At 37.6% G+C, this 65,132-nt stretch overlaps 1 protein-coding gene across 3 annotated transcripts; it reads left to right on the top strand.

Annotated features, from left to right (window-relative positions):
- Window positions 1-15,917: 15,917 nt before the first annotated feature.
- Window positions 15,918-56,223, top strand: uckl1b (uridine-cytidine kinase 1-like 1b). Of its 3 annotated transcripts, none has more exons than XM_063014898.1 (15): window positions 15,918-16,069; window positions 31,520-31,713; window positions 31,879-31,985; window positions 33,374-33,544; window positions 33,646-33,717; window positions 36,108-36,297; window positions 37,229-37,290; window positions 44,144-44,163; window positions 48,702-48,800; window positions 49,689-49,782; window positions 50,249-50,311; window positions 50,431-50,553; window positions 53,362-53,469; window positions 55,346-55,502; window positions 56,014-56,223. In XM_063014898.1, the coding sequence occupies exons 1-15, from the start codon at window positions 16,032-16,034 to the stop codon at window positions 56,091-56,093; spliced, it is 1,578 nt and encodes a 525-aa protein (XP_062870968.1). In that variant the 5' UTR covers window positions 15,918-16,031; the 3' UTR covers window positions 56,094-56,223. The 3 variants fall into 3 exon arrangements, with proteins under 3 accessions (XP_062870968.1, XP_062870966.1, XP_062870967.1); XM_063014896.1 differs by lacking the exon at window positions 15,918-16,069 and adding an exon at window positions 27,230-27,297; XM_063014897.1 differs by lacking the exons at window positions 15,918-16,069; window positions 44,144-44,163 and adding exons at window positions 27,230-27,297; window positions 42,553-42,569.
- Window positions 56,224-65,132: the final 8,909 nt, after the last annotated feature.

Here is a 65,132-nt window from a genome sequence, read left to right as displayed (position 1 = left end):
TTGCAGGTTTGAAAAAAATCTTAGTTTGAACAGAGGTTGTCAATGTTAATCAGTCATATCAGCAGGACATGTTGATAGTAATCAGGTTTTTTATGTTTTATTTGTTTAATTACACAGAGTCTATGGTCCGTCGTTGCATATGTGTTTCTACATTTGGCCTCAAGCTAGAAAAGTTTAGGCACCCCTGGCTTAATGGTTTCTGATAGGCTAATTGACATCATTTGATCTATCTGGAGATGAACGTGTTACATTTTTGTAAGACTTCAATGCCTACTTGCCTATTTGCTTGACATTATGGGATAATTAAAGGCAATCAAACAAGACATCAGAAAAAGAATTGTGGACCTCCACAAGTCTTTGGGAGCAATTTTCAAATGTCTAAAGGTACCACATTCATCTATTCCAACAATGATATTCAAGTTATTAAAACACCATGAAACCATATAGCCATCATACCACTCATACAGCAGGAAACGCAATCTTTCTCCTAGAGCTGAACATACTTTGGTAAATACTAATCATTTCTAGAACATCAGCCAACAACCTTGTGAAGATGCTGGAGGTACAAAAGTTTCTACAGTGGGGAAAATAAGTATTTGATCCCCTGCTGATTTTGTAAGTTTACCCCCTTACAAAGACTTGAACAGTCTATAATTTTTATGGAAGGTTTATTTTAACAGAGAGAGACAGAATATCAACAAAAAATCAAATAATTAAATAAAGGTTATAAATTAATTTGTATTTAATTAAGGGAAATAAGTATTTGATCCCCTACCAACCAGCAAGAATTCTGACCCCCACAGACCGGTTATGTGCCCATGAGGCACACAAATTAGTCCTGTCCCTGTATAAAAGACACCTGTCACAGAATCAGTTTCTTCCATTCAAATCACTCGACCACCATGGGCAAGACCAAAGAGCTATCAAAGGACGTCAGGGACAAGATTGTAGACCTGCACAAGGCTTGAATGGGCTACAAGACCATCAGCAAGAAGCTTGGTGAGAAAGAGACCACTGTTGGTGCGATAATTCGAAAATGGAAGAAATACAAGACCACAGTCAATCGCCCTCGCTCTGGAGCTCCATGCAAGATCTCACCTCGTGGGGTAAGAATGATTCTGAGAAAGGTGAGGTCAGTCCAGAATTACACGGGAGGAGCTTGTCAATGATCTCAAGGGAGCTGGGAGCACAGTCACCAAGAAAACCATTAGTAACACACTTCGCTGTAATGGATTGAGATCCTGCAGTGCCCGCAAAGTCCCTTTGCTCAAGAAGGCTCATGTACAGGCCCGTCTGAAGTTTGCCAATGAACACCTGAATGATTCAGAGAAAGCTTGGGAGAATGTGATATGGTCAGATGAGACAAAATTGAGCTCTTTGGCATCAACTCCACTCGCTGTGTTTGGAGGCAGAGAAATGCCCAGTGGGGATGGTTTTCTTGGGGTCATATCCAGCATTTCTCTGCTCCCAACTCCCTTGAGATCATTGAGAAGCTCCTCCCGTGTAATTCTGGACTGACCTCACCTTTCTCAGAATCATTCTTACCCCACGAGGTGAGATCTTGCATGGAGCTCCAGAGCGAGGGTGATTGACTGTGATCTTGTATTTCTTCCATTTTCGAATGATCGCGCCAACAGTGGTCTCTTTCTCACCAAGCTTCTTGCTGATGGTCTTGTAGCCCATTCAAGCCTTGTGCAGGTCTACAATCTTGTCCCTGACGTCCTTTGATAGCTCTTTGGTCTTGCCCATGGTGGTCGAGAGATTTGAATGGAAGAAACTGATTCTGTGACAGGTGTCTTTTATACAGGGACAGGACTAATTTGTGTGCCTCATGGGCACATAACCGGTCTGTGGGGGTCAGAATTCTTGCTGGTTGGTAGGGGATCAAATACTTATTTCCCTTAATTAAATACAAATTAATTTATAACCTTTATTTAATGTTTTTTTTCTGGATTTTTTGTTGATATTCTGTCTCTCTCTGTTAAAATAAACCTTCCATAAAAATTATAGACTGTTCAAGTCTTTGTAAGGGGGTAAACTTACAAAATCAGCAGGGGATCAAATACTTATTTTCCCCACTGTATATAAACAGTGACACTTGTCCTATATTGACATTACCTGAAACACCACTTAGCAGAGAAGAAGAAGTCACTGCTGGAAATCAGCCATAAAAAAACCAGGTTACACTTTGCAAGTGCAAATGGAGACAGAAATCTTACTAAATGTCCTCTGGTCTGATGAAAAGAAATGGAACTATTTGACCATAATAATCATCACTATGTAATAAGGAAAAAGGGGAAGGCTTGCAAGCCAAAGAAAACCATCCCAACCTTGAAGCACAGGGGTGGCAGCATAATGTTGTGGTGGTGCTTTGCATCAAGAGGGAATGGTGCAAAATCTGAAAACATCAGCCAGGAAGCTAAAGCTTGGGTGCAAATGGGTCTTTTAAATGGACAAGGGCCCCTAGCATACTTTCAAAGTTGTGGCAAAATGGCTTAGGGACAACAAAGTGAATGTAATGGGAGGCCATCACAAAGTCCTGACCTCAATCCTATAAAAAAAATATGGGCAGAACTGAAAAAGCATGCATGAACAATGGACGGAAGGATGGAAGATTTGTCTGAGAAACTTCTCATCAGATTTAGAATTTCTTTGGCATTTCAGACACAGAGGTGTTTTCGTGTGTGTGTGTGTGTGTGTGTGTGTGTGTGTGTGTGAGTATAAAATTTTACATTTATTTTATTTTATTTGAAGCAAGAAACCCTTTCTTAAAGCCATCTATAGACTGTTTTGCAATCTTTGGATATCTGTGAACTATCCTGCACATGGCTGTTTTTAGTGTTCTAAATAAGGCCTATTTAAGGAAAGTTACACTTGTCATGCACTTTAACTCTTCTTCCATCATTATCAACTTTGCAGGCACTCATAGTATTTTACCCCATTCACAAAAGTGACCAGGGTTCAGTAGTGTTTTGATGCCCATTAGTGTACCTTAATTATTAGAAGAGCAACAGAAAAGCTAAACCTGCACAAACAGGCTTTTTCAATCAACAAGGTGGTAAGGTGGACACACTGACTTCATATTCCCACATGAAAAAAAATAAATAAATATTAAGCAGTAACTTTTTTGGTTTGTTCAGTGTTAAGTTAAAAGGATTTTTCATATTGATAATAATTCCCAAATTATTATGCTGCTTAAAGCATAAATACTTGTAAAATATAGTTCTATGTATTTGTATATACAGTATACTTACTAATACAATGCATTGTCTTTTATATATAAACAGCAGGAGTGTACTATTTTGGTTAGAGGATAAAAAACAACTTTGGTAAAAGGAAGCTGTTCTACCTTCAGGACTGTTACTCCATTTTATTTTACAATTTCACACACATTGTTTTGTAATTACCCTAGCTGGTTCCTCATTGCACTTATGAACAAGATGATTATCCTTTTATTTGTTTAGTCTAAGCTAATGGACAAACCAATAAATGTCTACCCAGGCAATGCTGCCTGCTTTTTATAAGAATACTTCATGCATAGTTTGTTCAGAGTTTGCAGCCAATAGATGCCAATAGTGTTCTTATTAGAACGTTTATGTAAGTACTTTTTTGAAATACAAAATAATATAATTGCTACTTTGTGTATTTTTATAGGGGGTGTTATGTCTTTACTTTAACTACAGTCTTCCAAGTTTATATGGTGTACACATATTTATTTGGATAAACTGTAAAGTAGTGCATTACATTTCTGTTGAATTGACAGCAATACAACATGTATCAGTGTGCAGTTAAAGGTGATATTTAATTTTTTTAAAGTTTAGTGTAAATTGTATTTTATTTTTGTTTGTTTTTTTTGCTTGTTAATTTACTTTCATTTACTTTATATTTTACCTGTGTACATTTTCTGTATTCAGTGCACTTAGTATTCAATGAAAGGCTTGAATCTAAAGTGATTGATGATTTAGATTTAATTATGTTGGCTTTGCAGTGTGGCTCTTGTACTTAACAGGCTCTACAAAGACATGCCTGTTCCCGTTGTTTTGAATTTTTTTGTAATAATGTAAAACAAAAGATAAGAAAACTATTGTAAGTCATTTTTAAAAGTTAGTTTTAATAAAATTGCTAAACTGTATGTATTAACTGATAATGTAGTGATTAGAGTAAAACTCTAAACACAATGTATTTTCTTCTAGAACAATTTTTTAAATCTAAATTATTAACATTTGTGACTGTTCATTCCCACCCCTAGATGTGTAATAAAATGTTATTGACTAATGGCTGCATATTTATATTGGAAATATTTTGTATATTTTTTTCTATTCAGTTATTTTTATTTTTGTGTATAGTTTTGTCGGTTTTTTAAAGTAAAACTTAAAAGTAGAAACCCTTTCTCCATAGAAGTTGGACATTTTGGAAAATACATTAAAAACAAAAAAGTATGATTTGTTCATTGCTTTGAACCTTGATTTAACTGAGTATAACAGCTTTGCGTTGCGCTTGGTGATGTAAGGCTTGGATGCAGCTGCTTGGCCATGGAAACCCATTCCATGAAGCTCTCTACGCACTGTTCTTAAACTAATCTGAAGGCCACATGAAGTTTGGAGGTCTGTAGTGATTGACTCTGCAGAAAGTTGGCGATCTCTGCGCACTATGTGCCTCAGCATCCGCTGACCCCACTCTGTCGTTTTACATGGCCTACCACTTCGTGGCTGAGTTGCTGTTGTTCCCAATCGCATCCACTTTGTTATAATACCACTGACAACTGACTGTGGAATATTTAGTAGTGAGGAAATTTCATGACTAGACTTGTTGCACAGGTGGCATCCTATCACGGTACCATGCTGGAATGCTGGAATTGACTGAGCTCCTCCATTCTGGAAGCATTCTGGAAGCAGTCTGCATGCCTAGGTGCTTGGTTTATACACCTGTGGCCATGGAAGTGATTGGAACACCTGAATTCAATGATTTGGATGGGTGAGTGAATACTTTTGGCAATTCTGTATATACATTTATCAGCCATAACATTAAAACCACCTCCTTATTTCTACACTCACTGTCCATTTTATCAGCTCCACTTACCATATAGAAGCACTTTGTAGTTCTACAATTACTGACTGTAGTCCATCTATTTCTCTACATACCTTTTTAGCCTGCTTCCACCCTGTTCTTCAATGGTCAGGACCACCACAGAGCAGATATTATTTAGGTGGTGGATCATTCTCAGCACTGCAGTGACACTGACATGGTGGTGGTGTGTTAGTGTGTGTTGTGCTGGTATGAGGGGATCAGACACAGCAGCACTGCTGGAGTTTTTAAATACCATGTCCACTTACTGCCCACTTTATTAGACACTCCTACCTAGTGGACACCTTGTACATGTAAAGTCAGAGACGATCGCTCGATCGCTCATCTATTGCTGCTGCTTGAGTTGGTCATCTTCTAGACCTTCATCAGTGGTCACAGGATGCTGCCCACAGGCGCTGTTGGCTGGATATTTTTACTTTGGTTGGTGGACTATTCTCAGTCCAGCAGTGACAGCGAGGTGTTTAAAAACTCCATCGGCATTGCTGTGTCTTAGGCTGTATCTAGGACTTTTTTTCTTTTTCTTTTAATTGAGGTTACATTTGCACATTTGCAGTGACCTTAATTATTGTAAAATGGAATAAGCTTGACAACATTGAACCTTCCAATTTTGGTGTCTGGACAAATTAAACCCCAAATCAGAAAAAATTGGGACATCATGGAAAATGCAAATAATAAAAAAAACTGAGTTTCTTACATTTACTTTGACATGTATTTAATTGCAGACAGGATGAACCTGAGATATTTCATATTTTGTCTGGTCAATTTCATTTCATTTATTAATAAACATCCATTCCTGCATTTCAGGCCTGAAACACTTTCCAAATAAAGTTGGGACAGTAAAGCATTTACCACTTTGTAATGTTGCCATTCCTTTTCACCACACTTAAAAGACGTTTTCTGCAGTCATTGCCTTTGTAATGTGTGCAGCATGTGGTTTTGCATTGTTTTGTTGAAAAATGCATGGACGTCCCTGGAAAAGATGACGTCTTGAAGGCAGCATATATTGCTCTAAGATCTCAATGTACTTTTCTGCATTAATGCTCCCATCACAGAAGTGTAAATTACATTTGCCAAGGGTACTGACACAGCCCATACCATGACAGACCCTGGCTTTTGGGCTTGCTGCTGATAACAGTCTGGATGGTCCTTTTCGTCTTTGGTCCGGCGCACAAGGCGTCCATTCTTTCCAAAAAAAGACCTGGAATGCTGATTCATCTGACCACAATACACGTTTCCCCTGTGTGATGGTCCATCCTAGATGCCTCTAAGCCCAGAGAAGTTGATGCCACTTCTGGACATGGTTAACATAAGGCTTTTTTTTGCACAGTAAAGTTTTAAGTGGCATTTGTGCATGTAACTCTGTATTGTAGTGCTTAACAAAGGTTTGCCAAAGTAATCCCTTGCTCATGTGGTTATATCAGCTATTGTTGAGTGGCGGTTCTTGATGCAGTGCCGTCTGAGGAATCGAAGATCACGGGCGTTCAACTTAAGCTTGCGCTCTTGGCCTTTACGCACTGAAATTCCGCCAAATTCCTTGAATTGTTTAATGCTATTATGCACTGTAGAGGGAGAAATATGCAAATCCCTTCCAATTTTTCTTTGAGGTAGATTGTTTTTAAACATTTCAATAATTTTCTCAAGCATTTGTTGACAAACTGGAGATCCTCTGGCCATCTTGGCTCATCAAAGACTCAGCCTTTCCTGGATGCTGCTTTTGTACCAAATCATGATTACAATCATCTATTGACATCACCTGTTTGGAATCACATCATTATTTAGTTTTTTTTTTTTACTTCATGTAAGGAACACTGTAGTTTTGTTTGATTTGCATTTTCCATACTGCCCCAACTACTGTCTGATTTGGGGTTGTAAATATGCATGCAAGAAGAGCCTTGGTTAGGAAGGTACAAGAAAAAGTCCTGTGCAGTGATAAAAAAATCTATTGAAGGGACAACCATCTATGCAGCATTTCATAAATCCGACTGATTGGAGTTTGCTAAACTACATGTTAAGGAAAAAGTTTTTTTTAGTTAGATAAAAATGTAACTAATTTGGCACAACAGCAGGCACCTGGTTTACTCTGGCTTAATCTGGGATTGCACTTTTTAATTGAATGGCTTTATTTTTGTTTTATTAAAGAGCTTTCACACAAACTGTCTGGACACTAGATAAGTCACTCTAAAACCCCCTTAGCAAAGTACATAGTACAAGACAGTATTTTGTGTTAACCATTAAGACTTTCACATTTCTTTTGACTTTTAATTTCTTCTTACTTTTAATTTACTTTTACTGAAAACGTTGGGACTGCAAATAAAAAAAACACAGTGTTTCTTACATTTACTTTAATGTTTGTTTAATTTTAGACAGTGTGAACCCAAGATATTTCATGTTTTGTTCGGTCAACTTAATTTCATTTGTTAGTGTGCATCCATTACCATGTGTCAGGCCTGCAACATATTCCAAAAAAGTTGGGATGGAGGCAATTTAGAGCTAGTAAAAAGATTTTTAAAAAAAATTAAATAAGCCTAACACATATGATCTCTAATAAGATGGTTCTGCATCAAGGATCGTATTCATCAAGCTGATATAACCATATGTTCAAGGGATTACTTTGGCAATTTGAATGCAAATGTGAATGCAGAAAAGTACACTGAGATTTTGGAGCAATATATGATGCTTTTGTATGTCCATGCATTTTTAACAAGACAATGTAAAACCACATGCTGCACACATTCCAGTGGCATGACTGCCGAAGAAGAGAGTACAGGTACTGGACTGGCCTGCCTGCAGTCCTGACCTGTCCCCAATAGAAAATGCGTGAAGAGTTTTGAAACAAAAACATTGACAACAACCCATATTGTTGCACACCCAAAGACATGTTTGCAAGAACAGTGAGACAAAATAACACCTGAAACACCATTGCTTGGTATAAAAACGTCTTTTAAGTGTTGTGAGAAGGAATGGCAAAATTACAAAAATAAATGCTTTTCATATTCTGTATGTATGGAAAGGGGTGGGAATACTTTTCCTCAGATATGTGATTGTGTCTATGCAAACATGTAATTGATAGAGGTGAAATACACTGCCTGGCCAAAAAAAGGTCACACACTCTAATATTTCGTTGGACCCCCTTTAGCTTTGATTACGGCATGCATTCGCTGTGGCATCGTTTCCACAAGCTTCTGCAATGTCACAACATTTATTTCTGTCCAGAGTTGCATAAATTTTTCCCCAAGATCTTGTACTGATGATGGGAGATTTGGACCACTGCGCAAAGTCTTCTCCAGCACATCCCAAAGATTCTCAATGGGGTTCAGGTCTGGACTCTGTGGTGGCCAATCCATGTGTGAAAACGATGTCTCATGCTCCCTGAACCACTCTTTCACAATTTGAGCCCCATTAATCCTGGCATTGTCATCTTTGAATATGCCCGTGCCATCAGGGAAGAAAAAATCCATTGATGGAATAACCTGGTCATTCAGTATATTCAGGTAGTCAGCTGACCTCATTCTTTGGGCGCATAACGTTGCTGAACCTAGACCTGACCAACTGCAGAAACCCCAGATCATAGCACTGCCCCCACAGGCTTGTACGGTAGGCACTAGGCATGATGGGTGCATCACTTCAGCCGCTTCTCTTCTTACCCTGATGCGCCCATCACTCTGGAACAGGGTAAATCTGGACTCATCAGACCACATGACCACCTTCCATTGCTCCAGAATCCAATCTTTATGCTCCCTAGCAAATTGAAGCCGTTTTTGCCGGTTAGCCTCACTGACAAGTGGTTTTCTTAAGGCTACACAGCTGTTTAGTCCCAATCCCTTGAGTTCCCTTCACATTGTGCATGTGGAAATGCTCTTACTTTCACTATTAAACATATCCCTGAGTTCTACTGTAGTTTTCCTACAATTTGATTTCACCAAAAGTTTAAGTGATCGCCGATCACGATCATTCAAGATTTTTTTCCGACCACATTCCTTTCTCGAAGATGATGTTTCCCCACTGTCCTTCCACATAATGCGTTGGACAGTTCTTAACCTGATTTTAGTAGTTTCAGCAATCTCCTTAGATGTTTTCTCTGCTGATGCATGCCAATAATTTGACCTTTTTGAAACAGATTAACATCTTTTCCACGACCACAGGATGTGTCTTTCGACATGGTTGTTTAACAAATGAGAAGCTACTCACTGCATCAGTTAGGGTTAAATAACTTGTTACCAGCTGAAACATAATCACCCATGCAGTAATTATCCAATGGGAGGCTCTAACCTATTTGCTTAGTTAAATCCAGGTGGTGACCTTTTTTTTTGGCCAGGCAGTGTAAGTCAAGTCAAGTCAAGTCAACTTTATTTATATAGCGCTTTTTACAATATACATTGTCTCAAAGCAACTTTACAAAATCCAGGACCAACAGATACAAAAACCCCTGTTGAGCAAGCCGAGGGCGACTGTGGCAAGGAAAAACTCCCTGAAAATTACAGGAAGAAACCTTGAGAGGAACCAGACTCAACAGGGCCCATCCTTCTTGGGTGGTCTGGAGGATACTTTAAATAAATACACGATTTACACAAATCATACAAACACAGAATTGAATGATCTAAAAGTCATACAGTGGTAATAAATAGATAAATAAACAATTAAATAATAATAGAGTTGTTATCCGCTCTAGTCTTCAATAAAGTCTGTAGTGATTTCTTGCCGTTGCAATTACTCCAGACCCGTCACATCTGACAGGAGCAGCATCGTTGTCCCGGCAGTCTCGACTTTAATCCTTAACCTCGGCGGGTAAACAGGTTTCCATCAGAATGCCCTCGGGGTAAAACAACAGAGAATGTAGTTAATAATGTACAATGCTAGTTGACAAACAGTTTTACAGAGAGTTTTAGACTCCGGCAGCCCTAATTATTACAGCATAACTAAAAGGGAGAGCGAGCAGGTAACAAGGTCATGAAGGCTTTCACAGGACATCAGCGCCCACCTCTCCTACCCAAACCAGAGTGATTGGACAAGAGAGGCAGAACGACAGCGACCCAACATCCCTGATCACCACAAGTTTCTATGACCAAGAACCCCCAAGCTCTGCGCCTTTGTCTATATTAATCAAAAGCCTGAGAAAATAAATATGTTTTCAGTTTAGACTTAAACATTGAGACTGTGTCCGAATACCGAACAGAGGCAGGAAGATTATTCCAAAGTTGTGGAGCTTTGTAAGAAAATGCTCTTCCACCAGCTTTGGTCTTTTTAATTTTAGGAACTATAAGTAACCCTGCATCTTGTGAACGAAGTGGACGTGCTGGGCTGTAGTGATTAATAAGCTCACTCAGATACTGTGGAGCCAGACCATGTAGCGCTTTATAGGTTAGTAAAAGTATTTTGTAATCAATGCGAAATTTAACTGGCAGCCAGTGTAGAGATGATAGAACAGGAGTGATATGATCAAATTTTTTAGTTCTAGTTAGCACTCGAGCTGCTGCATTTTGAACTAACTGGAGTTTGTTTAAGGATCTACCAGAGCATCCAGTTAGAAGAGCATTACAATAATCTAACCGAGAAGTTATAAACGCATGGATCAGTTTTTCGGCGTCATTAACAGATAGTATATTTCTTATTTTAGAGATATTACGCAAATGATAGAAAGCAACTCTAGTAATATTATTAATGTGTGTATCAAAGGAGAGATCTGAATCTATTGTGACACCTAAGTTTTTTACATCTGGGCTGGGAGTAACAGAGAACGTGTTTAAGTTTAGCACCAGGTTAGACAACTTGTCTCTTGCAGCTTTAGAGCCAACAAGTAAAACCTCAGTTTTATCTGAATTAAGTAAAAGAAAATTACACGACATCCAGTTTTTTATGTCGTTTACACAATCTTCTATCTTACTGATTGTGTCAGTATCATTTGGTTTGGCTGATATATACAGCTGTGTGTCATCTGCATAGCAGTGAAAGTTTATGCCATGTTTATGAATAATTTCACCTAGTGGAAGCATATAGAGTGTAAATAATAGCGGTCCAAGTACCGACCCCTGTGGAACACCACACTTTACTTTTGTAGTTTCTGAGCATTTATTATTTACATAAACGAATTGAGAGCGGTCAGTCAAATATGATTGAAACCAAGAGAGTGCGAGTCCTTTAACACCTACTGTATTTTCTAGCCTCTCCAGTAAAATGTTATGATCGACCGTATCAAACGCTGCACTAAGATCTAATAGAACAAGAAAAGAGACACATCCATTATCAGAAGACATTAACAACTCGTTAACTACTCTAATTAATGCGGTTTCGGTACTATGGTTGGGTCTAAATCCTGATTGAAATTTTTCATGAATACAATTTTCATTCAAATAAGAACATAGCTGTTTGGAAACGACTTTTTCTAATATCTTTGAGACAAAAGGAAGGTTTGAAATTGGCCTATAATTAGATAAAACATGTGGATCAAGATTAGGTTTTTTAATCAGGGGTTTAATAACAGCACTTTTAAACAATTTAGGTACATACCCAAGGCTAAGGGATGCATTGATTAATGTAAGCAGGGGCTCTACAATAGCTGGGAGTAAATCTTTAAGTAAATGAGTTGGAACAGGATCGAGTATACACGATGATGACTTCGATGATTTAATCAACACAGTTAGTTCATTTTGGGAGATTGGATTAAAGGAATTTAGTTGGATTAACTCGTTACTATTATCACCAATGCTGCTCGGAGTGAGTCCATACTTAACATTGGCAAGTGACACACTCTGACTCTGAAGTCGTATTTTTTCTATCTTGTCATTAAAGAATTTTAAAAAATCATCACTGGTACAGTCAGGTGGTATATTAGATTCAGTTTCATTGACGTTTTTAGTTAATTTGGACACTGTCTCAAAAAGGAATCTAGGATTGTTTTTATTTTTCTCTATTAGGGATGAATAATATACAGATTTAGCTTTTATAAGTGCATGTTTATACTCAGTTAGAGCATCTTTCCAAGCAATCTTATACACCTCCAGTGTAGTGTGACGCCACTTACGTTCTAATTTCCGTGCTGCTTGTTTAAGTGCGCATGTGTGGTCATTGTACCATGGAGCAAGTTTTTTCTCCCTAATCAGTTTAGTTTTGAGTGGGGCTACGTTATCTAAGGTTGTGCGCAGTACGGTCTCTAGGTTTTGAGTTGCCTGATCTAGTTCTTTAGGTTCTGATGCTGATATATTTGGTAATTCTGGTAGGCAGTTTATGAACGCTGCTGCAGTTGCAGATGTAATAGTGCGCTTACATTTAAAACGATTTGGTTGCTGTATATTATTGGACAGGGACACTTCATATATTAGTAGGGAGTGATCAGAGATTAAGTCATTCTGTGGTATAATTTCCAGGTTGTCTATGTTTATACCATAAGTAAGTATTAAATCTAAGGTATGTTTACAGCGGTGAGTGGGTCCTGTTACATTTTGGGTGATGCCTAAGGATTCTAAAATAGAATCAAACGCAATTTTGAGTGGATTACACTTATCCTCATAATGAATATTAAAGTCACCAACAATTAGAGCTTTCTTAGTTGATAAGACTAATTTAGAAAGAAAATCGGCAAATTCGTTAAGAAATTCTGAGTAAGGACCAGGGGGTCGATAAACAGTAACCAGTTTAAACATACTATTTTTATCAGATGAACATTTATTGGTTATGTCAGAGATAAGAACTTCAAACGAGTTTGTTATGGGAGTTGATTTTACAGTAAGACCTATGTCTTTATCATAAATTGCGGCTATTCCTCCACCACGACCGCTAAGACGTGGCTTATGTTCATAACTGTAACCCGGAGGAGATGCTTCATTTAAACCTAGATACTCATCAGGTCTAGCCCAGGTCTCGGTTAAACACAGGGCACTAAGACAATTATCTGTAATTATTTCATTTACAATTACTGTTTTGCATGCAAGTGACCTGATGTTTAGAAGTCCTAACTTTAGTTTAACTTTACTAGGGTTTTCATGATGCTCATTTAGATTAATTTTAATTAAGTTATTATGACATACTTTTTGATTTTGTTTTGGCTTACACCTGCCACGGTAAACAGACACAGTCTCAATGGTTTGTGACCTAAGGATTCCGGGTGACGTCCGATGGCGACTCGCAGACAGTCGGTTAGGCCTGTTAGTCTGCTGCCTGGTCTTGGCTCTGGATAGTCATTTAACACTATCTGCCGCTACACTAACGCGGTGGTAAAGCCTGTCACCTATGCTGCAAGAAATGCGAGCAGCACCCTCCCACGTGGGGTGGACACCATCCCGCTTCAAAAGACCAGGCCTTCCCTCAAAGGTGGACCAGTTATCTACAAAATCGATGCAGTTTTCTGAGCACCATTTAGACATCCAGCGGTTCAGCGACAACAACCTGCTGTAGGTTTCGCCACTGGGTCGAATCGGTAAGGGGCCAGAGCACACTACTGCCTCAGACATCGACCTAGCTAACTCACACACCTCTTTAACATTACTCTTAGTAACCTCAGACTGCCGTAAACGAACATCATTAGTGCCGACGTGGATAACAATCTTCGAAAATCTACGATTAGCATTAGCCAGCACTTTCAGGTTTGCTCTGATGTCAGGCGCCCTGGCCCCCGGAATACAAGTGACTATGGTTGCTGGTGTCTCTATGGGGGTACAAAAGTGTACATTTGCTTAGACAGGTTTTTGTGTGTGAGTGTAGGCATGCAGTTGGTGGGGGGGTGGAATTATTTTTGCTCAGGGAGGTGATTGTGTGTGTAAGCATGTAGTTGGTGTTGGGGCGTAAATACTTTTGTTCAGGCAGGTGACTATGTGTGTGTTCAACATGCATGTAGGAAGTTGAATACTTTTGGGAAGATATGTAATATTGATTGTGCAAGCATGTACTTGGTGGGGGTGCAAGTGTACTGCTAATGTACAGCTGGATGGTTGATATGGTTACAGGTTGTAACCAAATGGTTGCTAAGATGTTGCTAGGTAGTAGTTTAATTGCTAACATGCTGAGTGGTTGCTAAGGGTTTGGTACACAGTTGCCATGGTGTACTGAGGTTGCTAAGCTGTTGCTAGGCGGGTGTCAACATGTATCAGGGTTTTTGCTAAGATGTTGCTAAGTGGTTTCTAAGCTGTTGCTAGGTGGCTAGTAAGATCTAGTGGATGATTGCTAATGTATTCTGAGGAGGTTGCTATGGTAAGAAGTTGATCACTAAGGTGTGGTTATGAGGTTGCTAAGGTGTAGCTACTTGATTGTCAAGGTGTAATGGGATTACTATGTAGTTGCTAGGTGGTTGCTAAGGTGTTTCAGGTGGTCCCTGGGGCTCTGGTGGGTGGTTGCTTTGGTGTCTTGTTTGGTTACTAGGGTGTATGCAAGCATTTGTGGGGGGAGGAGTGTGAAGACTTGTGGTCAGATATGTAATTGTCTGTGTGCAGTTGGTGTATAAGTATATAGTTGGTGGCAGTGCAAAACGTTTTCTCAGACGTGACTGTGTGAATACGCAGGTGACCAAAGTTGGTTATTGTGTGTTTGCCAGCATGTAGTTGGTGGGGTAGTTGGTGTGGATACTTTTGCTCAGCTAAGCAACTGTGTGTATGCAACCCATAGGTCAAGCAGAGGTACAGTACCAACAGATCAACCTACCTTTTAAAGAATGAATGAAATTTTTTTTTTTTTAAAGAGCGGGAAAATGGGTGTGGTGGGTGAACGTGTGCGTGTATTCAAAAGCTGTATACAATATACAGCTGTAAGCTGTATACTGCAATCACACTACTACTAATAATAATAATAATACGTGGTGGATTTCCCAAAGAAAATGTTAGTGTGATTGCAGCTCAGTTTGTATGCACAAGCATGCAGTTGGTGGGGGTGTGAATACTTTTGCTCAGACAGGTGACTGTGTTTGTGCAAACATGCAGTTGGTAGAGTGTGCAAATACTTTTGCTCAAGCTGGTGTCTTTGTGTGTGCAAGCCTGCACTTGGTGGGGGTCTAAATAAGTTTGCTCAGACAGGTGTCTATGTGTGTGTGTGTGTGTGTGTGCAAGGATGCAGTTGATTGGGGTCCAAATACTTTTGCTTAGAGAGGTGTCTGTGTGTGTGTGCAGGCATGCAGTTGGTGGGGGTCCAAATACTTTTGGTCTTGCAGTTGGTGATGTCTGAATATTTTTAACTGCTGGGGTGTGCAAGCATGTAGTTGGTGGGAATATGAATACTTTCACTTAAGAAGGTAAGTGTGTGTGTGTGTGTGTGTCTGTGTCTGTTTAAGCATGCAGTTGATGGGGTCCAAAAACTTTTGGTCAAGAAGTTGGTGGTGTCCAAATACTTTTGGTCATGCAGGTTACTGTGAATGTATGTATAAGCATGGAGTTGATGGGGGTGTAAATATTTTTGCTCAGGTGACTGTGTGTGTCCAAGCTATTGGTTGAGCAGAAGTACAGTAGATCAACCCGTCTTTCAAAAAATGAATGGGGCAAAAAGGGGGAGGATGTGTGGGTGAGCGCATGAATATCTCGAAAACTGCGGACAAAGAAAGTCAGACAAAAAACGAGTGAAATAATAATAATGTGATGATAATAATAATACACACGAATAATAATAACTGATCATAATAATACACACTGATAATAATAATAAGACTAACGGATAACAAGTTGTCTACATGGCATAATAGCTTAATTGTGCTGTACATGCGTTGACTGCCACTGGCCTGATGGGTTCGCCATTATTTTTAAGAGGAAAGTGTCAGCGCATGCGCTGAATGTCACTGGCCTGAAACTGCTGGCCTGAAACTGTACTGGCGTAAAAACGCTGCTCTGCAGACCGATATACATGTCGCAGGCATGTAAAGTATAAAACTACATTTACCAGCAAGCACCAAAGTAGGCCGACGTTAGACAGCTGTTAGACTGTCAAATAAAAAGTCAACATTGTCTGAAGGGTGAGTAGAAAGAAGGTTTTCAGCAATGGAGTGCCGGGAGGAAATATCAATGGGGTGTTCAAGGTACATTTTACTTACTCAAGTCTTTTTAATTGTATGTGATTTGTCCGTTTAACATAATCAGTTAGTAGCGTTTGGTGTGTTGTAATGGACTTTTACACGTTTGTTTTAGCATTACTAAAATAGCTATGGTTTAATCAGTTTCGGTATATACACGGAACATTTTCCACCTCGCGTTTTTAACTGTCACGCATCTCACGTCAACCACGATGCCTCTTTCTGTAAGAGCATTAGAAATATTTGCTGAATCAAATATAAAACAGCTCTAAGCAACTGACAGACACACAAACAAAAAAACTATAATAATTTAAGATAATATATATTATACTAATATTATTAGTAGTAAATTATATATACACGAATATACAGTATTTACTAATTAAAATTAATATTCAATGTATGTGTGTACAAAATGTGTCGTGCTTCTACCACAAGAGGGTGGGATAAGCTTATTTACAGATTGGTAATTTTTTTTTAATCATTTTGATTTGATTCAGTAGTTCGGTGTGTTTTCTGCCGTGTCCGCATGGGTTTCATTCCAATACTCCGGTTTCCTACCACCTGTCAAGATTTAGAATCCACTTACAAATACAAATCCACATGTTCTTGCAATGTTTTAATGCTTTTTTAAAGTGCATTGACACATATCAGATAACTGCAAGAAATCAGATTTTATTCACAGACTTTATTCAGATCATTAAACTACTTTTAAAAGGCAAAAATAACCCAAGTAAACACAAAAGGCTTTTTTAAAAATTAAATTGAATATTTTATTCATTGAAGAAAAAATACTGTTCAGCCTGACTACCCCATGTAAAAAAAGTAATTGCCTTTTTAATTCAATTGACAACAGGGTTCAGTTTTACTAGCCACAGGCGTGATTACCGTCAGATCTGTTAATTCTAAACATCACTGTACTAGAACCTGTCTGGCGATGTAGAGCTGACTCTGGGACTCCGACATCCAGGAGGTCACAGAAGAACCCAGATGAACATCTAAAGAAATGCAGGCCTATTTACCTCAGTTAAGGCCAATGTACATGTCTCCATAACAAGAAAGACACCAGGCAAACATGTTATCCATGGCGGAGTTGCAAGGTGCAAACCACTGCTTACCAAACAGAACACAAAGGCTCATCTCACATGTGCTTTAAAGTCTAGATGACCCTCGAGACTTTTGGCATAAATGTGGACTGATGAGTCAAGGCTGGAGCTTTTTTGGAAGCTTTTTGGATGGGTCCCATTACATTTTGCATAAATCTAACATTGCATTCCACCATAGGAACATCATACAACAGTCAAACATTAATAGAATACAATACAATCTTTAAATTGAAATTGTGCATGGCATCCTTCCAATAGAAGTAGTAATAAAATAGTGGCAGTACTCACAAAAATATTTATTATTTATAAAAAATAATATTTTTATTTGAAAAATAAAAATGTACACCCTGCTTTAGTAAATATGGTGATAAGTGTGATGGTATTAAAGCTGCTTTGCTTCTGCAGGATCTAGACTAGCCATAATTGATGGAATCATGAATTCCGCTCTCTATAACAAAATCCTGAAGGAGAATCTCCACCCATCAGTTTGTGATTTAAAGCTCAAGCAATGTTGGGTTATGCAGCAGGACAATGATCTCTGAAGCACACAAGCAAGTCCACTTCTGAATGTCTTAAAAGAAACAACATTAAGGTTTTGGAGTGGCTGACTTGAATTCCATTAAGATTCTGTAGCAAAAACTTAAACGGGCACTTCATGCTCATAAACCATCCAGTGTAGCTGTATTAAAACAATTTAGCAAAGAAGACTTGGCCAGAATTCCTCCACAGCAATGTAAAAAAAACTCATCACAAGTTATTGCACATGTTTAATTGCAGTTCTTATTGCCAAGGATGGCAAAATCAGTTACTGGGTTTATGGGGGTTATTATCTCTTGATGTGTGATTTAAGTTTTGAATAAATCTGGTGAGTGACAAATACTTTTACTTCCCAGTCCTCTAGTAATCCATACACTGTTAGCTCTCATTGTAAGTGATCTTTAATCTTTTTCTAGGCTTTTATCGGTGGACACAGGCCCTCTATGACCACAGTTTTGTGGTCGTAGTTAGGGATGCACCGATCCAACTTTTTCAGTTCCGATACCAATCCGATACATATACTTTGCATATCGGCCGATACCCGATACCGATCCGATACCATTGTTGAATTAATAAACCGTATACTTTATTATGTGGGAAAGACTTAAGGCATCAGGATTGACTTAAACATTACTAAGTTTGCAAAACAAAATATAATTAACACAGATATAAATGTACTGAACTGCTATTTATTTGTCAATAAAATAATAAACAGGCATCTTAATATTTCAGTGTTATTTTCACTCAACGAGTAAGCATCCGACGCTGCCTTGGTGACCAAAGCAATCCCAGCATTCATTGCGGGTCAGGTGCGCTTTTCTTACAGAAAAATAAACATGGCTGACGGGGCGGATAAACGAATGGAGTTATTATCAAACGTAAATAAAATATTACTGATTTTTAACTTGTATAAACTTGTACCGAGTGTTTTTATTTGCAAGTTCGAGCTTGTCAGGAAATGTAACCGTTATCGGTACATGAAGGGAAATGTTATATTGACGTTAGCGTTAGCGCTGTGCTACCTCAGTTCATTGTTTTATTGGCAAGATGCTAAATGCTAAACCCGATGGAATCGCTGTGTAAGTAGCGCGTTTGAATAACCTGACTTATAAGTTGATGACTTTTTAGAATCCTCTCTACTGAGGCAGCCGCTTATGTAGACAGTAAGACAGCAAGACAGCTCCTTAGGTTTTCGAACACACCCAAAATGTGGCTGCTGACAATGAGAAAAACAGTAGTAGCTTAAATAACTTTTTCAAATAAACTTATACGTAAATATTTAGTGCAAACAGTAATTCGTGTGAAATACCTCCATGCAGCTGACTCTTTGGCTCGCTCCATGTTGCTCTTTTTGTTTGTGTTATACGCCATACGTCAGCAGCGCGTCCTGTATGGGCTTACTTTTGGTCTTACTTATGGTCTACTTAAGCCATATGAATACCATATGTCATGTAACTCCCTATACCTCTTGCCAGTGTTTTCAGGGCTATATCAAAGATTAGAGGAGACAGGGGCTCTCCTTGATGTACCACCATGTGAAGCTTAAGGGTACATGACCAATTACTGTTAGTATGGAGGAAGTGTGACATGAACAGACTAATTTGACACGCGAGATATAGAATTCTCCAAACTCGAATCTTACCAGAACATTAAACATGTGAGGCCACTTTTTGGGCATAAAATAGCTGTTGCTGTATCTTTCCTATAGTCCGCATATGGTACTGGGAAAAAGCCAAATGTTGCATAATGAAAATTTGACAGGAATGAATTCAGTTTAGTTAGGATGGATGATATCTGGAATATATTTAGACAACCTAATAGCCAGTACTTTGGAAAATAGCTTTTCATCAAACAAGGTCTGTGTCATCCCTCCCTTTTTCAGAAGTAGACTGTAAGGAAAAAAGAAAGGAAGGACGTCTCTCCAAACTTGATGAAAATAGTGAATCTTTATTACAAGCAGTAGCAAGATACACAAGTGTAACTTGGGATCAGCAAAGCTTGACTGAACAATTCATGGTTGAAACACACAGCATATATACATTTGAAAATACCATATAAGGGCTTCCTGTGTTACCATTTCAGGAAGAGACACCCTGGTTTAGATTTTAATTATGACAATAATGCCATTGAGTGCAGTTAGGTAAAACTAGTCATCATTGGGTCCATGCTGTAATTCTTACAAGACACATGTCCATTGTTGATAATTAAATCATGTAACTTAAGATAATGGACACCAGTTTCGACAAGAAAGCTTTTACAAAAAAGCTTTTACAAAAAAAGGTTTTACGAAGCTTTCCCGGCCTGCTGCCTTGTCTGAAGGAAAACTTTAAATAGCCTCAAGTATTTTAGACTCGGAAATTGGAGAGTCATGCTCACCTTTAGGTGCCTCAGAGACATTTAGGAGTGCCAAGTTGTTAAAAAAACGTTCTCAGTCGTACTCAGAATCTACATGTTTGTCTACTGCTTTTCAGATTTCAAGTTTCAGATTTCATTTTATGAATTAGCTATTTTACCATTTAGTTGCTTTGCCAAGAGCCATTCCAGTCTGTCTCCAAGCTTGAAATGCTTAAGCTTAAATAATAAGTATTCTTTATAGGTTAGTAAAATATGCAGAATTTATTTGGCTCAGTGCTGATGATAGAAGATGATAGAATTCTAGTTCAAGTTAGCACGTAAGCGGCTGCATTTTAAACTAGAGCTTGTTTATGGCTCTGCAATAATCTAGGCACCGCAATAGGGCATTGCAATAATCTAACCTTAAATTCAGTTTTTCAAATATATTTCATATTATATATAATATTTCATATTATATATTTCTTTTTTGCCAATTTGTAGATGAAAGAAAGCAATTCTATGTATATTACCACTAGTGATATTACTGAGTGCATCAAAAGAGAGATCTGATTAAATAGTAATGCCCAAGTTTTTTTAATTAAGCTGGAAAGAAAGATCAAGGTTTGGCACCAGATTAGACAACTTGTCCCTTAAATCCAACAAGTAATAATTTAGTTTTAGTTTTTTGCTTACAGAATTCTAGATTTTACTGGTTGTCTGATATATACAGGTCCTTCTCAAAAAATTAGCATATTGTGATAAAGTTCATTATTTTCCATAATGTAATGATAAAAATTAAACTTTCATATATTTTAGATTCATTGCACACCAACTGAAATATTTCAGGTCTTTTATTGTTTTAATACTGATGATTTTGGCATACAGCTCATGAAAACCCAAAATTCCTATCTCAAAAAATTAGCATATCATGAAAAGGTTCTCTAAACGAGCTATTAACCTAATCATCTGAATCAACGAATTAACTCTAAACACCTGCAAAAGATTCCTGAGGCTTTTAAAAACTCCCAGCCTGGTTCATTACTCAAAACTGCAATCATGGGTAAGACTGCCGACCTGACTGCTGTCCAGAAGGCCATCATTGACACCCTCAAGCAAGAGGGTAAGACACAGAAATAAATTTCTGAACGAATAGGCTGTTCCCAGAGTGCTGTATCAAGGCACCTCAGTGGGAAGTCTGTGGGAAGGAAAAAGTGTGGCAGAAAACGCTGCACAACGAGAAGAGGTGACCGGACCCTGAGGAAGATTGTGGAGAAGGGCCGATTCCAGACCTTGGGGGACCTGCGGAAGCAGTGGACTGAGTCTGGAGTAGAAACATCCAGAGCCACCGTGCACAGGCGTGTGCAGGAAATGGGCTACAGGTGCCGCATTCCCCAGGTCAAGCCACTTTTGAACCAGAAACAGCGGCAGAAGCGCCTGACCTGGGCTACAGAGAAGCAGCACTGGACTGTTGCTCAGTGGTCCAAAGTACTGTTTTCGGATGAAAGCAAATTTTGCATGTCATTCGGAAATCAAGGTGCCAGAGTCTGGAGGAAGACTAAGTACCCACAGTCAGTGATGGTCTGGGGTGCCATGTCAGCTGCTGGTGTTGGTCCACTGTGTTTTATCAAGGGCAGGGTCAATGCAGCTAGCTATCAGGAGATTTTGGAGCACTTCATGCTTCCATCTGCTGAAAAGCTTTATGGAGATGAAGATTTCATTTTTCAGCACGACCTGGCACCTGCTCACAGTGCCAAAACCACTGGTGAATGGTTTACTGACCATGGTATTACTGTGCTCAATTGGCCTGCCAACTCTCCTGACCTGAACCCCATAGAGAATCTGTGGGATATTGTGAAGAGAAAGTTGAGAGACACAAGACCCAACACTCTGGATGAGCTTAAGGCCGCTATCGAAGCATCCTGGGCCTCCATAACACCTCAGCAGTGCCACAGGCTGATTGCCTCCATGCCACGCCGCATTGAAGCAGTCATTTCTGCAAAAGGATTCCCGACCAAGTATTGAGTGCATAACTGAACATAATTATTTGAAGGTTGACTTTTTTTGTATTAAAAACACTTTTCTTTTATTGGTCGGATGAAATATGCTAATTTTTTGAGATAGGAATTTTGGGTTTTCATGAGCTGTATGCCAAAATCATCAGTATTAAAACAATAAAAGACCTGAAATATTTCAGTTGGTGTGCAATGAATCTAAAATATATGAAAGTAAAATTTTTATCATTACATTATGGAAAATAATGAACTTTATCACAATATGCTAATTTTTTTAGAAGGACCTGTACATTTTAAAGGTTTGACTGATATATACAATCTGTTGTCTGCATAATAGTGGGAATTGGTGCTATTTATAATAAACATTTTACTAATGGTAGTACGTAACGTAAATAATAGCATTTCCAACACTGACCCCTGTGAAACAACATATTTATTATTTACATGAACAAATTGGTAGCGGTTGGTCAAGTAGAATTTAAACCAAGAGAGTGCCAGCAGTTATTTGACACCTACTTGTTTTTCTAGCCTATCCAATAAAATGTTATGAAATTGAGATGCCTAAATTATAAGCTATATACACCGACGAGGCATAACAATATGACCACTGACAGGTGAAGTGAATAACACTGATTATCTCTTCATCACAGCACCTGTTAGTGGGTGGGATATATTAGGCAGCAAGTAAACATTTTATCCTCAAAGTTGACGTGTTAGAAGCAGGAAAATGGGCAAGCGTAAGGTCTTGAGCGTGTTTGACAAGGGCCAAATTGTGATGACTAGACGACTGGGTCAGAGCATCTCCAAAACTGCAGCTCTTGTGGGGTGTTCCCAGTCTGCAGTGGTCAATATCTATCAAAAGTGGTCCAAGAAAGGAACAGTGGTAAACCGGCGACAGGGTCATGGGCGGCCAAGGCTCACTGATGCACTTTGGGAGGGAAGGCTGGCCCGTGTGGTCTGATCCAACAGTCGAGCTACTGTAGCTCAAATTGCTGAAGAAGTTAATGTTGGTTCTGATAGAAAGGTGTCAGATTTCACAGTGCATTGCAGTTTGTTGCATATGGGGCTGCATAGCCGCAGACCAGTCAGGGTGCCCATACTGACCCCTGTCCACCGCCGAAAGCGCTAACAATGGGCACGTGAGCATCGAAACTGGACCACGGAGCAATGGAAGAAGGTGGCCTCATCTGATGAATCATGTTTTCTTTTACATCATGTGGATTTCATCATCCTTTTTTGTGCAAAAAATGAGTTATAAATAATTTTGATGTTGGAAGAACTATGAAGATTATTAGCATCTATTTTAATTGGGTTTCTTTAGGGTTGCATTGTCCTCTGGATAAAACCCTAACCAACACAAACACTGCAAAGATAGAGACAAAAAAAAAAAAACTGGTTTGCCTTTCAAAACCTTTGCCAAAAAATATGCATTCAACCCATACAAAAACTGACTTACCCAAATAGTTCACTACTACACTAAGAGGAATAGCTGAGAAAGCTGTAAGGAAAGTAACCAAAATCACTGGTGTAATGATTAATGCAGACGTGCAATCACATTACACAAACCTGCTAATCAACATCATACAATAGAAAATTACACAATACACAAAAACCAGAGCCAAAGCTCAAAAGACTAAACTCAGTTTAAAGGCAGAGCTGGTGATCATTTATGAACATTAAAACAGCAGACACACCAGGCACCAAAGTTTGAAAACTTAAATGAAAATGTAAAATGAAAAACAAAGAAGTACAACCATGAATCTAACACCTCAAAAAACATCAACGAGCAAAGAAAAAATAGGAAAACAAATGGCTAAAGCCATTGAAAAAGCCTTAGCAAACAACAATCATATTTTCAAACCGCCTGAGCACAAAGAGGAAGAAACAAAGCAGACTACATCAGATAACAACAAATCACAAAACCAAGCCATCACACTGGAAAAAGCAGGGACTATGTCCAAAAAGCTCACAATATAACAGCGGGCTCAGATAACGTTCAGTACCACATGCTAAAACATCTACACTTAGAATCAGTCACTGCTCCTATAAATCTTTAACAAGATATGGGACAAAATTCCAATTGCATTAAAAGGTGCAACATCTATACCTATTGCAAAACATACTATAAAAACCCTAAAATCTATAGACCAATCGCCCTGACAAGTTGCATTTGTATAGTAATAAAGTAATAATACTTTGTTACAGTACTTAAGTTTCTGTACTTTAGTTGTTTTTATTTTTTCCAGCACAGAGGATTACTGGCAAACTCACATTACAACTTAAAAGCTGATAAAATGGAATAACCAAATACAAAATACTTATTGTATTTAGCTTCCCTTCAAAAAATGATCCAACTTTTCATGGATGGTATTTTAGCTGCTAGCTTTAAGTTGACATTTAAGTTAGGAAGTTTTTTTTTTTTTTGTCATCCAATATTTTTGAGTTTAACATTTGTCAACCAAGAAGTAGATATGGCCAAAACAAGATTATTTAAATACAGCTAATTTTTACCAAAGTATTTCGACTCAAACTTAACTCAACCAAATTGTTGAGCAGACCATTAAAGGGCTAAAAGTTTTGTTAACGTTTTGTTGCCTACATTTTGTTAACTTGATTTCAATTGTTAATATACATATACATGCATTTCAGGCCTACAACACATTTCAAAAAAGTTGCGATGGGGCAACTTAGGGCAAGTAATGAGGTAAAAAATCGAAATGATGTGATTTCAAACAGGTGATGTCAACAGGTGATTGTAATCATCATTTGGCACACATCATGTTCAGAGGGAAGGAAGAAAATGTTTTTTTTTTCCTATAAATTCTTATTTTCTGAAGACCTCATTTTTCTGTAGGTGTGAGGTAGGCTCCATTGTTAAGGTGGATAACAGGCTTAAAAGAACAATCTGCATGTTTTTTTTTATTCTGACCACTTGCATTTTATTAACAGCATTTACTTGTACTTCTACTTTCAATACTTAATTATATTTAATATCAGATACTTGTTAGTATCAGAGACTTTTACTCAAGTAATATTCTAAGAGGTAACCTAAAGTAAAGTACATTTCTGGTATGATACTTTTACTCAAGTATGGCTTTTAGGTACTTTATCCACCATTGCTTGTTTGATATAAAGAAATAAAAGCGTTCACATCAGATGTATTCTTCTTCTTTGACATTGAAAAAGCCCATGATGCCATCTGTATGTATGGCATAATCCAATACCTTTACTAAACTGAACTTTGTTGCCTTCCAACCTTCATAACCAACTTTCTTATCAACAGACATTTCAAGGTGTGAACCAATAACACTATCAGCAGTCCACATCCAGGAAACAGGGATCCCACAAGGATGCATTCTTTCAGTCACCCTAAAGTAAATAGTGTATCTAAGAAAATACCACCCAACATCTTTTGCAGTTTACATGTTGACAAATTATGTATATTATACAAAGGCAAATACATGAGCACAATAGAACTAAAATTCCAATCATACATGAATAAAATTCGTAGATGGACAGTTTTCAATGGTTTTAAAATGTTCAAAAAGCAAAACATGTCAGTTTCTGCCAGGGCAGAACACTACAACCCAACCCAAATGGTGTGTGGAACTCCTCCCACTAATCCTTAATCTACACGACACTGATTAGAACAAAACTAGACTATGGATCAGCCTGGAAATCTTACCTAAACAGCTTAAACACAGTTCATCACCAAGGCATCAGATTAGCACTGGGGGTGTTTTATACCGCTACACTGAAGCTCTTAAACACAGATGTTGAAATTGGCATTACAATGCTCAACCAAAATCAAAAGCAATCCATGAAACTCAGCCCACAAATTAATCTACTTACTACTTTACTCAGCCTTTTACAATAACAAACCAAACTTAGTAGAACCTTTTGGAATTTAACACCTAAAGGCCCTAAAACTGAACCTAAACGCAAGAGCTCGAATGCCTCCCGACACCACGCCATCCTGGGAACTTAGAAGACCCAGTATCATTTTTGACATTGCCTATAACAAAAATTTTTCTCAAATTCAGAGAAAAATACCTCTCCCACCTACCCATATATGGGTCTAAAACAGCAATAATACTATCTGCAGCAATAACAGACCAGCAACATGGACCAACCCACACAAAACACTAATATGCACAGATTCAGTCCTGTCTTCAACCCCCATGGTAATGTGTAGTAGTTGTTGTTCTTTAACCAAGACACTTAATTCACATAGGTAAACTAACCCCTTAAACCGAACATTTATTTAAATATCTTGTTTTTTTTTTATTTGTGTGGTTCAAAGCATGTGGTCCAAAGGTGCATTAGATGTTTTATTATAGTAGTTTTAAAGAGCGTCAAAATCTGAATGTTTAGCTACAATGATTATGGTATGTGTGTTAACTGAGTGGGTGGGTAAAAGGATATGTAGGAAGGATTGATAAAGGTACACTCTCCACATACTTTTTTTCTTCCTTTTTGACTCTTACTTTTCTTGTTTCTCTTCATTCTCTCTCAGTGTGGCATAAAAGAGACACTTGATATGTTTATGCCCTAGCTAACTTCAAAGTGAAAATACTTGGAAAAACACTTCTTATGGTCTCCTGTCCTCCCTCTCTTCCTCTTTCTCTGGTGGTTGTATGAGGGGTGTAACAGGAGCCTGTTCTTCGTTGCACTATTGAGTGCCACCAGCAGATGCATGGGTGTGTGTGTTGGGGGCGGTTAGGGGTTTCTGCATCTGACAGGAGAAGAACTTCAACCTGGAGCTATTAATACCACTTAGTTAACAGAATTTGCTGGCGGAGCTTATCCTCTTATGCTTGTTGGCAGTATAGAACAGGAGAAAGGAAAAGAGGGGGAGAGACAAAGTGAATGTTCCAGCACAGTTCCTGAAGATTTTTACAGTTTAAAAAGGAGAAAAAATGAATATAATAGTTTTGTTTTTCATCCCCTTGTCCTGGTACTTACTCACTCACTCACACACACACTCACTCACATATTTACTCTTAGTTTCTGTTTTCTCAGTTCACCAATTAGCAGTACACACCATCTTGCCAGAGGTCGTGAGTGTTAGTGTTGCACCCATGTGTTTGTGTGACAGTACTGGCCATAGAGCAGCAAGCCTGATATATAAGTACAGTCCCCAGTGAGGTTGTTTTTATTTTTCTTGTGTGTACACCATGAACACATTACCAGGCCTTTCTGGGGCCAGGATCTCGGGCTGCTGGGCTTTAGGGGCAGGCAGTAGGTAAGTCTGAGCTACTTTAAAGTCTGTTTATTTCTCTTATTAGTCACCATCAGGTAAAGCTTTTACTTAGCCATTCTTGAAGATTTTGTCATTGTTTAAAGGCTGTAAGGTCTTGTTTTTCTACCTGTTGTGTGACTAAATGCTTTCTGTCTTAAATATGATTGCATTAAATGTAGGACAGTAGACTTATATTTTATATTGCAGTACACACACCATACATTTTATCACAGTACAAGCTTTTATAGTATTTTACAATAACAAATAGGTCCTATGTTAAAAAGTACTATGTACCATTAAAAGGCATTGTAGTAGCTAAGTGATGTATTTTAAAAGCATGTCATCATGTATATAGATGTGGAAGTGGTGGCATTTTAACTTGTCCACAAAAACAATCATACACAATATAAATATTTTATTTATGTATTACATTAAATATTTGTAGTATATTGCATATCTGACTATCTGCATATACATATGGAGTTGTTTATGTGGAGGCTTAATTGTTCCATCCTTAACAGACGTATTTATTGTTTTTATGAGGCCATATAGACCACTTTGACAAGTTGTTGGTTCTTGCTAAATTACGTTTTAATGTTTTTTAATAGTTGGTGTGTCTTAGGACACCGTGTTCCAAAATTGTTGTTAGGAAAGCTAGAGTTGTTTTATGTTTGATTATTTCACATATTACTATTATTTCGTAGTTACGGTACATGTTTTGACTAATACTAATGCCTAGTACAGTGAGATTCATACACACAGCCCTGAGCTCCTGTTAGGGTTTAAATACTGGTAAGATAAGGTTCTGTAGGACATGTTACAAGCCCTTGTTTGATTTAGGAAAATCTAAAATGCCAGTACAGTCACCTTAGATTTGTCCATTGTTACCTAAAATTTATAGAAAAGTTCTTATTTAGATTAGAAATGTATGGTTGAGTGTGGTCACAATTATTGCATTACTACTATATGTTTATGCTTACATTATGATTAACAGTGTTCTGGACAATTGTAATTATATTATCATGCCTGACCTATATTATAAAATGTCACTGTACAAAAATAAAATATTACAAAAATGTTTTTGTGTGCCAACCTAACATTAAACAGCGACACCTGTAAAAAAGCTTGTCACAAACAAATAAATTTTTTTCCTTATTTCAGAAGATTTAGTTTTGAATGTACAGTCAAGCTGGAAAGTCTGCACACCCCTTTCACTCTCTCCATGTTTTATTACATTACAGACTCTTCTATAATAGATTGAGTTCTTTTTTTTGCCTCAAACGTCTACACACAATCACCAATAATTACGAAGTGAAAACAGGGTTTAGAAAATATGCAATTTTATTTTACTGACAAAAATCTTTTATTTATTGGTTGTATATCTGTACACACCCTTAGCCTAATACTTGGTTGATGCACCTTTTGCAGCAATTACAGCTTCAAGGCGTCTTGGGAAAGAAGCTACTAGCTTGGCACACTTGTTTATGGACATTTTTGTCCGTTCCTCTTGGCGTATCCTTGCAAGCTCCTTCAGGTTGGATGCGTTGGTACACAGCCATTTTCAGCACCTTCCACAGATGTTCGATTGGATTCAGGTCTAGGCTCTGGCTGGGCCACTCAAGGACATTCACAGACTTTCTGGGCACTCACCGTAAATGTGTGGTTTGTGGAGTGCTGCCTGGATGGTTGATCTTCTGATTCTCCCATCTCCACATGGATACACTGGAGCTCTGTCAGAGTGACCCTCGGGTTCCTGCTCACCTCCCTGGCCAAGGCCCCTTCTTTCCCAATTGCTCGGTTTGGCCGGGCGGCCAGGTCTAGGAAGATTTTTGGTGGTTCCAAACTTCTTACATTTACGAATGATGGTGGCCACTGTGCTCTTCGGGACTTGTAAAGCTGCAGCAATTTTTCTGTACCCTTCTCCAGATCTATGCCTTGACCCAATCCTGTTTCTGAGGTCTGCAGATAATTCCTTTGACCCCATGGCTTGGAGTTTGCTCTTATATGCACTGTGAACATCTCAAGCAGTATCAGTGAAAACAAAATGCACCTTAGTTCACTTTTGGGTGTCATATCAAAGGGTGTGCACAGTTGTGTACATATGATATTTTAAATTATGATTTTTAATAAATTAGCACAAATGTTTAAAAACCTGCTTTCACTTTGGCATTGTGGGCTATTTTGTGTAGAATTTGGTGACGAAAAATGAACTCAATCTATTATAGAATGAGTCTGTAATGTAATAAAATGTGGAGAAGGTAAAAGGGGTGTGCAGACTTTCCGGGTTGACTGTATCTAACACTTTATATTTGACTGTGAAATACCTCTTAGATTTTAATAAACATAAATAGCAAGTTTCTTTCTCTCCAGATATGAAAGCAGTGTCCATTTCTTATAACAATTTTGTCCGTTACATGAGTCAGACAAATCATGGCACATTAGAACATGCTTTACAGTATATAAAGGTTAGAGTGTGTTTCACATTTTATTGTTTACAAGTGTCCAAAATGTTTAATTATCGATGCAGTTGTGAAAGGGAGCAGCAGTTACACTCAACAGTGAGCCCCTTTTCTATTGCATGGTACAATTTGGTAAGAATCCAAATCCAGTACTATGTGCTTTTGTCAGTTTTCAGTTGCAACAAGGGTGCTCATGAAAGTAGGAGCAGTTGGCTGTAGGTAAGGCTGTGATGTAGTGATGGGTCGGTCGTGAACGATCCGGCTCTAAGATTGGGAGCCGATTCGTTTTTTTCCGGGGTTTTTTCTGTCAAAGCCGCACGTGATTGGTCAAGGTACGTGGTGGCGTTTGAGTGTTTACACTGAGCAGGAGGGGAGGGGTTACACACACACACACAGAGACAGTGTGCACACGAACAGGAGGGAGGGAGAGAGAACTCAGCGCTTTACACAGCCAGACATTACACGCTGGAAAGGTGAGGAAAATGAGTGAGAGGAGACATAGTAAAGTTTGGACACGAGGAGCCCTTTTACAGAGAAGTTCAGACCCACTGAGCTGGTGGGAGACCAAGTGTTCAGTCTACCCACATCTTATACATGTGATGGCACATAGACTGTGTATCTGTCCCCTCAGAGATAATCTTTTTTAACAGAGCAGATCATAACAGAATGCTGATTTTTCTTTTATTTGCACATTTTCATTAATATTTTCTTGAGTGATGCTTCGTTGATGTTGTGTTGTTTCACTCTAGATGCTTGTTTATTTTGTTTTGTTTATTAGGATTTTAACGTCATGTTTTACACTTTGGTTAAATTCATGACAGGAACGGTAGTTACTCATTACACAAGATTCATTAATTCACAAGGTTATATTGAACACAGTCTTGGACAATTTAGTGTCTCCAATTCACCTCACTTGCATGTCTTTGGACTGTGGGAGGAAACCGGAGCTCCCGGAGAAAACCCACACGGACACGGAAAGAACATGCAAACTCCACACAGAAAGGACCCGGACCACTTCACCTGGGGATCAAACCCAGGACCTTCTTGCTGTGAGGTGACAGTGCTACCCACTTAGCCACCGTGCCGCCCCACTCTAGATGCAAATTTACAAATAATATACACAATCAGACCTTTTTGTCTAATTGAGATGGGTATTTGTTTTTGTATTTTTTATTTTATTGTTGTAGCACTCTGTTCCATGTTGAGTATATAAATAAAGCCATTTAAATAATAAACATTTGATACAATGTTCTTTTACATTAGTAATTCATTTTACATGTAATTTGGTAATAAATTAATTTAAGTAACAAAAAAATCTAAGGAGCCACTTGGGAGCCGAAAGAGCCGGCTCTTTTTAGTGAGCCGAGCCAAAAGTACCGGCTCTCTAAAAAGAGCCGAAATTCCCATCACTACTGTGATGGCATTCTTTACCAGATGCTAAGAGCAAATACTCCACGGTAACTAACTATAGCAGTAGCAGCAATAGGATGATTTTTGGTTTGTCTAGCTGTGGTGTTTAATGTTCTGTTGCCCTGTTTAAGTTTTTGAATGTTCTTTATGACCACATTAAAACATTGTTTGGAGTTGGGTTTAAATTCATTTTGATCAATCAATAGTCTGCACTTACTGACACAGCCTGCTTCAACACACTTAGTCCGTAATGGTAGCTGAATTTAGCACTGGTACTTAGGTACATTAAGGATCAACTGGTTGTAAAGGCATAGCAACAAAAATGATTGATTGATTGTTTTTTCTTTGCTTTCCAGTGGAGGAGGTGAAGGCCCTTTGGACAGGCTACTCCCATCTGTTAACACAGGTGTTTCACCACGCAAACGAACCACCAGCCAATGCAAATCGGAACCACCGCTGCTGCGCACAAGCAAGAGAACGATCTACACAGCAGGCCGTCCACCGTGGTACAATGAACATGGCACACAATCCAAAGAAGCCTTTGTCATTGGTAAGTATTTCAGTATTTTACTTGGAGGGACTTATTAAATTCATATTAAATAAGAAAATTTCTCCAAAAGGTTGGTTGTGAAAAGGACAAAAATTAACAGTGCAAAATTTGCTTGTTAAATCTTATAAGGTATTTCCTGTAATTTCACATGGATCTTACTTTCAGGACTCTGCGGAGGGAGTGCTTCTGGAAAAACTACAGTGGCCCGCAAGATAATTGAAGCTTTAGATGTTCCTTGGGTTGTGCTCTTGTCAATGGACTCCTTTTATAAAGTAAGATACCATGCTCTCTTATAGCTCCTTTAACTATATGAGGATAGAATTCTTCTGGTTTTTTAAAATATTTTGCAATAGGGTGCATTTTGTAGCAGCATGCATTAAATTGCACAATGCATTAGCATTTTTTTTTCCTGGACAGTCCTGAAAAGCAGTTGCTTGTTTCAATTGCTTTTACACAATATATTTGTACATCAATGACAAAGTTTAACCTAGTTTGCATATAGGAGAGGTAGTGTAAGGCTATATGGGTAAAAACGTCTCTATAGCGGTTTATGTTTGCGACCCAACAAAACAGCGGGAATCTTGTACTAGCATTTTGGCTAGTAGATGTGTTTTTATCTTAACTTTACTAATAAGGCATGCGTACCTTAGCATACGGATAGCTGATATTTCTATACCAACAATGGCTGCATGGCAGAGCTGGGATTCGAACTCTCAACCTTTCAGTTGATAGCTCAAAGCCCTACCCTAATTCTGCGGAAACGGAATGAAAATTCCTTAATAAAAGTGAGTGGTTGCTGTTGATGCAGCTACAGGTAGAATAGGTAGTTATTAAGTTTACCCTGATCAATGCATTTTTTCCCCGCCTCTGTGCAGGCACCATCAATCAGCCAGCAGAGGTCATAGTTGCATTAGTCACGAGGAGTCCCTATCCGGCTTAATACCCCACCCCTATAAAACCAACAGGCCAATTGTTGTTCATGTGGCTGCTTATCCCAGCCGGACGGCAGAGCAGAGATTCGATACGATGTATTCGAGATCCCAGCTTTGGTGTGTTAGTGTGTGTTTTTACCACTGCGCCACCTGAGCGGCCAGCAATAGTATTTTTGATTGGTTTAATTTTGGCCTAGTCCTCTTGGCATATTACCTTTTATTTCCCAGGTGTTCACAATTGTGATGGTTCAGGGATATCAATCTGTCCAGTTAGGAAACATAAGCGATTGTGAATCAAGTTCATCTGCTTTATATGAACAACAGTACTGGGACACCCCTTCTTATTGTTTCTGTTTTTTGTCCAAGCTTTTTTGAAACTGGGTTTGTGACATGATAAACCTCATGAAATTGATCTTAATTCTTTAAAAACAATGTACAGTCACACAGGTATAGCTTGCAAGACCAGTATATTTATTTCTCTAACTTTAAACTTTGAAGTTTTCTTACTAGCCCTAAAGTACTCTTCTAAAACAATATTGTTACGTAGCTAGCCTAATTAGAACATAAAACAGATCACCATTAAATCCATGGCTAGTTTTAGTCAGTAATTCAGTTAGTGATTTCTAATAGATAATAACTAATAATCAACTACAAGGCAATTATGCCAATTAAGCCTAAGCTTTTGTTATTGTATTGTTTATTTAATAATATAGTTTGAATCTGTTTAGGTTCTTTCAGAGGAAGAGCAGTTGTTAGCTGCATACAATGACTATAATTTTGACCACCCTGCTGCATTCGACTTTGACTTGCTAGTCCACACACTCTGGAAGCTCAAACAGGGCAAGAGTGTAAAGATACCAGTGTATGACTTCACTATCCATGGCCGTCAAAAAGACTGGGTAATTATGAATACATTTCAAGAGTCTAGCACTCTACAGCATTGTAACTTATGTTACCCTCTTTTAGACCAAAGTTTGAATTTCTGATTTTTTTTTAAAAGAAAACTGTATATGGAGCCAGTGTTATTATATTCGAAGGAATCTTGTCGTTTGCTGATAAGGAATTGTTAAAGGTAAGATTCAATACATTGTTTCATAATAATGTTTGTTGACTAATGATTAAACAGTTACAAAAAAGCTGTATTATATACACGGTGTCTGTCCACAGTTACATAAAATGTTTATATTTGTCTGAATTTAAAGTTTGGGAAGTTAAGGGTTTTATTAATTTTATTTACAATAAACAAACTAATTACATTACATTTGTTCTACATTTGATTATATTCTGTCTGATTTAAATTTATGAGTTTCAATAAAAAAAATTTATATCATATTAATTTTTTAGTAATACAGATAAAGCTCATGAAAGATGGGACATGCATTAAACAATGACATTTTTAAAATTCTAAAGAAAAATGCTTTAAATCCTAATAACTTTTATTTTTGTACTTTGCTGGTGTGTTACAGGCATGTTTGAGGGCAGAGTAGCAGAACAGAATTGATTTTATTTTAAATATATTAAGCATGTCTTCTGCTTAGTAAAATATGTTCATAATGAACTGGCATGTGTTTTTCTTTTATATTTTATGTGCATTACATACTGAATTGTTTTAGCTTTTAAAAATAAATGTAATTAAAGACAAACGCACCCTACATAAACACAGTTTAATGATAAGTTAATAAATAACTATTAAACTTTATCAGTTAAAACAACTGATGTTTTCAAGTAACCAAACAATTACGGAACATTGCTCAAAGTAAATGTGATGTCACACAATGCTTCTGTCTCAATCTTTTACATTTTTTTAGTATGTATACATTAAGATGATGAAACATTAAATATCTTGTCTATGTACTGTTTTTTAGTAACTGTCAGACACAAACAAATAACTTGTCACTGGCACAATGTCACTGGGATTACTGATTGCATAGAACAATCAGTATGGAAAATGCAAATAATAAATGTTCTTAATCGCAGACAGTAAGAGCTCAAAATATTTTATGTTTTGTCTGATCAGCTTAATTTTATTCATTAATATTCCTCCATTCCTGTATTTTCTTCCTATAATAACTTAAAACTTTACTGTTCAAAAAAGCCTTACGTCAAGTTCTCTGGGCTTGAAGGCATCTAGGATAGACCATCACTTTATTGTGGTCAGACAAATTAGTATTTTAGCTATTTTTCTGAGAGAAATGGGAATTGTGTGCTCCAAACCAAATAGGAAAAAGACCATTCAGACTTTTACCAGCAACAAGTCCAAAAGCCAGGGTCTGTCATGGCATGGAGTTGTGTCAGTGCCCTTGGCAAAGGTAATGTTCATTTCAGTAATGGTAGCATTCATGCCAAAAATTACAGAGATGATCCTGCAATTTTCAACAAGACAATGCAAGAGCAAATGCTGCACACATAACAAGGGCATGGTGGTGGAAGAAAAGAGTACGAGTACTGGACTGACCTGACTGCAGTTCTGACCTGTCCCCAATAGAGAATGTGTGGAGAATTTTGAAACGAAAAATGTGATGAGAACCTCGAACTGTTGCAAACTGCCTTAACACAAGTTTGCAGAAAGAATAGGACAAAATAAAACCTAAAACACCGTAGCGCTTAATAATGTCAGTGTCAAAATTACTTTTAAGAGATGTGAGAAAGAATGGTGGTGAAGAGGTAAAGAAAGTGGTAAATGCTTTGCTGCCCCAAATTTGTTTGGAGTGTGATGTGAAGTGAAAAGTGCCACATTTCTTGGCAGTCATTAAAAACATACATAAATTGAATGATAAAATCAGTGGAAGCTACAATACACAGCACAGCCTACCTTAATAGTTGTTGGTGTTTTGACAAAGCAAAAGTTCCCGTGAATTAGGTAGGGTCTTTATTATTACATATGCCAATCCAATTTCAGATGCTACTTCCCATGACTGCATATAAAATTTACAAAAGATGCAGTCATTTACAAGCAATATTGCAAGGAATATTGATATTTTACTATTTACAGTCCATAGCAATATTAAAGGATAATAATAAAATAATTGAGATTTCTGAGAAATATTTGTGCAGAAAGGGCAGACCAAAACCAATATTTAATTGCAGTATTTGACAACATAGGTCCTGGACTGTTCACAGCTGCAATTAATGTTCTCTTTTACCAAACAATCACAGAACATTTGTTTTAAAAAGGTGATGTAACACTGTGGTAAACATGCCCCTATATCAGTTTCTTTTTAGAATGAGAGTAGATATACAAAAACAATCTAGTCAATAAATTTAAAAACTAAATGTCTTGTCTTTGTACAGGTCAAACAGGATTTTTATTATATTATATTATAACACAGTTGTAACACAAAAGTATTTTTTAGGGTGTATGTTGTGTTGAATTAATTGTTTGAGTATTAAAATGCTAATAATAAAATGTGTTATTTTTAATTACCAAATAATTGTTCCATTTGACCATTTTCCATGTTTTAGCTGTTGGACATGAAGATCTTTGTGGATACAGATTCTGATATCCGTTTGGTCAGGCGACTGAGGAGGGACATTACAGAGCGAGGCAGAGACATTGAGGGAGTTATCAAACAGTACAACAAATTTGTGAAGCCTGCTTTTGAACAATACATAGAGCCCACCATGAGGCTAGCAGACATTGTTGTACCACGTGGTAAGTGGGAATGTATTTAGTAACTATCCATGAGTGAAATATTAAAAGCTATTGCCTGCTAAAATTCAAATCAATTACCAGTGTTTTTTACTAGAGTTAAACAATACGAATCTACCAACATTAGAATCAGCAAATGTTTAAGCCAATCATGATTTCTTTAATTTTCAAATTAAAACTGTTGTATACAAACATTAAAAATGGTATTGTAGTTATGTATATATATTTTAAGGTATAACTCAGGTTTAGCATAATTCAACATAATGCTTAATTTCCAGTTGTCTCTTACTTGTTATGTAGCACTTAATTTTGTTTTTAAACAAGTCTGGCCAGCTAAAACAAATGTTCTAATAATAAAATACTTTTCACATGCATATCATTATTAAAAACAGTAACTCTGCTTAACACTTTTAAGTTGGGGTCTAAACGTCTGAGACAACTGGTGAAAATGCTTCTAAGTTTCTCAAATTAAAAATACTTTTCTTTCGAAATGATGTCAGCATAACAGTTGAAGTGAGAAATTACATACAATGTAGAATTTCTGGGCATTTGCTGTGGCCATATTCATAATAGGTAAACAATGACTGCAAATGCATTAACTCAAATTACCTTGATTAGATCAAATTGACTTGCTCAAAGTCATCTCAGCATGTGTATTAATGGACCGGATAATGCTGAAAGAAATCTCACCTTTTGTTTAATTAGCATGGTCAATTTCACCCATGTGCTTAGTTTTTCAGTGGCAAGTTATAAGAATTTCTGAAAGTTGTTTTTTAAAGATTCAGCTTTTTACTTAAATTGTTAAGTTGATGTTATGATTTGTTAGGGGAAAAAACAACATAAAATAAAAAATTAAGTATAGGAGCATTTTTACTACATTTTCTTAGATTTTGCCATGCACAGACACCACTAAATTTACCCACACTGATTTTAGGTGGTGGGAACATGGTGGCTATTGATCTGATTGTTCAACATGTGCACAGTCAGCTGGAAGAGGTAAGTCAGTCTACCGCTTGGTTACTGTTGTAATCCCTTTGGATTTAGTCAGCTGTTGTTTCACTAATCTTAGATAGTAAAAGTCCGACTTTTAAGTGTGTAGCAGTAGTCTGTCTGTGTTAACAGTATCTTTACTCTGATTTGAAGATTGTTATAAGTATACTATATTTAATTATGGTTTTTTTTCTTTTAAATATACTGCCTGGCCAAAAATATTGTTGCCCAATCTGGCTTCAGCTTTGATTATAGTGTGCATTCCCCATGGCACTGTTTTGCAACATCAAATTAATTTTTTCCCAGATTGCATTTTTGGCCAAGATCTTATACTGATGATTGGAGAAACCACAAGTTTATACTTTTCAGTGGTTTTCAGTGAGGTAAGGCCAGGACTCTAATGTTAGCAAATTCATGTGCCCACATGGGCAAACTTTTGTCAAGCAATTCAGTAAGCAGTTAAGTTAAACACCACTTTAAACTTCACTGTGCAAAAAACAACCCTTATAAACAGCTTCGGGTTCTCTGGGCTCAGAGGCATGTTGAATGGACCATCACAGTGGAAATGTGTATTGTGGTCAGACAAATCAGTATTTCAGATGGAACAAATGGACACCTACGAAATGGACCATTCAGACTGTTATCAGCAAGTCTAAAAACCAGGGTCTGTTAGAGTATGGGGTCATCAGTGCCTGTGGAGGGGTAATTTACATTCCTGTTATGGCGGCATTAATGCAGAAAAGTACATTGAGATTTTAGAGCAACACATGCTGCCTTCAACACAACATGTTTTTCAGGGAGGACAATGCAAAACCACATGCTGCACACATTACAAAGGCACGACAAAGAGGGTACGGATACTGGACTGGCCTACCTGGTCTCGACCTGTCCCCAATAGAGAATGTGTAGAGAATTTTAAAATGAAAAATGCGACAACAACCCCATACTGTTGCACACCTTAAGACATGTTTACAGAAACAATGGGCCAAAATAACACCTAAAACACTACAGTGCTTGATATAATCAGTACCAAAACATTGTGAGAGAAAATGGCTACATTACAAAGTGGTGAATGCTTTACTGTCCCAACTTTTTTTGGAATATGTTGCAGACTTAAAATGCAGGAATGGATGTTTATTAACAAATGAAATTAAGTTGGCCAGACAAAACATAAAATATCTTGGGTTCGTGCTGTTTGCAATGAAATCAAATTTTTATTTGCATTTTTCGTACAGTCCCAACTTTTCTAATTCGGGGTGTATTTGCTTATTTCGTATACAGTGTATCACAAAAGTGAGTACACCCCTCACATTTCTGCAGATATTTAAGTATATCTTTTCATGGGACAACACTGACAAAATGACACTTTGACACAATGAAAAGTAGTCTGTGTGCAGCTTATATAACAGTGTAAATTTATTCTTCCCTCAAAATAACTCAATATACAGCCATTAATGTCTAAACCACCGGCAACAAAAGTGAGTACACCCCTAAGAGACTACACCCCTAAATGTCCAAATTGAGCACTGCTTGTCATTTTCCCTCCAAAATGTCATGTGATTTGTTAGTGTTACTAGGTCTCAGGTGTGCATAGGGAGCAGGTGTGTTCAATTTAGTAGTACAGCTCTCACACTCTCTCATACTGGTCACTGAAAGTTCCAACATGGCACCTCATGGCAAAGAACTCTCTGAGGATCTTAAAAGACGAATTGTTGCGCTACATGAAGATGGCCAAGGCTACAAGAAGATTGCCAACACCCTGAAACTGAGCTGCAGCACAGTGGCCAAGATCATCCAGCGTTTTAAAAGAGCAGGGTCCACTCAGAACAGACCTCGCATTGGTCGTCCAAAGAAGCTGAGTGCACGTGCTCAGCGTCACATCCAACTGCTGTCTTTGAAAGATAGGCGCAGGAGTGCTGGGGGGTCAGCCTGTCAGTGCTCAGACCATACGCCGCACACTACATCAAATTGGTCTGCATGGCTGTCACCCCAGAAGGAAGCCTCTTCTGAAGTCTCTACACAAGAAAGCCCGCAAACAGTTTGCTGAAGACATGTCAACAAAGGACATGGATTACTGGAACCATGTCCTATGGTCTGATGAGACCAAGATTAATTTGTTTGGTTCAGATAGCCTCAAGCATGTGTGGCGGCAATCAGGTGAGGAGTACAAAGATAAGTGTGTCATGCCTACAGTCAAGCATGGTGGTGGGAATGCCATGGTCTGGGGCTGCATGAGTGCAGCAGGTGTTGGGGAGTTACATTTCATTGAGGGACACATGAACTCCAATATGTACTGTGAAATACTGAAGCAGAGCATGATCCCCTCCCTCCGGAAACTGGGTCGCAGGGCAGTGTTCCAGCATGATAATGACCCCAAACACACCTCTACGATGACCACTGCTTTATTGAAGAGGCTGAGGGTAAAGGTGATGGACTGGCCAAGCATGTCTCCAGACCTAAACCCAATAGAACATCTTTGGGGCATCCTCAAGCGGAAGGTGGAGGAGCGCAAAGCCTCGAATATCCGTCAGCTCCGTGATGTCGTCATGGAGGAGTGGAAAAGCATTCCAGTGGCAACCTGTGAAGCTCTGGTAAACTCCATGCCCAGGAGAGTTAAGGCAGTTCTGGGAAATAATGGTGGCCACACAAAATATTGACACTTCAGGAACTTTCACTAAGGGGTGTACTCACTTTTGTTGCCGGTGGTTTAGACATTAATGGCTGTATATTGAGTTATTTTGAGGGAAGAATAAATTTACACTGTTATATAAGCTGCACACAGACTACTTTTCATTGTGTCAAAGTGTCATTTTGTCAGTGTTGTCCTATGAAAAGATATACTTAAATATCTGCAGAAATGTGAGGGGTGTACTCACTTTTGTGATACACTGTACATTATTAAACTAATGTATTTTTTTAATTTTTTTTTATTTATTTCATTATGTACATTCGTACAAACTTGTTTATGTTTTTGGCCAGGCAGTTTGTCTTTGTTTTTTAATCATCACAAAGGCATGATCATCTGCATAGGCATAGCTTAAAAATCTAGTTATTAGAGTATGAAAATTGATCATTTGCAAATACAATAACTTTTTTCCACTTTTAGGAAAAAATAAAAAGTGTACTTACAAAGTTCATTTAACGAATGTATGTACCAGATAGATAGTATATTGTTAAAGTGTTCATTTTATTCTCTGTAGTTGCCTTCACTCTCTACTGGACATGCACACTAGTTAAAACATGTCAAGTTAAATAACAGCACAAACCTTTTTATAGGGCCTTTTGTTACAGTACTTACAGTATTGTTAGTTAGCTTTTCCAGCTTTTAGTTTTTATACAAGTTTTAACATTTTCCCCTCTCAAACATACCAGGAAAAGTATGTACAGGTCCTTCTCAAAAAATTAGCATATTGTGATAAAGTTCATTATTTTCCATAATGTAATGATAAAAATTAAACTTTCATATATTTTAGATTCATTGCACACCAACTGAAATATTTCAGGTCTTTTATTGTTTTAATACTAATGATTTTGGCATACAGCTCATGAAAACCCAAAATTCCTATCTCAAAAAATTAGCATATTTCATCCGACCAATAAAAGAAAAGTGTTTTTAATACAAAAAAAAGTCAACCTTCAAATAATTATGTTCAGTTATGCACTCAATACTTGGTCGGGAATCCTTTTGCAGAAATGACTGCTTCAATGCGGCGTGGCATGGAGGCAATCAGCCTGTGGCACTGCTGAGGTGTTATGGAGGCCCAGGATGCTTCGATAGCGGCCTTAAGCTCATCCAGAGTGTTGGGTCTTGTGTCTCTCAACTTTCTCTTCACAATATCCCACAGATTCTCTATGGGGTTCAGGTCAGGAGAGTTGGCAGGCCAATTGAGCACAGTAATACCATGGTCAGTAAACCATTTTGTAAACCAGTGGTTTTGGCACTGTAAGCAGGTGCCACGTCGTGCTGAAAAATGAAATCTTCATCTCCATAAAGCTTTTCAGCAGATGGAAGCATGAAGTGCTCCAAAATCTCCTGATAGCTAGCTGCATTGACCCTGCCCTTGATAAAACACAGTGGACCAACACCAGCAGCTGACATGGCACCCCAGACCATCACTGACTGTGGGTACTTGACACTGGACTTCAGGCATTTTGGCATTTCCTTCTCCCCAGTCTTCCTCCAGACTCTGGCACCTTGATTTCCGAAAACAGTACTTTGGACCACTGAGCAACAGTCCAGTGCTGCTTCTCTGTAGCCCAGGTCAGGCGCTTCTGCCGCTGTTTCTGGTTCAAAAGTGGCTTGACCTGGGGAATGCGGCACCTGTAGCCCATTTCCTGCACACGCCTGTGCACGGTGGCTCTGGATGTTTCTACTCCAGACTCAGTCCACTGCTTCCGCAGGTCCCCCAAGGTCTGGAATCGGCCCTTCTCCACAATCTTCCTCAGGGTCCGGTCACCTCTTCTCGTTGTGCAGCGTTTTCTGCCACACTTTTTCCTTCCCACAGACTTCCCACTGAGGTGCCTTGATACAGCACTCTGGGAACAGCCTATTCGTTCAGAAATTTATTTCTGTGTCTTACCCTCTTGCTTGAGGGTGTCAATGATGGCCTTCTGGACAGCAGTCAGGTCGGCAGTCTTACCCATGATTGCAGTTTTGAGTAGGCTGGGAGTTTTTAAAAGCCTCAGGAATCTTTTGCAGGTGTTTAGAGTTAATTCGTTGATTCAGATGATTAGGTTAATAGCTCGTTTAGAGAACCTTTTCATGATATGCTAATTTTTTGAGATAGGAATTTTGGGTTTTCATGAGCTGTATGCCAAAATCATCAGTATTAAAACAATAAAAGACCTGAAATATTTCAGTTGGTGTGCAATGAATCTAAAATATATGAAAGTTTAATTTGTATCATTACATTATGGAAAATAATGAACTTTATCACAATATGCTAATTTTTTTAGAAGGACCTGTATATGTAAGTACGATTTAGTGCAATTTTAATGCATTTGTTTTTTTTTTACATAATTTTACAAATTGGAACGCTACAGCTGGAATGTATTTAAATGAGAAAAATGTATTTAACCACATTTTGAGTAATGAAAGTAATTATATTAGGAAATAAGTTTGTAATTTAGTTTGTTAATAATGCTACTAAATACAACATTTTTTCTGCATAATGACGCATGGTCATGGCATTCAGACTGTTCACTCGCCCTCTATCTTATCTCTTTCTCTCTCTGCCCTTATGCTTCTTCCCCTTGGTGGGGATGCAGCGAGAGCTAAGTGTCAGGTAGAGTTACACCATCCGTCACTCTCACAGCATCCACTACAGACAGAGGTGTCCCCTTAATGCTGTTCTGAGATTAGCCTTTCCAGCCTAAAACACAAAATTGTTGTAGTTGTCATGTAACCAGTATTTTATTTTTTAGTTATTTTATTCCTACATGAAAAAGTGTTTTATAACTTTTCTATCAGAACATTCATGGAAGAGTTCATTGAAAATTGCCCAAATAATTTTGATAGCTTTATTTTGAACAGGTATATAGGGCTTCTCTATATTTCTAAGTCATGAAATAATTGTATAGCAAAAATTGTATGTTTGCAAGGAAGTGAATTTAACAACTTGTAATCACAGATTTTAACTGTTTTTAAACCTGGATTCAGAGCAGTAGCAAGGGGAAACTTCTGTCACAATCTACTGTCCATCCTATGCCTTTACAGCAACAAAAGCATCACTTACTCCTGAGTATGCTGCACCTACAGCAGTTAAACGAGTGAGGGTGCTGTTCTTTTATATAAACCAACGCAATACATTCTTGCAATCTTTTGAAAGCTAAATTTTATGAATCAACATTTGTTAAGAGGCATCTTCCACATAATGATACTGACTAAAATTATTTTTTAGTATCATTCTGGCAAGGTGACACTCGTTTTAATTAAATCAGTTAGGAAAGCACCAGTTTATTTCACTAGTTTCTTAGCAAAATGCACTTGACTAAAATTAATGGTTCTTAAAAGCTAATCCAGTACAACTAAAAGGCTGAATATAGGCTTTCCTCCTCTGTAGAAAAAGTTACATGTGATTTGTAAAGAAGTACTATTCACAGTTTGGCTGAAGAGTGCAGCAATCAGAAGCAAGTGCAGCAGGGACTTTGGTCTTTCCACGCTTATTTCCTCCTTCTGCCTTCTGTGTCTAAAAATAAGCAGCTGCCTTTCTAGTCGACCCCTCCTTTTCTTTTCTCTCATTTTCTAGCCTGTCTTCATACCTATGATTGAAGACAGCATCTTGCCCACAAAAATGTTTCCAATGTCTACTATAAAGTGTGACTTTTTCCATTGGGCAAGTTTTTATACAGAAAGAGTGGGAGAGGAAGTACAGCTTTTTTTCTTAAGACACAGGATGTAGCAGGCCTTTGTGACACTGCACCAGTGTTGCCAAAAAGAGTCAGGGTGAATAAGGATGTGGCAGCTCCAGCAGACACCATATACAATACTGACACATTTGCAAAATGCACCCAGTTATTACAAAATGTTATTTAGAAATTATCAATAAAATAGCTTTGTATATTTTACAAAAAACATTAGACTCTTTGATAGTCCTAATACGATATCAGTACATAAAAATACTAACTGAGTAAGTTTTGCTCTAAATAAAGCAGTATTTATGATGTGGGGGTGTAAATACACTTAAGGCCCTCATTTGCAGCTGTCACACTTGCGGCTCATCTCTTAAAGTCCCTTAATTTCTCTATAATGTAATGAACAGTGTGTGATGTCTATTTTTTCTTTCCCTTCTCTACGTGTTGATGTTGTTGTTTTTGTTGTTGTTTCGTTTGTTGTTGTGTTTGTTCCCTTCGCCTGTAGAGGAAACTTCGCTGGGATATGTGAGATTTGCATATGATTTTTATTTATTTGTTTTCTTTGAATAATGAATGTGATGAAATCCAGTCAAATTTTGCAAATTATTTAATCTAATATTGGGTGCCAGTTTTTTAAAAATACTTTCACAAAATAGTTCCTTAAATAATTTCTTATGCAACATGTATTAAGTTTGTTACAAAAGCTAACTGCTAAAATTTTCTTATTTGCTTTTTATATCATCGATACACCCCTGTTAACAAACCAGGCTTTTGTGATGTAAAAAAAGAGACTAAGATAAGTAATTTTCCCTTTAATGTGACCTATAATCTGTGCAATTCAATTGAAAACTGAATTGTTTAGAGTGGAAAAAAAACTACAATAATGTGGTTGCAAGTGCACACACCCTGTTAGAATTGGGATGTGGCTATGTTTAAAATTAACCAATCACATTTAAATACATTTTAAACAGTAGTCAGTAAACACCAGTTGAACTCCTAAACTTTTTGACCATATTCCAAAAGTTATGTTTGGCACAAAAATAACACATCACCAAAAAACACCATACCCTGAGTGAAGCATGGCAGTGGCAGCCTTATGCTTTGTGTATGTTTTTCCTCATTTGGAACTGGGGCTTTAGTCAAGTTGGAAAGAATTATGAACAGTTCCAAACATCAGTCAATTGTGGCACCAAACCTTTAGGTTTCTGCTAAAAAGAAAGGAATTTCACCCGTAAGCACGGCAATGACCCAAAGCATACCTCCACATCAACAAAAATGGCTTCACCAGTAGTGAAGTTTTTATAATGGCCAAGAGAACCCAGACCTGAATCCAATTGAAAATCTGTGAGGTGACCTGAAAAGGGCTGTGCAGGATTCAACTGAATTGTACAGATTGTAGATCACACTGAAGGTGTGAAATGATTCTTCTTGGTTTACTTTTTGTACAGCACAAAAACTGGACATTGTAACAGGGTAACAGGGATTTAGAGGGTTTATAGAGTCTGTATATATATATATATATATATATATATATGTGTGTGTGTGTGTGTGTGTGTGTGTGTGTGTGTGTGTGTGTGTGTGTGTGTGTGTCTTAATAAGAGACTGAAAAATTAATATGGATGGTGAGTAAAACTTTACTGAAAGAACTATATATACAGTGGGGAAAATAAGTATTTGATCCCCTGCTGATTTTGTAAGTTTACCCCCTTACAAGTCAAGTCAAGTCAACTTTATTTATATAGCGCTTTTTACAATAGACATTGTCTCAAAGCAACTTTACAAAATCCAGGACCAACAGATACAAAAAACCCCTGTTGAGCAAGCCGAGGGCGACTGTGGCAAGGAAAAACTCCCTGAAAATTACAGCAAGAAACCTTGAGAGGAACCAGACTCAGCAGGGCCCATCCTTCTTGGGTCTTACAAAGACTTGAACAGTCTATAATTTTTATGGAAGGTTTATTTTAACAGAGAGAGACAGAATATCAACAAAAAATCCAGAAAAAAAACATTAAATAAAGGTTATAAATTAATTTGTATTTAATTAAGGGAAATAAGTATTTGATCCCCTACCAACCAGCAAGAATTCTGTATAAAAGACACCTGTCACAGAATCAGTTTCTTCCATTCAAATCTCTCATCCACCATGGGCAAGACCAAAGAGCTATCAAAGGACATCAGGGACAAGATTGTAGACCTGCACAAGGCTGGAATGGACTACAAGACCGTTCAGCAAGAAGCTTGGTGAGAAAGAGACCACTGTTGGCGCGATCATTCGAAAATGGAAGAAATACGAGATCACAGTCAATCACCCTCGCTCTGGAGCTCCATGCAAGATCTCACCTCGTGGCGTAAGAATGATTTTGAGAAAGGTGAGGTCAGCCCAGAATTACAGCTTGTCAATGATCTCAAGGGAGCTGGGAGCACAGTCACCAAGAAAACCATTAGTAACACACTTCGCCGTAATGGATTGAGATCCTGCAGTGCCCGCAAAGTCCCTCTGCTGAAGAAGGCTCATGTACAGGCCCGTCTGAAGTTTGCCAATGAACACCTGAATGATTCAGAGAAAGCTTGGGAGAATGTGATATGGTCAGATGAGACAAAAATTGAGCTCTTTGGCATCAACTCCACTCGCCGTGTTTGGAGGCAGAGAAATGCCCAGTGGGGAGGGTGTTCTTGGGGTCATATCCAGCATTTCTCTGCTCCCAGCTCCCTTGAGATCATTGACATGCTCCTCCCGTGTAATTCTGGACTGAGCTCACCTTTCTCAGAATCATTCTTACGAGGTGAGATCTTGCATGGAGCTCCAGAGCGAGGGTGATTGACTGTGATCTTGTATTTCTTCCATTTTCGAATGATCGCGCCAACAGTGGTCTCTTTCTCACCAAGCTTCTTGCTGAACGGTCTTGTAGTCCATTCCAGCCTTGTGCAGGTCTACAATCTTGTCCCTGATGTCCTTTGATAGCTCTTTGGTCTTGCCCATGGTGGTTGAGAGATTTGAATGGAAGAAACTGATTCTGTGACAGGTGTCTTTTATACAGGGACAGGACTAATTTGTGTGCCTCATGGGCACATAACCGATCTGTGGGGGTCAGAATTCTTGCTGGTTGGTAGGGGATCAAATACTTATTTCCCTTAATTAAATACAAATTAATTTATAACCTTTATTTAATGTTGTTTTTTTGGATTTTTTGTTGATATTCTGTCTCTCTCTGTTAAAATAAACCTTCCATAAAAATTATATACTGTTCAAGTCTTTGTAAGGGGGTAAACTTACAAAATCAGCAGGGGATCAAATACTTATTTTCCCCATTGTGTATATATATATAGTTCAAAAGTCTTAAGTTTTACTCACCATCCATAATTATTTTTCGGTCTCTTCATTATGATAAAAACAGAAAATACAGGAAGTATATACACGAAATAAAATTAAATACATTTTTTTCAGAACAAAATGGATTTTACAGGTAAGAGTCAGTATTTAGTGTGACCTTCCTTGGCAGTAAGCACATCTTGAACTTTACTGGGAAGACTGTCATAAAGTTTTCTGAAGTAATCTTCTATTATGTTATATCAGACTTCCTTTCAACACTTCCAATAGTTTAGATTTAGGCAGTGTTTGGTTCTTTTCTCTGTCCAGGTAATCCCTTACTGCCTCTTTAATATTCAGGTCTGGACTCTGTAAAGGCCAGTCCATGACTGTCTGTGTTTTACATCTGTTTTTCTAAATATGATTTCACTGCATTAGCAGTGTACTTGGGATAATTTTCATGCTGTAAAATAAAACCATTTGCATCCAGATGAATTCCAGAAGCAATGGCATAATGAATTAAAACCTATCTGTACTTTTCAGCATTTGTGATCCATCTGGCAGAAATACAGCCCCTCCACCATGTTTCACTAAAGGCAGCAAACTCTCTCCAACTCTTGTTGTCAGCTCTATGATTAGTCAAAGTCAAAAATTTTAAACTCAGATTTGTCACTCCAAATTACTCTTTTCCACTGATCCTCATTCCAATCTTTGTAAGCTTTTGCATATTTTAGCTTTTTCACCCTGTTCCCCTTCCGTAAAAGTGGTTTCTTGGCTGCTACTCTTCTGAAAAGGGTAGAAGGGTCAACTTGGCATCCCTGTAATGCTGCCAGATGCTGAGCCAGGTCCTCGCTGGACTTCTTCCGGTCTCTAAGAAGAAACTCAAAGAAACTTCTCATCTTCTCATTAGATAGTTTTCTTGGCCTTCCAGTCCTCTTTTACCCTTGGCCTTTCCGATTTTTCAATTTTTTTTTGTAAGAGCTTGAATATTATATAGTATATTCAGTATCCAGTTGCTGATTTCCCATTGAGAAAATTGCATCGCTGATGCAAAATTATGATTTTGTGTTTCATTCTGTGATCTTTGACATTTTGAACGGAATCCTGTGATTGAAAGTTGGTCTTATCAGCAAGCTTCCAATAAATTAAACTTATACATATGTGTGCAATGCTTGTTCAAGCAAGTAATGCTCATGTAATATTCCTTTTTACAGCATTTCACAGTCATTTTGACAAAATACAGATGTTAGCAATGACATTAATTAGGGTTCCATTCTATTTAGGTTTAAGACAGCCAGGTTCCTGCTATTGCTTAAAAGTAAGAGGAGGTCACACTAAATACTTGCCCTTTTAGCTCATAGAAGCTCCTGTACTAAACTGGTTGTATTTTAATAAAGAGATTGAGAGATAATTGTAAACAGAAATAATTCTGAAGATTTTCAGCCATGTTTTAATTAAAATTGATAGAATTTTTACATTTAAAGTATTTGTAAGTTTGTTGGTAGGTATAAATGTTTAGCATTGTCAGTATTTTACTGTCTGCTGCTTTATTCACACATAAACAGCTAACCCTGCACAGTAGTTTTCCATTTTCCACTAACCTAAATAAGTGGTTTGTGTGTGCGCACACATGCCTGATATGCGCACGTTAGAACATGTCTATGTGTATTTGCATGTTTGCATTTACACATGGGCCAGTTTAAGTGTTATAGTCCACTAAACAGTTCTTGTGTCTTTTCAATGCTCGTGGTAACAGGGCGGCACTGGCCTCTGCCCATCAAGCTCAGCCCCTTCCTCAGACGTTGTGTGTTCTGGAGAATACACCGCAGGTCCGCGGTATGCACACAATAATCAGGTCAGATTCTTACTGTGTCATGCACACACCAACGCTGTTCAGTCAAATAGTAACATTTTAGTAACATTTAGAAAGTGATGTTTTCTAACCAGACATAGTGTGTAACATCATTATAAATTGTCTGTTCTGATTTGTGGGAGATAGCTGTTAAATAGGTGTAACAGAAATCTTTACATGTAATATTAAGAATGGTGGTCTTAGAGATTATTGAGTTTGTAAAAGATAAAGTGTAGATAAAAGTAGGATGGAGATCAAAGCATTTAGGGTGCTTTTACAAGGGTTGCCTGTAGTACAATGCTGTATATCACTGTTGAGTTTAACTGACCTTATGGTAAGAACAGAGATTGGATATTTACCCTACAGATTTAAATGAACATGCTTCAAATTTATCAACTGTAAATGGGGTGTGGGGTATGGGGTGATTTAATTCTGGGTTTATAATTGACCAAATACACATTTTACATATATTATACAACAAAAAAGTATGTGAACACCCCTCTAAATAATTACATTTACTTGTTTTAGCCACTCCCACTGATAACAGGTGTATAAAAACAGTTACAGAAAATACATAATATGCTCCCAACTTTTATATTAAGAATAGCTGGCCCTCTTGTGTAAATTAACAGGCACAGTATGTTGAAAATGTGGCCCTACACTTACATATCATATAACTGCTATATCTGCATCGTAGCCGTTTGTGTAGCAGTAGTGATTTACTGCATTCAGAACTCTGCATCGAAATGTTTTGTGTTTTTAGTTTTTTTTGCTGAACCTTTTTTCCACACTTTTACACTTAATGATTAATTAAAAATGATCACACCCACATTATCCTGTTTTAGAGGAAAGATTTTAAAGGTAATGTTTTACAATGTTTTGTTTTTTTAGGAATAAAGACACAAATAGAGACGAGTTCATTTTCTACTCCAAAAGGCTTATGAGACTCCTCATTGAAAGAGCTCTTTCATTTCTTCCATCTCAGGTAAGAGGAGAAATAAAACTGGATATATCAATACTGAATTAGTGCTCTATGAATTGGTTTGTTTTTGAGGCATTGTGTATGGAAATAATAATTACTTGTCCACCACAGTGGAAAAATTCTACTGTTTCTCATGTCTTATGCTACTACCAGATGTAGCATGAGACATAAAAACACGTCACACTACAGTACATCAGATAACCTTAAAAAGCTGTATCAGCTCAGTAGCTTGTTTGTATAATAACATTATGCTAAATTGCTGTGTATAGAATTTAATATGCTTTTCTTAACTTGGTGGTAAGCAAGGAAAATGCATATATTTATCCAGTAATAGAGCTGAGAGCAAATCAGAAGGCTGTTTATTAGCAGTTTTATTTGAAGTTCTAAGTATTTTAAGAGTACTGCTTCAGACAAACCAGGACCAAGTACAGACCAGTAATTAATGGGTGGGGTCATATTTTGTCATCAGGTTCGTGTTGTTCAGACCGCTCAAGGTCAGGATTATGAAGGAAGGACCTTCCATGGAAAAAGGGTGAGTGGGAAACAGACTGACTGCTGCCTGCTGAATCTTTGATTTTTGTCCTTTTCTTCTTGAGTCCAGTATTTAATGTTTTGTTTCTCTTAATATTTTTTGTTATTCTGGTTGAACAGGTCACAGGTGTATCCATTCTCAGAGCAGGAGAAACCATGGAGCCAGCCCTTCGTGCGGTCTGCAAAGATGTCCGTATCGGCAAGATATTAATCCAGACGAATCAGGACACAGGAGAACCTGAGGTACTACCCCTTTACTTCATATTTATATATATATATATGTGTGTGTGTGTGTGTGTGTGTGTGTGATCATATATATATATATATACAGTGTATCACAAAAGTGAGTACACCCCTCACATTTCTGCAGATATTTAATTATATCTTTTCATGGGACAACACTGACAAAATGACACTTTGACACAATGAAAAGTAGTCTGTGTGCAGCTTATATAACAGTGTAAATTTATTCTTCCCTCAAAATAACTCAATATACAGCCATTAATGTCTAAACCACCGGCAACAAAAGTGAGTACACCCCTTAGTGAAAGTTCCTGAAGTGTCAATATTTTGTGTGGCCACCATTATTTCCCAGAACTGCCTTAACTCTCCTGGGCATGTAGTTTACCAGAGCTTCACAGGTTGCCACTGGAAGGCTTTTCCACTCCTCCATGACGACATCACGGAGCTGGTGGATATTCGAGACTTTGCGCTCCTCCACCTTCCGCTTGAGGATGCCCCAAAGATGTTCTATTGGGTTTAGGTCTGGAGACATGCTTGGCCAGTCCATCACCTTTACCTTCAGCCTCTTCAATAAAGCAGTGGTCGTCTTAGAGGTGTGTTTGGGGTCATTATCATGCTGGAACACTGCCCTGCAACCCAGTTTCCGGAGGGAGGGGATCATGCTCTGCTTCAGTATTTCACAGTACATATTGGAGTTCATGTGTCCCTCAATGAAATGTAACTCCCCAACACCTGCTGCACTCATGCAGCCCCAGACCATGGCATTCCCACCACCATGCTTGACTGTAGGCATGACACACTTATCTTTGTACTCCTCACCTGATTGCCGCCACACATGCTTGAGACCATCTGAACCAAACAAATTAATCTTGGTCTCATCAGACCATAGGACATGGTTCCAGTAATCCATGTCCTTTGTTGACATGTCTTCAACAAACTGTTTGCGGGCTTTCTTGTGTAGAGACTTCAGAAGAGGCTTCCTTCTGGGGTGACAGCCATGCAGACCAATTTGATGTAGTGTGCGGCGTATGGTCTGAGCACTGACAGGCTGACCCCCTACCTTTTCAATCTCTGCAGCAATGCTGACAGCACTCCTGCGCCTATTTTTTAAAGACAGCAGTTGGATGTGACGCTGAGCACGTGCACTCAGCTTCTTTGGACGACCAACGCGAGGTCTGTTCTGAGTGGACCCTGCTCCTTTAAAACGCTGGATTATCTTGGCCACTGTGCTGCAGCTCAGTTTCAGGGTGTTGGCAATCTTCTTGTAGCCTTGGCCATCTTCATGTAGCGCAACAATTCGTCTTTTAAGATCCTCAGAGAGTTCTTTGCCATGAGGTGCCATGTTGGAACTTTCAGTGACCAGTATGAGAGAGTGTGAGAGCTGTACTACTAAATTGAACACACCTGCTCCCTATGCACACCTGAGACCTAGTAACACTAACAAATCACATGACATTTTGGAGGGAAAATGACAAGCAGTGCTCAATTTGGACATTTAGGGGTGTAGTCTCTTAGGGGTGTACTCACTTTTGTTGCCGGTGGTTTAGACATTAATGGCTGTATATTGAGTTATTTTGAGGGAAGAATAAATTTACACTGTTATATAAGCTGCGCACAGACTACTTTTCATTGTGTCAAAGTGTCATTTTGTCAGTGTTGTCCCATGAAAAGATATACTTAAATATCTGCAGAAATGTGAGGGGTGTACTCACTTTTGTGATACACTGTATATATATATATATATATATATATATATATATATATATATATATATATATATATATATATATATATATATATATATATATATTAGGGCTGTCGAAGTTAACGCGATAATAACGCATTAATGCGATTTCAATTTAACGCGATTAAAAAAAATAGTGCCGTTAACGCAAATTCTAGTTCATGTTGAGACTTGACTGGTAGAACAAACGTTTTAATGTCGGACTTGCCACCGTTTTTCATTTGCGGTTTGTTATCATAATGTAACCGAGCGTTGTAGGGATGTACTTGCTTAATAAAGAAATAAATACACGCTATATTCACAAGTTGTCGGGAGCAGAACACTTTTTTTTTTAACTTATTCTGTTACGGTACCAAATACCGGAAAGCTGAGTCAAGCACGTTAGTCCATGAACTATGGAAGCCCAAAAGGGTCAAAACACACTCACTTCGTGTAGAAACGTCCATCAAACCATTGTCACAATACAACCACAGAAAAGTCTGTTACAATAACTACGCCTTATCCCACCTAAAGCACCGCTGATCTACAATGTTTGCTGATGGAGAAATTTTAACCTACAATCTGACATTTACTGCCTAGTATGTGAGTGAATAAAACTCCCTTACAGTTTTCTCTTGTCCCAGCAGTTTTTAACATAAGTACATATAGCATAAAATGTGTTCACCATTTTAATGTTAACATTTCACTTAAAAATCCTTGTTTTCTATAACATTTACACAGATTTTTTTTAATGCGATTAATCGCGATTAACTATATAAAATTCTGAGATTAATCGCGATTAAATTTTTTAATCGTTTGACAGCCCTAATATATATATATATATATATATATATATATACAGTATATATATATGTATGTATACACACACACACATTTATATATATATATATATATATATAATTTATATATATATATATATAATTTATATATATATATATATATAATTTATATATATATATATATATATATATATATATATATATGATCATTTTTGTTGTGGTTATTGTTGTTTTGGGAATATTATAAGTAGCAGCTTTGAAATTATTTCTGCTGTTTGTTTTTAGTTGCACTACTTGCGTCTGCCCAAAGACATCAGTGAGGATCATGTGATCCTGATGGATTGTACAGTGTCTACTGGTGCAGCTGCCATGATGGCAGTACGAGTCCTACTGGTTAGAAGACACATACACACACATTATGCACCTTTGTTAGGTCCAATTCCAAAGCCTCACAGTCAACCAGTGATTGAGGTGCACCCACACACAGACACTATGTGCAAGATTCACATACGTTAATTAGGATCATTAACAGATTTTAGAAAATTAAACCTCACCTGTTGACAATCCCAGACATGCCCCCAATGTACATCTAAATCTTTATTCATGTTACTACTGTAAATACATATATTGTAATTTTATGTTAATCACATTACTGCTGCATATCTATTTGATTTAATATTTATTGTATTTTTCTTTCTGCAAACTGTTTGCAATAACCCCTTTTTGACTACAAAGAGATTAAATTCTCTAGTCTGGTATTTTCTGGTCCAGTTTAGCATATACCTCGTCAGATGCATTCAACTGTTTTCTCATTAATATGCCAATATTGAATGACAGGCTATTAAGTGCAATGCAGTTTGTATAATTGTGCCATTTGTTTTGAGTTGTAAATTTTCCAAAACTATGCATCAGCAGTCCTCCGAATTGTCAACATACTACAACCTCTTTTTTCTCTTTATTTTTACCACCTGCTTTTGTATTTAAAAAAAAAATTTACACACAGGGGGCTGGGACACACTAAATTATAGACGTGTCCTTCAAAGTTGCCACTGGCCTCTTGGTAGCTTCCCTAATCAATATCCTCCTGGCTCGGTCATCTAGTTTGGATGGATGGCCAAGTGTTGATGGTGCCATACACTTTCCACTTGTTAATAATGCTCTGTACATTTCACAAGGTATAGTTCAAGCTGCTAAAATATTTTTGTATTCTTCTCCAAACTTGTGATTTATCACAAAGCCCTTTTGAAAACCAAGCCATTCCTACCATGTTGAATTTTTGTCGTTCTATGCACTACTAGTAGAGGAGGCCTCAAGGAACAGTGTATTCTGAAGTAATCAAAATCACCACAATTAATTTTAGGTGTGGGCGAATTAGCCTGGTGTATGATCTAAATACTGGTTGTATTTGAACCAGCTCAAAATGGTTTCTCCATCGCAATTCTTGAATTTATTTACATTATACCAGGAAAATGGAAATAAATTGTCTTGCTTTCCCCAGCTGTATTTGCACATTATAACTCTCATCATCAAAGTAAAAACTGACTTAAAAAATCTAAAAATCTAATATTTATACAAACCCCACAAACTGACACAAGTACAAAGGATGCATTTCATTTCATTGACATATCTAATTGTATTTTGTAAATAAACATTAGAATGTGACACCTGCAACACACTCAAAAAGATGGAACAGTGACAAAATACGACAAAGGTTATACATGTAACACTGTTCTGGAGGGTACCCAAATTAGCAGTTTCACTGGTGAGGTCACCAAGATTGATAAATGAAGCATCCACCACTTTGTCTTTGAACTGTCTGACAATTCTCTCACAATTCTCAGTGCGAAGTTTGCAAAGAATTTAGGTCTACAGTGTGGCTTTGTAGACACGGGCAAAAATTCTACTTGCAAAAGTGCAACAAGTAGTATCTTCAATTGTCATCAATTGATTAAAAAGTATAATTAAAAGAAAAGGTGATGTGACCCAGTAATGTTTACAGTGGCCATTAAAAAAAACACAGAAAATGTTTTCTTTGTCCTTTGTCTGTTAAATAAAGGTTTAAGTGAAATAACAAATTACAGATTTCAGTTTTGTATTGCATTTTTAGAGAGTATACCATTCGTTGGAAATAAATAGTAACCAGCCCCTGGGGTATAGTGAGTTTTTTTATGGGCACTGTGTATGTTTTTGGTAGCGTAGTACACATACTCAAAAGCAAGTATTAAGACAACTTTTTAAAAAAATAAGAACTGTGTGTTTGTGCGTGTAGGATCATGATGTACAGGAAGAAAAAATTCTTCTGGTCTCGTTGTTAATGGCTGAGATGGGGGTTCACTCCGTAGCCTATGCCTTCCCGCAGGTAAAAATTATCACCACTGCAGTGGACAAGAAGGTCAATGATCTTTTCCACATCATTCCTGGGATAGGTAAGTTGTTAAAAAAACATTTACCATTTTACTATTGTATCCCTATACTTTTATTGTACAGATTACGGACAAACTACTGTTAATGTAAATTTATAGTGTGTGTATGTGTTTTTTTTTTTTTTACATTTTCCGCTATTTAAAATAGTTTGTTGCCTATTGTGTAAATGTTTGCCTCTCTAAACATCCTTCTCAATGTGCTTGGGGTACAGTGGCTTGTTGCTGCCAAGTCTGTGCTCTCAGTCATCGTATACTGTGGTTTATACTCCACATTTTAAATCACTGTAGACCGGCCAGTCCAGCACCAAGACTCTTTTACTATGAAGCCATGCTGTTGTAACACATGCAGAATGTGGCTAGGCATTGTCTTACTTAAAGACGTTGTCTAGTATTGCTTTAAAATGTGCATGTGACCCCCCCAGCATTAATTCTACCTCTTATAGATGGTAAGGATCCTCTTTCTTTTAGGCCAAGAGAACAAGAAAAAAGCTTATTAATGTGTTTTTCCTCTTAGGAAACTTTGGGGATCGATATTTTGGCACTGATGCACCGCCTGATTGGAGTGATGAAGACATGGATGATCCCAGCTATTAAACAGTCTTGCTAGACTGCTGACGCCTGTAAACAGAAATGCACTATAGACCTAACAGGTCTGGCTATAAAATATAGCTTTATACCACCATATACACTTCATTCATTCCCACACACACACACACACACACACACACATATATATATACAGTGTATCACAAAAGTGAGTACACCCCTCACATTTCTGCAAATATTTCATTATATCTTTTCATGGGACAACACTATAGACATGAAACTTGGATATAACTTAGAGTAGTCCGTGTACAGCTTGTATAGCAGTGTAGATTTACTGTCTTCTGAAAATAACTCAACACACAGCCATTAATGTCTAAATAGCTGGCAACATAAGTGAGTACACCCTACAGTGAACATGTCCAAATTGTGCCCAAATGTGTCGTTGTCCCTGCCTGGTGTCATGTGTCAAGGCCCCAGGTGTAAATGGGGAGCAGGGCTGTTAAATTTGGTGTTTTGTGTACAATTCTCTCATACTGGCCACTGGATATTCAACATGGCACCTCATGGCAAAGAACTCTCTGAGGATGTGAGAAATAGAATTGTTGCTCTCCACAAAGATGGCCTGGGCAATAAGAAGATTGCTAACACCCTGAAACTGAGCTACAGCATGGTGGCCAAGGTCATACAGCGGTTTTCCAGGACAGGTTCCACTCGGAACAGGCTTCGCCAGGGTCGACCAAAGAAGTTGAGTCCACGTGTTCGGCGTCATATCCAGAGGTTGGCTTTAAAAAATAGACACATGAGTGCTGCCAGCATTGCTGCAGAGGTTGAAGACGTGGGAGGTCAGCCTGTCAGTGCTCAGACCATACGCCGCACACTGCATCAACTCGGTCTGCATGGTCGTCATCCCAGAAGGAAGCTGACGCACAAGAAAGCCCGCAAACAGTTTGCTGAAGACAAGCAGTCCAAGAACATGGATTACTGGAATGCCCTGTGGTCTGACGAGACCAAGATAAACTTGTTTGGCTCAGATGGTGTCCAGCATGTGTGGCGGCGCCCTGGTGAGAAGTACCAAGACAACTGTATCTTGCCTACAGTCAAGCATGGTGGTGGTAGCATCATGGTCTTGGGCTGCATGAGTGTTGCTGGCACTGGGGAGCTGCAGTTCATTAAGGGAAACATGAATTCCAACATGTACTGTGACATTCTGAAACAGAGCATGATCCCCTCCCTTCGAAAACTGGGCCTCATGGCAGTTTTCCAACAGGATAACGACCCCAAACACAACCTCCAAGATGACAACTGCCTTGCTGAGGAAGCTGAAGGTAAAGGTGATGGACTAAACCCAATTGAGCACCTGTGGCGCATCCTCAAGTGGAAGGTGGAGGAGTTCAAGGTGTCTAACATCCACCAGCTCCGTGATGTCATCATGGAGGAGTGGAAGAGGATTCCAGTAGCAACCTGTGCAGCTCTGGTGAATTCCATGCCCAGGAGGGTTAAGGCAGTGCTGGATAATAATGGTGGTCACACAAAATATTGACACTTTGGGCACAATTTGGACATGTTCACTGTGGGGTGTACTCACTTATGTTGCCAGCCATTTAGACATTAATGGCTGTGTGTTGAGATATTTTCAGAAGACAGTAAATCTACACTGCTATACAAGTTGTACACTGACTACTAAGTTATATCCAAGTTTTATTTCTATAGTGTTGTCCCATGAAAAGATATAATGAAATATTTGCAGAAATGTGAGGGGTGTACTCACTTTTGTGATACACTGTATATATAATATATATGTGTGTGTGTGTGTATGTGTATATATGGCAAATGAAAGTGCTTTAAATTAAATTATTTGCTAATACTGGCATGCCACCGCAGAAAGTAAATTTTGAGATGTACTTAAATGTTTCTTTTCTTCTTTCTTTTTTGAAAAATATAAATGTCTGTAAGCAGGTTTGAAACAAATCTACCTTAGAGCTGTGCCTTGCTGCACAAAAAAGGAGTGTTCTTTGAAGGACCACTTCATCGGAAAATATGTGTGGGTGTTGTTACTTTAACTAGTTTCCTCTCTGCTTAACCTGCAATGAATTGCTGACCAAACCACGATGCGTTTGTATACAGATGTTGATCGTGATGTTGAGATGTTGACAATGATTTAAGCATATGGTCTACAAAATTGCTGCTTTGTTTTTATACACTCTCAACAAACAAATTAGAAAGCTAAGGCTTTCAAAGCGTGAAGCACCCTGAATGGGTGCTTAATGTGTACATTTAATGACTCAAGGTTAAAATATAAAAATATTATACTTGTAAGATGTTAAAGTTTAATATCCTCACATTATCTGCAGTACTTTGTGACATCAATTATTTATTAAATAGTATAGTTCAAACATTTGTAACTGTACATACAGCAGTCGTTTTGGCATAATTGTATTCACATGAATGTATTAAAAGCCTAAAACACCATATTTGATGGCTCAAAATGTAAGCTTTTTATATGGGGATATATTTTTAAAATAATAAAATAATTGACAAAACTAACAAAACATTTATCTGACTGACCAAAAGACCATTTAGATTACTTATTGACATGGTGTTGCTGTTGGTGCTGGAGCTTTTCAATACTGGCCCACATTTTTGCTGACTAAACAGCTTTAACAAACAATACTTTATATATTCCAGTAGTTAATTTGCAAAGTTTTTGTCATGGTGAAATGGCCTTGTGCTTCTCATTTTTTAAGTGTAAAAGTTATTGTTAAACATTGTTTACAACTAGGCACATATATCTCCTGTTGGGCATTAAAAATTACAAAAGCATGAAAACTCTATTTTGTCTTGAATTATGGTGTTGAATGAGAGAAATTTATTTTTTTGGTATTGCATTAGCCACGTTGTGGATTTACTTGAATACAATTAGCATTTGAATGATCCACAGATGTCTGCTGAAACTCAAACTTTTACCATGCGGTTAGTTAGCAATGCACAAACAATCTGCCATAACATTAAACCAACTGCTTAATGTTGTGTATGTCCGCCTCATGCCACCAAAAGAGCGCTAACCTCATGCGGCATCGACTCTACAAGACCTCTACAGGTATCATGTGGTATCTGACACCCAGCAACAGATCTTTCCAGTCTTGTAAGTTGCAACATGAGGCCTCGCTGAATTAAACTTGTCTGTACAGCTCATACCACAGATGCTTAATTATATTGTGATCTGTGGAATTTAAACTTTGTCACGTTCTTTAGATTGTTCCTAAACACTGTTTACAGTGGGGCAGGGCACATTTTCCTGCTAAATAGACCACTGCTTCAAAAAAATTGACAAATGTAACACATTTCAATTTTGCATGGTAATTCTTGCAGTATTGTACATTGTTTGATATGATAAAGATGAAACGATATTAGTATTGATTATTATACGACAAGATTATTTACTGTAATGCAGTACACAGGGGTCAGCATGGTCACTCTTGACAGGTCCTTTGCTTTGCTACCCCATAGAACACAGATCATCGCAGCTTGCTGCATGACACCTTTCTGTCATAGTCAGTATTAACTTTTTCAGTAATTTGTGCTACAGTAGCTTTTCTGTGGGATTAAATCAGACAGACTAGATTTAGCTTCCCTTGTGCAGTCGTGAGCCTTGGGCACCGATGACACTGAAACTTGTTTTTCTCTAAACCACTTTTGGTATGTAATTACTACTGCATGCCTGGAACACCCCCGCAAGACCTGCCATTTTTGGGATTACCAAACCTAGGCGTCTAGCCATCACAATTTGGCCCTCAAAGTTGCTCAATTTCTTACGCCTGCACATTTTCCCTGCTTCCAGCAGATCCATTTTAAGAAATAACTTGCTGTGTAATATATCCCACCTCTTGACAAGTGTTTATTGTAACAAGTGTTTTATGTTGTGAACTATTTTTCCAAAAGTTACATACTGATATTTTTTAACATCTTCCCCTACAAAGCACTAGAGTTTATGTGGTTTATGTGTTCCAGAAATTACAAACATTTGCCAGGCTCTGTGGAGGAGTAGAGACGGGTTGGGATTAATTTTAGTGGCAGAGCAAAATGTCAAAACAAAGATGGCAGCATGCATGTGCAAGACTACTGGTCTTGTGGTTAATGAGGGGATTCTTTTTATGAAAATCACATTGAAAAATAAAGAATTCCTTCACAGATTAAATAAAAATCTCTATAATAAAAGAGTAATATTTTTTATCATTGATAACTGGATAGACTTCTCTCATGTGTGGAAGTGCAAAGTTAGACTTTGCATTGTCGCTGGTCAAAACTTGTAACTACATCCATGTCTTTTGCTGGCAATAAGATGCTATATACTGTAATTCAGAATGGTTTTAAATGTTTAAATCCAAGCAGTGTTTTTTTTTAATGAAACAAAAATGCCATTTGACTAAATGTTCTAAAAAATGGTCCTGGTCCTTTCTGTGTGAAGTTTGCACATTCTCCCCATGTCTGCGGAGCTCCGATTTCCTCCTACAGTCCAAAAACATGCAAGTGAGGTAAACTGGAGCAACAAAATTGTCCAATACTGTGTTTGATATTAAACTTGAACTAATGAGTACCTACCTGTCCTGTCATGAATGCATGGCTGGATTACTGACCGGGCCAGTGGGGCCAGCGCCCAGGGGCCCTTGAGGTCAGGGGGCCCTGGCCCAAAACATTTTGCGATGCCTATCAACATTTATGATACAATATATTTTTATTTCCGAGGGCCCTCCATTTTAAGGATCCTGACTATTAGGGACTTTGACCCCAGGGCCTCTTGGGGGCCCTAGCCATGCTTTTGGGGCCCCTAGCCATGCTTTTGGGGGTCCTAGCCATGCTTTTGGGCCCTAGCCATGCTTTTGGGCCCCTTATGAAAATGGATGAGGCGTTGTGGCACTGCTCTGACTTCGACTTCTGGCTATTAGGGGCCCTAGGAAAGAGGGGGGCATATTTTTAGAGGGCCCTGGTTATGAGAGCCCCTACCAGGGGGCCCTAGAGAAGAGCAGGGCATACCATTAGAGGGCCCTTGATCACGAGGGCCCCTGCTATGGGGCCCTTGACTTCCATAGAAGTCGTTTACCATGGCTCCTTGACTTTCTAGGGACCTACAAATTGCCAGGCAAGCTACCATATTTCATAACAGACGTTTTGTTGCAAATATGCGGTTCAGGCCCTTACTTAATGTTTCTGAATTTGTATTGTTTCAAAATTATTATGTTCAATTTCTCTTAAGCGCAGAGACACAAATTAATTTAGCAATTTTGCAATTATTTACATTTACATTTACATTTACCGTCTACATTACAATTATTTAAATTTAAGACAAGCAATGGGGGGTTGGTCTGTGGGGGGCAACTCTTTGCCCAGGGGCCCAGACTCCTTAATCCGTTAAAATCCTAATAAGTAAATAAATAAATAAACATCTAACATTTGTGCTACATTTGTTCAAATAAATTCACTGTTCTAGATAACATCTAATCTAAATGGCCTGTGCTTTGGTCCATTGCTTTCATTGTAGTTTTTATCCTGCTGCAAGTTTCTCTTCTTTCCCTACAGACACACACCAAAACCTGTGGGGGGTTTGGGAAGTTGGAATAGTATACAAAACATGGAGGTATCAACAGGTGTATAAGTATGACTTGTCAAATGTTGAATACAGAACAATAACCGTAAGTTATGAATGCTACATGCTGCTCAGACAGGTAAACCCTCAAAACATGCATGTCGTTGAAAGATGCAGTCCTCTAAACGTAAATCAGCTTGGACATTTTTATGGGTGTCAAGTTTGCATGTTTACACAGACTTATTATGCATATGTGGGGCTCCATTCCAGATAGTGTAATCAAAGTTTTCCTTTGTTTCCCTAAAAGTTTTAAGAGCATACTTTTTTTTTTTTTAATCTAAATCAACATGTCTGAATGATCTATTAAGAAATCAAATGAATTACTAAGACTATTGAAATTAAATTTGTTAAGTTAAACATGAAACTGTGTTAAGACATGTAAATTAAAGCGAACCCTACTTATAATGGTTGCATTTAAGATACACTATGTATTTTGTATAAAAAATGCATAGTGCAAAGGATTGCAAGATATTTATGTTTGAATTACACAGGATGGATACTGTGGTTATCTTCACACAAACAAATTTGGTTATCTTTCATTAGTTTCCATAATTAACCCTATTTTAAACAATGATAGTCTAAAAGTAATCATACAACCAAAAACAGTCAGCTTTATCACCCACATTAACTGTAAATGTGAAACTCTTTTATCAAGGTCACAAATTTAAGCATAGGTCATATTTGTAAGAACTAACTTGACTAATCTGCTAAAACATACATTGTTATTTTTGTGCAGATCAAGTAGTACATGCATTCCAGACCTGTGAAGCTAAAATCTGTCTTGTATATATCTTTTACATCTTTGTTTATCATAGTATCTTTCAACCTTGCTACTATCAGCAATGTTATAGATACCCTGTTATGAACACCCTTTTAAACAAAAACTGTGAGCTGAATGAAACTTATTCTTGTGGTCCTCAGTATTACAATGTCATGGAAAATTTACCACACACTAGTTCATAGTGACAAACAGGAAGAAGGGGCCTGTTTGTATGTGGCAACGCTCACATTGCTGATAGTGGTGTCAGGCCTAACAGGCAACAGAGTGGCGGTGTGTGTGAGTGTGTATGACCTGTATGCCAAAAACAGGAACATATGCACTCTCTCTCTCTTTCTCTGTCGTTTTCTTCAACTGAGTGTGAATGATGAAGGATGCATGTCTCAGTATTCTGTATAAATGGTGAGTGTGTTGACATTAATTATATTAATAATACCCTAATATGATGCATACAGATTCTGCTTTAAACTTTCTATTGTAAATGAATGAATTATTATGTCATTATGTGCAATAATTTATAGAGAGTACTTACCTAATTAAATATAGAGAATATTGAATATGGAAGGTGCACGCATTTTCTAGAATATAATGTAGATTGCATTGAATTTGGTAATGATTAGTTTGACACAATCCAAATGAAAATATGGGAAAATAGATTTGGAGCTTTGTCATTTGATACTACCGCAAAAGCATTAAGCAGATTGCTACTCAGAAACTAAACTTTCTGATTTGGTAAATGGGTCTGTGAGAAGAAAATGCTAAACATTTTTAATATGTCAAGAAACAAGAAATAATTTAGCTTTACATGGTGTTTGTCTTAATGACATTTTTACAGAGTTTAAAAAAAAGTCTTTGTGTTTTAAAACAATTATTATTATTTTTTTATATTAAACATGTATATTTATTGATTCAATGTTTAATTATTATGAATTAAATGAATTATTATTTTATTAAGTTATTTACCAGTTCTAAAGGGTAGTGTGTTTAAAAGTATTTTAAATCTTGAATTCACCCTTGACAGAACATCACACAATTACCCACACCTTGTAATAATTTAGAGAAGCAAGTAAACTTACAGACTTGTAAATTGAATTAACTCGAGAGCTTTAGATCAATAGGTTAAATTCACATGGCCCTAGCTGTCTGTGTGCAATGCAAAAAACATGGTAAAAACTAGTGACTAACTACTGAGAGAGTTTCAAATATTTATATTAACACTTAATTTGTTATTCTGGTGTTATGGTTTGTAATTAAATGCATTTGTATAAAATTGAGAAAAATGCAAATTAAAAGCATTTTCACCAGTGGTCTCCGAGTATTGACTAGACTTGAACAGCATGGACAGCAGGGGTCAAATGTCTAAGTTATTTGAGAAGTAGTCATTTGCTAAAATGAATCACAGACTATAGGTAATATTTTATCCTGTTTAAGAGCTGCTTGTATTTTTTTTTTTTTTTTTTTTCAATTCATTGTGATTTTCACTGCAAGTAAAGATACAAACAATAAAGAGTTATTTTTCATTAAAACCTAGATGTATGTAATCAAAAAATTGTTTTTCATTTATTTAGAGTTATAACTACTTAAAAAGCAACGTTTTGTTTTACATTAATTAATTATTTTAACTTGCTAACCAAACCAACTAAAACATGAGAAAAAACTTTAGGAAACAAATTGATACCAGTGCATTTATCATGACAAAAATAATAATTTCCAAAAAATTTAAGGATAGCAAAAGATATGAATTTACTCTTGGCTCTACAAATGATGTATTGAATGTATTAACACCATTGATGCTTTTCTACATGTATTTCTGTCACCCTGTACACCTTTTTTATACGGTCTCATAACTAAGTTGCCAAATGTCACTCCTCATCTTTAATTTCTATCCTGCTATTACAATATAATCTTAGCAACTATAATTTACAAAAAAGCAACAGAATTGGAGGGAGGATAGCCACTAGGTGATCAAGAGATCCACGTACTAAACTAATTTAATAAAAAAAATTAACAGCTTCAATCAGTAAAAAACTTTATTTAGTTTAACAAACCTGCCATCCAGTTATCATGTTTTTTACTCCTGCATACACTTCGTAGAAACATTTATACAGTGCTGTATTTACCTTTTCCAATTTCTTATTTTTTAATATTTCACACATCTTTCAGATCATCAAACTACTTTAAATATTATACAAAGATAGCCCAAGTAAACACAAAATGCTTTTTTAAACAATTATTTTATATAGTGAAGAAAAATGCTTTTCAGCCTTACCTGACCCTATGCGTGTTAGTCAATAACAATTGGTTTCAGTTTTCATAGACTGACCCACGCATGATTACTGCCAGTTGTGAATCATTTTAAGAGCCTGTCTGGCAAAGTACAGCAGGCTAGAAGTTGTGATGCCAAATTTTTGCAAGATTTAAATACAGATGTGAAACAAAGGTATTGAACTCTACCTTGAAGTGGTTACAAAGCCATTGCTAAAGCTCTGGGTCTCCAGTGAACCACAGTGAGTCTTCATCCACAAATGAAGAAAAGCTGAACAGTGGTGTACCGTCCCAGGAGTGGTCACCCTTCTAAAATATCACCAAGAATGCATTGATGACTCATCCAGAGGGGCAAAAAAGAAACCATACATTTTGTTTTCTATAAGAAAATCCTCTGCCCGTC

This window comes from Trichomycterus rosablanca, chromosome 19 (assembly GCF_030014385.1).
Source record: "Trichomycterus rosablanca isolate fTriRos1 chromosome 19, fTriRos1.hap1, whole genome shotgun sequence".
NCBI lineage: Eukaryota > Metazoa > Chordata > Actinopteri > Siluriformes > Trichomycteridae > Trichomycterus > Trichomycterus rosablanca.
The sequence above is the reverse complement of the archived record's forward strand: the minus strand, read 5'-3'. Positions and strand labels throughout refer to the sequence as shown.

Bases quoted from the DNA above. Each gene is read 5' to 3' on its own strand.
- uckl1b (XM_063014896.1), top strand. From the start codon at position 27,230: ATGAACACATTACCAGGCCTTTCTGGGGCCAGGATCTCGGGCTGCTGG. The intron at 36,298-37,228 runs GTAAGTGGGAAT...CACTGATTTTAG, and splicing joins AGACATTGTTGTACCACGTG to GTGGTGGGAACATGGTGGCT. The intron at 55,503-56,013 runs GTAAGTTGTTAA...TTTTCCTCTTAG, and splicing joins CCACATCATTCCTGGGATAG to GAAACTTTGGGGATCGATAT.